Source organism: Triticum urartu, chromosome 3, assembly GCF_003073215.2.
Source record: "Triticum urartu cultivar G1812 chromosome 3, Tu2.1, whole genome shotgun sequence".
NCBI classification, from domain to species: domain Eukaryota; kingdom Viridiplantae; phylum Streptophyta; class Magnoliopsida; order Poales; family Poaceae; genus Triticum; species Triticum urartu.
The window spans coordinates 670679403-670751491 of NC_053024.1; the positions used below are offsets into that span (position 1 = coordinate 670679403).

The 72089-nt window shown below is 45.4% G+C and overlaps 3 protein-coding genes and 1 pseudogene across 3 annotated transcripts; 2 read left to right on the forward strand and 2 right to left on the reverse strand.

Annotated features, from left to right (window-relative positions):
- The first annotated feature begins 7585 nt into the window (after positions 1-7585).
- LOC125545824 (E3 ubiquitin-protein ligase At3g02290-like) lies at positions 7586-10452 on the forward strand. Its single transcript, XM_048709862.1, has 5 exons — positions 7586-7810; positions 8783-8908; positions 9485-9917; positions 10003-10112; positions 10206-10452. The coding sequence occupies exons 2-5, from the start codon at positions 8789-8791 to the stop codon at positions 10230-10232; spliced, it is 690 nt and encodes a 229-aa protein (XP_048565819.1). The 5' UTR covers positions 7586-7810; positions 8783-8788; the 3' UTR covers positions 10233-10452.
- Positions 10453-11584: 1132 nt separating this feature from the next.
- On the reverse strand, positions 11585-14720 carry LOC125545825 (transaldolase). The gene is made up of 6 exons (XM_048709863.1): positions 14432-14720; positions 13418-13589; positions 12960-13310; positions 12513-12701; positions 12235-12417; positions 11585-12109 (listed from the first exon to the last, which is right to left on the reverse strand). Exons 1-6 carry the CDS (start codon positions 14581-14583, stop codon positions 11861-11863), a joined length of 1296 nt encoding a protein of 431 aa, XP_048565820.1. The 5' UTR covers positions 14584-14720; the 3' UTR covers positions 11585-11860.
- A 3578-nt stretch (positions 14721-18298) lies between these two features.
- Positions 18299-18409, forward strand: LOC125549804 (annotated as a pseudogene).
- Positions 18410-19045: 636 nt separating this feature from the next.
- On the reverse strand, positions 19046-22738 carry LOC125545826 (probable glucuronosyltransferase Os01g0926400). Its single transcript, XM_048709864.1, has 4 exons — positions 22036-22738; positions 20264-20652; positions 19908-20149; positions 19046-19810 (listed from the first exon to the last, which is right to left on the reverse strand). Exons 1-4 carry the CDS (start codon positions 22172-22174, stop codon positions 19297-19299), a joined length of 1284 nt encoding a protein of 427 aa, XP_048565821.1. The 5' UTR covers positions 22175-22738; the 3' UTR covers positions 19046-19296.
- Between the last annotated feature and the right edge of the window lie 49351 nt (positions 22739-72089).

Below are 72089 nucleotides of genomic sequence, written 5' to 3' on the forward strand. Positions count from 1 at the left end.
AGAAGTGTCGCAGACGATGTAATAGTTGTTGCATCGTCCTCCTTTGGTGGCGCAGGTGCTGCTGTGATAGGTGTAGAAGCAACTGCATCTTGTATTTGCTTAGGCCTCCACACTTGTTTTGGAGGCACCATGGGCCGAGTGTCATTGAACAACTTATCCCTTTGCTTCTCGGCTTCTTGTTCTGTCATCTCTTGACTCCTTAACCTCTGTAATTTCCTCTTTTGTGTTTTTGTCAGCCCTGGAGGACACCACTTTGGCTGAGTGTATTTAGGATCTCTCATCTTTACTTGGCTGGTGTTTCCTTCAAGGTCATTAGCCAAGTGCTTTGGCGCGATAGCAAGTATCAGATCAGTCGGATTGCTATGCATAATCGGCTGTTGTATGGTGAATGTTTCGGTGCCCAACATGAGTGAGTCGGCATCGGTTTTTTCCTTGCCTTTGCTTGACTCGACTGTTACAGCACTTGGCGACTTAACATGCCATTCTTGCTTGCCGACCCTTTTTTGATTATCTTGCACTGGCCGATTGACACTATTGTTCAAACGGCCTCGTGTGGGATAAGAAAGTCTCTCATGAACGGGCGTCCTCTGTTCTGTCCAACCCGGATGAAAAGCATAAGGGGCCATTGGGGGCTGCCACCATCCTCCATTGAAGTCTCCCATGTAATATGGTACATAGGGGAGAGGCGGTACCCATGGTCCCGCCGCCCACGACCCATATGGCCTTGCATGATGCTGAAATTCTTCCCGAGGAGGTGACCTTGAGCGCTTCAAATTTGGTGACCGGTTAGAGCTAGAACCGGCTGCATGATTGGCATACTTGGACAGCAACATATCAAAAGTTGGCTTGATTTTCTTGCGCTGCACTTTAGCTTCATTCGTCTTCCACTTGCCAACTTCTGGACTTTTGGGCTTGACAAATTTAACACGAGTATTTTCTTGCGCTTGCAGTTGCCCCCCGAGTGTAGGATTCTTGATGGTGATTTTGATTGTCTCCTTGCCACAGGGTTGCTTGTTAAGCACAACCTATCTCCCCAAAACCTTGTCGCCCTCCTTGTCTTTCCTGGGCTCACCAACAATGACATTAGCTTTATTAGCAGATTTGGCAACCTCCGGCCGAATCAGTAGCTTCTTTCCCTCCAAATCCATGGTATTCATTGGAAAAGGTTGTTTATCAACTTGCATCTCAAAAAAGTTCAATCGTCTGTCATTAATGGCCGATTGTATCTGCCCTCGAAAAACATTGCAATCATTAGTAGCATGAGAAAAAGAATTATGATATTTGCAATAAGCGCGCCGTTTCAGCTCTTCAAACGGCGGTAAAGTATGAGATATTCTAATAATCTTAGCCTGTAGCAAAGCATCAAATATTTTATCACACTTAGCAATGTTAAAAGTAAACTTCATCTCTTCATCACGATTCTTATGAATCGATTTCAGATCATTGCAAGTAAAGGGTTTGGCCTTAGATGGCCAAACAAATTCAGTAGAAAAAACATCACCCTCATTGTCCGAGTGATCACTATCATATTCCACCATATTCATCTTTGGACGATCGGCTTTGTATCTATGCACTTCTCTGAGGTCTTTGCTTCGACTTTCCTGAGCCAAAGCCCTTTGTAAGACTTGGTTGATATTTAAGAACTCGTAGCCTTCTAGCTTTTCTCTAATGGGAGTTCTCAAACCACTCAGCACTAGGTCTGCCAAGTCCCTCTCGGTTATCACCAAACTAAAACACCGGTTTTTTGTTTCTCTGAATCTCTTGACGTAATCGGAGACCGGTTCATCATGCTTCTGTTTAACAGATGTTAGATGTGACAACTTGAGTTCATTGTCGCCGCTATAAAAGTGATCATGAAACCTCTGCTCTAGCTGTGACCAAACCCGAATGGAACCATGGGGTAAAGAAGAAAACCATGAAAATGCGGTACCAGTTAATGATAAAGGAAAAAAACGCACTTTCAATTCATTCAATGAGCCTGCCTCACCCAATTGTGCTAAATACTGACTAACATGCTCTCATGTGGTTTTTGTGCCTTCTCCATTAAACTTAACAAAATCTAGAATTTTATATCCTGGAGGGCACTGGATGGCATCAAAGTACTCGGGGTATGGCTTTTGGTAAATCCGATTCCGAGGTAACTCAACTCCAAAATTCTCTCGAAGCATCTTAGCCATCTCCTCTCTAAGATTAGCTAGACCATCATCCATAGTGGATGATGAAGCTTGTGGCAGTGGCATAGGAGGAGTGGGGTTACTAGCTGTAGGTAAGAATTGTGGCATGTATGTCGACCCATAATTTGGTAGTGGTCGAGTGGTTGCCGCTGTAGGTAGGGTTTGGTTCGGCGTTGCCACCGAACCTGGCATGCTCATGATAGGACTAATGGGTGCAGCCACAATTTGATTTGTATGGGTAGGGTAATAAGCCATTGGCATGGCAGGCGCCGATGCAATAGGTAAAGCCAGATTAGGGTTTTGCACACTAGCAGCTACACCATCATTACCACTAGACGATTGAGATATATTCTTCTGAGCATTAGTATTTTCTATGAAAGTTTGATAGACTAGATTGTTACCATCAGCAATACAACTTTCAATCTCAGCCCACTGCTCAGGAGAAAAGGCGGTACTTACAGAGGGTTTAACCTGTTCAGTTTGAAGAGGAGGGAACTTTATTTCTTTAATCGGAGTGATGTTGCCTTGGCGATCTTTCTTGAATTTTGCAAGGAACTCCTGCAGGTCCTTCTCCTCGCGCGCCTTCTTGTACTCCTCATAGACTTGGCGATGATCGGCCGATATCTCATCAAGACTGGGCTTAATGATGTTATCGGCGTCTACCTCAGATGGCTTGGGAAGATCGGACATGGTGGATGATGATGATTGATCTTCGTCCCCAGCGGAGTCGCCAAAAAGTGTGTTGACACACGAACACGTCACGTGTACCCTCGACGCCGGGGGTGATGCACCGCAGCTCACGTCGAAGGAGACCCGACCGACAGCGCGATACGCAAGACAGTCGACGGGTGCTTTTGCAGACCCGAAAACCCCACTCCCCCGGGAGGGACCCCGTCAGGGAGTGCGGCGGCTATGGGCTGCCCTAGGTCGATTTGCTCACCCCGAGAGCCTCGGAATTCGCAGCTCTCAAACACGAAGAACAGCGAAGAACGAGAGAGAGAAACGGTGGAGAGATAAAACGTAGATGAAAAGTAGTATATTGATTGGTTCGATTGTGTGTTTCAATCGGCCGTCACCCCCAACATATATAAGAGGCGGCTGGACTTCCCGTGCAAGCAAAGGATTTATCTAGGCTTTCCTTACAAGAAAATTACATCAATTCACGTTCAAAACCCTAGTCAAATTCGGACTGATTTTATCCGAACTTTTCAAAACTGCTCGGTTTAAACTGGCTGTACTTTGAGGGTCCTTTTCATGGTGACAAACAACCTCGGATGGAAACGAGCCCAAAAGCAATCTTGACCGTTTCGACGAGACGAACATCTTTCATGTCGAACGTTTTTTCATTAGAGGTCATCTCGAGGGTCAAATCGCTCGCGCAAAACAGATAATTACTCACGCAGCTCATCAGACACACCCATATATGTGTCTGGTTCCAGGCGTCACATTTTGCTCTTTGGAGGGTCTCGCTGTGCGGGCTCTAACTTTTGCATACGATCTCGGATTGAGACGATCTTTATATCAAAATCGATCGTTTCGATGAGACGCACAACTTCCGTGTAGGAAATTTCTCCATCCAAGATCATCTGAATTAGCTTCTGAGCCCATCTTCAACTTCTCGTCGGCTTGACTATCACAACCTCCACCCCGGCAGGCCTTCCACCCGGGTAAGCTTTCCGCACCGACAAGGTTTCACCCCGGCAAGGTTTTTACACCGGCAAGGGTTCCTCCCTAGCTCGGCAAGGTTTCTACCCCGGCAAGAGTTCCTCCTCGGCAAGGTTTCTCCCTCGGCAAGATTTCACACCGGCAAGCTTCTCCGCCGGCAAGCCCTCACATCGGCAAGTTTTACCCCGGCAAGGTTTCATTCAGCCGGAAAAGGCCGAATACTTTCTCACTCAGGGCCGGCCCGTGAAGTGTTGCCTCTAACTTGTGCATACGAACCCGGATTCGTGACCATGCCAAAATCTGGTGTCAACAACTACGCCGTCGTGCTGACGGAACTCATCTACTACCTCGACGTCTTGCTGGATCAAGAAGGCGAGGGACGTTACTGAGCTGAACGTGTGCAGAACTCGGAGGTGTCGTGCGTTCGGTACTTGATCGGTCGGAGCTAGAAGAAGTTCGACTACATCAACCACGTTTTCAAACGCTTCCGCTTATGGTCTACAAGGATATGCAGACACACTCTCCCCTCGTTACTATGTATCTCCATGGATAGATCATTGCGTGTGCGTAGAATTTTTTTGTTGTCCATGCAACGTTTCCCAACAATTATGCCAAATAATGATCATGCATAGGTTTTCGTTGTGGCTTAATGTTTGGGAACTATGGACCTTTAGCAATAATGTCTCTTTCTAGCTCTTTTGATCAGTCCCCTTTATTTACCACACACACACACACACCCACTCAAGAGAAAGCCAAATAATATTTGTTTGTAGTGTTATCACTACATACGGTAACAAACTCATAGTCGAAATCCAAGCTACCACGCTTGGTGGATCGTTCATTGGCCAGCGGAGTCCTCAACATAAGATCAAGAAGGGTGACAAAGCCACATTTACACACGTAAATGCGCATATAGTAGCAAAGGCCATGGAACCAGCCAGAGGCTGTAACACCATGTTGAGATATACTACACAGATTTTTGGCATAATCTCACCCACCTATCAGCTAAGTTCCTCTAAAAAATTTAATCCACAAGTTCTATCAAGTCCATTAAAATTAACAGCATGGGGTTGAGCATGTTTAAACATCACTTCCCTACAATTTCTCAACTCCCAAGTCTTGAAAGACTTTCTTTTGTGCAAAGTTGTACTTGGTTAATTTCATTTTATTTTCAAAATAGTCCCACGACAAGTCTTAGTTGTCTAAACTAATGAAAACAAAGGCTACAAAATTATTTCAGCTATTGGAGCAAAACCTTTGTATCAACTATCAAGACTCACTCCCATCCACACATATTACACATACTACTACTACATCTACTCTAAGTATCCAAGAGCAAAAGACGGTGGTCGTAGGACATACCTTCACGTTGCGAATTTACACACTTCTCTTCCTTACTCTTGCATTCCTCGTTGTCCTAGCATAGATCAACTCATGTGATAACAAAATGTAAATAAACTCCAAGGGGCTAAATAAGGACAAGAGCAACGCAAAGCTTATTCTATTTGGGGGGGGGGGTTGAAAACTAACTTGCAACCGAAAAATCGCAAGGTCAAAATCAAATAAAATAAAAAGCAAAGTGTTGGAACATACCAACTTTCAAGCTCCTTGAGCTTAAGTACAACCTCATTACAATTTATTCATTTACCGCCACATCTTGATGTAGAAGTGGTGATAACCTCCCCCAAGCTTAGGCTCTTGCAAGCCCAAGCCGGCGAGATCATTGTGTCGGTTGGTCAGGAGCCTACTCTTGGCTCTAGTTGGAGAATTTCACGTTTATGTAGGCGGACGTGCTCCTCAGGGACGACACGAGGTTGCTCATATTATCAATAGAAACATGAAGGTTGTTAAGGTCTGCGTAAGTGGTGTAGTCTTGTTGGAGCTGCTCTTCCTCTTTGTCGGGGGCGAGTTCTTCTTCATCTACTTGTCCAGATCCTGGCCCTTCTTGGTCAAAAGCCACATCTCCTTCCTGTGCAACATAATGCAACTTCCCATTCTCGTGGAGAAACAATTAGGCATAGTGTATAGCAAGTACGCCACTCCGGGAATTTTGATACAATGACGGCCATCATGTTTTACCTCATGCTACTTCATGTGATTACCTACAGCATTACTATCATAGTGATTAAACCCGTGTTATTGCAGGTCTGTGCTATAATTGTTTGCTACACCGATAAACATGGTCGTCAACATCATGCTTGATTGAACTGTTTTTCCTTCGTACCTTATTTCCGTTGTTGTGTTTGTGATCTGTTCAAAACATTTGAAAGAACTTTTGAATCTCCCATTCACCCCCCTCTGGTTGATATACTCTCGGTCCTAACAGAATTGTTGTTGTAATATTTATCTTTCAGCTGCATAAGAATTGTGCTATTTATCTTTGAATATTTTGAGTACTTCGGGTATAGACCAAAACCGAGAGCAAAGATTTGGTGGTTGTGGTTGGATGCCTCCACCCCTATCACTGCCAAGTTGCCCTAACATTTGGTGATGTCCGTTGCCGTGATTGGCATTGGAGTTGCCCCAACATTTGGTGAGGTCCGTTTTGGTGGTCCGCATTGGAGTTGCCCTAACAAATTGTTGTTCATTCTTGTAGCGTCAAACATCTCATTATTATATATATGCTCAATTATTATTTTTAACCCCGAAACAGCAGGAGAGGCTCCCATTGTATATTCAATTAAATAAAAGAAAGATTGTACATAATATACATACAACCTAGCCACTTTGGGCTAGGTCCAAGAAAAAACCAGCAAACAACAATGGGGAGCTAGTGTCTAAAAATTTCAGTAATTATCTCAGATGTGCAAAATAATTATATGCTCATGCCGTATTTGCTTGGTTATGCAACACAAGCTAATGCATTCACAGTCGAGTCGGCACCATAAACATACAAAACTAACATTGCAAATCTTATAACGCACTCCGACATTGGCCGAAAATCCATGGAACTAGTATAAACTCTTGCGAGAAAATGTACCTCCAATGCAGCTCCAAGTAGTATGCTTATATTTTTTTTAAATATCATCAGATATGTATTTAACGAACACTTTGATAAATTAAGGGTCTTTTGTTTTGTGATGACTATGGAACTGCCTATAGAAAAAAAAAACCGCATTTTTGGTAGGCCACTAGAACACTTCTCTGCCCTTTTCCTTTTGCATCAGTCAATTCGTTGCGAGTCGTTGGATTAAAAACGAGTGACCAGATTGTCCTCTTCTTCCTCCAACCACCCCCTCCCCCTCATATTGTCCATCTTCTTCCTTCTACCCAACAAAAATACGAGCCATGATTTCTTCCTTCTCCCTCCCAACCCGTCTCCTGCCTCACCTCCAACGAGTTCCCGTCTGATCCTTCATCGGGGATGCAATGTCACTTCCGTCTCCAATTCGGACTTCGTCCAATCCAAGCTATGGTCAGAGTTAAAAGCCCCCCTCCCAACCACACAGTCAAACCTCCGACTCGCCTCCGCTTGTGGCCGCGTCGTTAACGGCTCCGACTCAGGTGTTGCGTCTCTTTTGTGAAAAATTGATCGGCGCGATTGCGATTTTCAAGCAACTGGTTGATGATGAATGGCAACACCGAACAAGTTTTATTATAGATTCTTGTGTTTCCAATTCCTGCATAACATTCCAATTTTATGTTATGGTTCTTAGAACCGAAGCATTTGACAAAATGGAAACAAAAGTAGGCAAAACCTCACTAGAATATTTACCAACTTGGACTGGGGACTGACTGACCTCGCAACGACAGCCCACCCCACACGAGGGGAGTGAAGTCCAACACACGCGCACCAACCCTCCTCCTCCTCCTTTCCTTCTCCCCACCTCGCCTCCTTCCCCAAACTCCGCAGATTCTCCTAGCCGCTCTCCAATCCGGCCGTCCCTGGACGGTCACCATCGCCGCCGGCCCTCTCAACGAAGCATCGACCCCTTCCCGCCGCCGCCTGCCTCGTCGCCGGCGCATGAGAGGTGAGCTCCTCCACGCATCCCGTCTCACCCCCCATCCCGTCCGTCGGTGCCTTCTTGCCGTCGCTGCCACGTCCTCGGACCAGGAGCGTCCCCGTGCCTCCCTGTACCCACCTCGCTCCGTCTTCTCCTGCCGCGGAATGCGATCCGGGTAACCAACGGGTGCCGGTGCGGATTCGGTCGCCTGCCGGCCGGCCGGCCGGCCGAGATGTGGATCAGCTCGTCCTCCGATGGGCCGCGAGTTCGTGAGGAGGATGGCGTCGATGCGTCGCGCTACGCGCCCTCCTCCTTACCCGCAGCTCCCTTGCTAGTAGCCGGTTGGTTCGATTTGTCTGAAGCCGTAGTTCCATTGCAGGCGACGAACGTCCTGGGTGGAGAGTATTTTCCGTGGAATCAAATTGATGAAACTGGCAATGAGACGTTTCTTGTCCTCGACGCAGGCCGGGTTTTTAGAGGAACACATTCCAATGTGGTATGTTGCTCACCATACCTGTGGTGGATGTGCATCTGAACAACATCAGAGGCTTGATCTGCGCTTACTACCCTGTAAATGAATGTGCAGACCAGTCACTTGCAACTAACAAGAGTGCTCTTTGACCATTGCCCGTCTATGAATTTCACACTCTGTCCTGCCAATGATTTTGGTTATTGGTGGCAAATCTTATCCCTTGGCTGGCATCTAGGACTCGTGCCTTCAGTTTACGTTTATTGCGCTGATTCACTGATCTTTACGGGTGCTGGCATCTATGACCAACTGTTCTCTCCATTCCCTACTTTCCTCAACAATGCGCATTTATGTGCTGCATTACTCCGCCTAGCTTTGGGTTGAAATGGGAGCTCCGGCCTTCCAATCTTTTTTATTTTCATTCATGTACCAAACAGTTAATGGTTGTATTTACTTGATCACACTTAAGTTTGTCTGCATAGTCTACATTTCCATATTGAGTTAATACTTCTGATCGTTGCTATTTCCAGTGAATCATGGGAGGATTTTGCTGCTGCCTTTCCACAGACGATTTTGAGGAATATGTTCATCCAAATAATCCTGTCTATAGACAATGCATATCCCTAAGGCATTTGTTTCACAACATGTTTGGGGGGGTAATGTTACCTCTTACTATATGAATTTTCCAGTATGCAAAATGCAACCACATATGGTTATACATGTACATTTAATCTTCTGGTTTCCAATTTATCATACATCTTCTTATGGTAGCATGCTGATCTAATTATCCAAATTGCCACTGCTATGTTGAGTACATGCTATTTTATGGCAAATAGCATAATATGCTAGCTTATATGGAGGAGTATTTTAGATGGCACATTTGGTGCCGCTGATGTTTGTTGGACAAAAATATAACACCAATGGCGAACTGTACAATGGTCGGTACACAACATTTATGGAAGGCAAAAGATGGTAGAGACTAGAGAGACCACTGACCTGTTCTTGATCTTGCATAAGTATTTATCTTTTGATTGTGTTCAACCACATTTACATGCTTTATGGTGTATGCACATTGTCTGGGCAGATTCATTGCAAAGAGAATTAGAGAAATCACAAACAAATATAGAGCATGTGTGGCATATTTCATTTTCAATGATTTTTCATGTTATAGTACATTTATTTTCATACTGAATGCTTATTCTGACTCCAGTATTCCTCTTTGGTCCATGTAGTATACTGCAGCATTCCAGAGGCTCGACTCTAGGCCAAGCAACCCAGCTCAAGGAGCTGCGCCATTGGCATCCACTAATCCAAGTACTAATATAACTGAGAGTTCGCTGTCTGAAACTTTTCACCTTGTTTCTAGACCACCCCCATATGACATTGACCCTAGATATGCCCGAGTGCAAAGAGAGGGACTGGTATCAAGGCGTGAAAAGTCTATTAACCTCACGCATGAAGAGTCCCCAGGTCTTAGACGAAATGGCAGCAGCTCTGGTGTCGAGCATTTAGCTGCTCAAAAGAAAAGGAGCAGCACTGATCCTGATGGTGAACATAAGGTGCGTCGTTCTGAATCGACTAAGAGTCTTTCTGGAAGAGCATATAACAGCAGTTATGCCGTCATCACTTCAGACGACGAAGATGTCTGCCCTACTTGTCTGGAAGGTTTGTTCGCATGTGTTTTTATCTGAATACAGAGGCCATGTTATGGTGTCTGTGAACATTTTCTCACTGCTTGCTCATCGTGTAGAGTACACCCCGGAGAATCCACAGATCATAACTAAATGCTCCCACCATTTCCATCTAAGTTGTATTTATGAGTGGATGGAGAGAAGTGACACCTGCCCAATTTGTGGGAAGGTAGGAGATTTCGTGCTCCAGACTTTATATTCCTACTAAGAAATGCATTATCTCTGCATGCCTGACAGCTCCCATAATCTGCTGGGATTGCAGGAAATGGAGTTCTGCGAGAGCCCCTGAGAGATACTTCCATGCTGGTCGCATCGGGAAGAGCGGGAAAAAGTATCTACAGCATGGGATGCTGGAGAGTCTGTAAATAATACCCTAGTTCTTTGCTGTCGAAAACCTATCTCGTTCTCGGGATCAACTTCTTATGTGTACTCAAGTCAGCCTACCAAAATGCCGTGCTGGATATTTCCTGTATATTGTGAAATGACTATTTCAGCGGTGGAATTTGATAGTACTACTCGCTCCAGATGGGAATATAAGCCAGGCGTGGGTCTTAGGTTTTCGATTGGCTAGTGAAACATGTGGTATGCCAAAAAAAAATCTTTAGATTTGTCGTCGAATGATTTTCTAGACAGAGTTCTTTTTGGCATATTACACATGTTTCAGTAGTCAAATTGACGACCTAAAATCATGTACCTGACTTATATTCCCGACCGGAGGGAGTACTTTAAAAGTTTTTGTTCAAGCTAATGGGTCCTCGTGAGGGCGTGAAGCACAGCAAATATTCATTCATTTTGCTCCGTATGTAGTTATTTGTTGGAATCTTTAAAAAGATTTATATTTGAGAACGGAGGGAGTACTACATTGGCTCATTATTGCCGTGACAATAGCCTACTTCACATTCACCACTGTCCGAATCAAGTGTGCCCAAGGTGTCATGTGTTTAAGAGTATATACATCTAAAAGTAAAAGAAATACTTTATCAATCTGTGTAAGCTTCTAGTCTCTGTCTACCTCCCGCCTCCTTTCAAGCCAAGTAGAGGACTTCGACAGACCAACGCTTAGACAGTAATAGTTGCGGGCGCAACTTACTTCTTCCAAAACGGAGGCAAAAAGATTTGTCACGTCCATCAATTAAGCATAGGAGAATTGCTCAGTTAATTGACAGAAAACAGGCAAAAAAACGGTCACGATCTGCTTGAAGTTTCAAAAGTTCGCCCCAAAATATATGATCTTCATCAATGTGAGCTGTATAAGGACAATTTTGAGCACTCACATACTCCCTCCATCCGAAAAAGCTTGTCCCAAGCTTATCTCTCAAATCAATGTATCTAGCATTAACTTGATGCTAGATACATCCATTTGAGAGACAAGCTTTTCGGACGGAGGGAGTAGTTCCTACCGTAGTCATCTAGCATTAACTTGATGCTAGATACATCCATTTGAGAGACAAGCTTTTCGGACGGAGGGAGTAGTTCCTACCGTAGTCCTTCAAATGGCAGAAAGATTAGTTTGGCCTCTAACTGTTATTCTTTAGTCGGATCAAAGTGTCGGTTAATGAAAACAGAACATGGGTCTGACATATTCCAAAACATTACTGAGCTAAGTTGCCAAAATTCTCATAATCTTGTAGAAAGTACGAATAACAACAGCAAGGAGAAATGCATTTCCCAAAGATACACAAATATGGCTCACTTGCTCAAAAACAATTGATCAGAAAACGAATAGCAGTTGCAAGCAACAAGCCTCAGTTACACAATGACAGCCAGGTGCGCCTAGAATACAGAGAAGCTCAACCAGAAAACTGGTAGCATTTCATTTCCAAATGGAAGGAGAGAGCCAGCAAGCTGGCATTTTTATTGGGTATCGTTTGATGGCCAGCGCCGGTACCAAACCATTCTATCCAATAATTTTAGCGCCTACAGGTTGGCGGCGGTCTTGAGGGCGTTGCCCTTCTCCTCCAAGCTCGTGAGCAGGCTGTCGAAGCTACCCTTGAAGGAGCTCACCCCCTCGTGCTCCAGCTGCTTGCCAACCTCTTCCCAGTCGATGCCCAGCTTCTCCAGGGCACTGTATATGCCCTCGGCTTCTGACACGTTAGCGTCGATTGTCCTAGCGACTGTGCCGTGGTCGATGAACGCGTCCAGAGCTTGGTCGGGCATCGTAGAGACCTGAATGTGCAAAGGGTGGCGAGCAAGTTAGGATGCGCTTAAAAGTTCTGAATATGTAAAAAATGACAAGTCGGTGATTATGATCCCCATGAACAAGATGAAAGGAACTTGCTGTTGAAACTCACGGTGTCAGGTCCGATGAGAGGATCGACGTAAAGAGTGTCCAAGTAAGCCGGGTTCTTCACGCTGGTGGATGCCCACAACAACCTCTGCTTCTTGGCTCCCTTCTTCACCAAAGCCTCCCACCTCGGGCCAGAGAATTTCTTCAGGTAAAGCTGATTTGCTATCTTTGCTTGTGCTACGGCAGCCTGAGAGAACAGAGGGTGGTTGTTAGTCAAAACTTGATTGTGATAATTTAGAAAGTTCTGCTACTAGGTGACAGCTAACTCCAAATTGTCTCTACCTTTCCCCTCAGGGCAAGAGCCTCCGGTGTTCCAATCTTCTCAAGCATTTTGTCGATCAGACTGTCAACTCGGCTGACAAAGAAGGATGCTACACTGGTCACTCGGGATAAGTCGCTCAAACCAGAAGCCTCAAGCCCGTCGAGGTAAGCATCAATCACAGCCTCGTATCTTGCAACGGAGAAGATAAGCTGCAGCGACATCAATAAACTTGTGATCAATAGGTTTAGCATCAAAGTATATAACAAGCACAACAAAGTTTACACTAAACAATATCGTAAGCGATCCAGTGGGGAAAAAAGCACACATGATACGTTGGTAACTAAGGAGATACTCCCTCCGTTTCAAAATAGACGACTCAAGTACAAAGTTAGTACAAAGTTGGGTCATCTATTTTGGAACGGAGGGAGTACAAGATAATGACGACAAAGCCAGAGCTCAGCACTTACAGTGACATTGACGCTGATGCCATTAGCAATGACTTCCTTGATAGAAGGAACGCATTCTGCAGTAGCTGGGATCTTGATGTACACATTGGGGCGGTTGACCACTTTGTGTAACCACTTCGCAGCTTCGACGGTTCCTTGGGTGTCATTTGCCAGCCTAGGAGACACCTCCACTGAAACGTAACCATCAGCCCCATCGGTCTCGTCGTAGATGGGCTCAAACAGTTTGCACGCGTCTTGGATGTCCTTTATGACGAGTTCCCAGTAAGCGCTCTCTGCATCCTTCCCAGCCGATATAAGCTCCTTGAACTGACCGTCATACGCGTTTGATGAAGAGATGGCTTTCTGGAAAATCTGCATATTGTTGGGGACACAAGTCAGCAGGGAACATTGCAGACACATCACACCTGAGCAATCCATATACAGCATATAAGAAAAATAAAATGGTGAATGGTGATTACCGTTGGGTTGCTGGTGACTCCACGGACACCGTTGGCGATGTAGGGCAGCAAATCGGTGACAGGCCGGCAGAGGTTGTCGTACCACGGGGACTGACCCTGTTGCTCATAGAGGTCATGGAGCGTGGTCCTCTTCGTCACGGCGCCGTTCCCCTCCTTGGCGGAAGCCATCGCACTGGAAATTCCATTTCATGAAGGCAAGAATTAACGTCACATCCAAATGGTTGCCGCATCGCATACATATATGATACAAACAAAATGAACTTTTTGTTCTTCGTTTTCTTTTGGCAAAAGGAACTTTCTATTCATGATCATGATTTATGAGCACTGTAAAATGTTAGCGAACTTTCCATGCATGTTGGCAACTTAGTGTAGTATACCAAGCTTATCCCTATCAATCAAGCAGGAAGATTACCAGAAACAGATGGAAAAACGGGAGGCTACGCTTATCCCTATCAATCAATCAAGCAGGAAGAATCCAGAAGCGACGGCCTGCTCTGGCGTATAGCCCAACCAACCAACCCGGCGGCGCGCTCGCATAGGATACATCGCCGTCAACCACGTAGCGACGAATCCGCGCACGGCAACACGGGCCATCTCGGCCGAGTTGACCGAGACGGATCGCGAGACCACTCGATCCCGGCGGTCCATCCCCCATCGGATGGCCGCCCAGGCCTCCCTGGAAGGACCTCGAGGGCACCGCGGATCCGCCTCACAAGGCGCCGAGCGGGGCCGGGGTCACGCACGATCTAGACTATGCGGCGGCGGAGCATCAGCGCTGCGATCCAAGCCACCCACCCACCGCAATTCGAACTGCGAAAGCGTGAATTAAGATAAAAAAAACTCGTCCCAAATCACGGCCCGGCCGCTCTGATCTGACCGAACCTCGCCGGCGACGCAACCCCAGTCAGCCAGTCGCCTTCCCACGGCGCCGCAGCAGCAGCTCGCCCCAGCGAATTCACGAATCTAATCAACCAGTGAGAGAAGGAGGAGCGGATGGTATGTATAATTTCTCACATGACGGGGCTCCTGGCGCGGGCGGCGAGGGAGACGCGGAAGCGGCGGGCGGAGGGGGCGGAGGCGAGCGCGGCGGAGCGGAGGGGCTGCGAGGGGAGCGGCCCCGCGGCCGCCGGCCTCGGGGCGGCGAGCTTGGGCACGGTGCCGGCCATCGATCGCGGCTCTGCTTCCGACTCTCGGAGGGGTTGGTGAATGGTGAGGGGGACGGCTGGCTGGTCGCCCACGGGGGTTGTTGCGAGGTTTAGCGGAGCGGGGATCTCTCTCTCCCTCCTTCCTTGTCCCTGCCGCTGGTCCTTGTCACCGTCAATAAATAGATGCGCCATTTCCAATGCCGTTTTACGATTGGGCCCTTGTGGTTTCCGGTATTTGTGGCGTGCCGTGGGCTGGTGAAGGGGCGGAGCAGCCGTGCGCCGGTGGGGGTGTGTACGCGGGGGCATGTGAACGTGCCATGCCATGATCCGGTCGCGGAGATGCCTTGCAGTGGCATATTGCCCCTTTGCCTCTCCTTGGCACCACCACTTGTGAGGATTGAGGAGGCCAGAGGCCAAGCTAGCAAGCAACGTGTACTGCTCCGATCCAGTAGCGAAGAGCAACGAAGATCTGCTGGCTAATGAACATTGACGTGGTTTTTCTTCATGCGAAGGGAATCGAATCAAGTCCATCACTTTCTTGCGCCTTCGTTCTAGAAAATGGCGATAGGCTGCAGTTGGAGGCAGGGGATCGAATTAGCTGCTTTCCCCTTGAGAGCGACGATGTGTTGTGGTTGGCTCCCCATCGACAACGAGGGATGCCACGAAGAAATGGCTTTGGGTGAATCATAGTCAATTTTTACCTTCAAGATAAAACCAAAGATGCTAAATTTGTCCGTAAAAAGGAAAAAAGGCTAATGAATAGTGTCGTGTCCCGCAAAACATGCGTGAGATGTAGTTGAATTTGTCCACTTTCTTCTTGACAACGACGACGTTAGGTTGGAGTTGCCTAGAGTATGATCGGTAGCACGGAGGAACGCCTTGGTTCAAAAGTAGTTTAGATCTTCAAGAAATATACAATGTTGTGAATTTCTTTCTGTTTCGGACGCATACGACACATTGGCTTTGTTGTGTTTTCGGTAGCAAATATTTTGTGCATGGATTTCGGTAGCAAACGCCATGTTATGTGGGCCAATTGAGTAGGTCCACCTCTTTTCTTGTTGAAAAGATGTCGAGTTGAAGTCGTCTCTCTTTCAACGACGATAGGCCACGGACAAATAAATCAGGGTGGTGGATTGCGGTTTAGACCTCCGAAATACTTGTGCAAAATCATATGAAATTGGTGTGAAAATGCAAAAGAGGCTAAAAGTATATGCAGCCCTACATACAAGGAGAGAATAAATGGCTTGGATGAATTGTAACCTTTTGTTTTGAACTTTGAGATAAAACTAAGGACCCCCCCCCCTCCCTCCAAAATAAAAGAAAAGGATAAGACTAGCGATTGTAAATTTGTTCATAAAAAGAGAACAAAAACATCGACTGGTTAACGAATAGCGTCGTGTCTCGTGAAGCATGCGAGAGTCGTAGTTGATTTTGTCCACTTTCTCCTTGAAAACGACGTGAAATAGGTGTTGGCTTCTTATCAACAATGATAGGTAGCACAGAGAAATGACTTGGTTGAAAAAGTAGTTTAGACATCCCAGAAATATCCAGCATTGTGAATTTCGTTCTATTTCAATTGCATACGACGCCACTGCTTTCACCTTTTTTTTATGACAAGAATCGTGGATCTCTCCCTAGGGCCTAGGTCGTACCATGTGTTTGTGCTCCAGATAAGCGGATCCTCCTCTTTCTAGTGGAAGATGATGTCGAGTTGAAGTTGTCTCTCTTTCAACATCGAAAGGTGTCACGAACAAATGAATTAGGGCGGATTGTGATTTAGACCGACCAACAGTATACATGTAGAGCTACGAATAATACGGCTAAATCATCCTCAAAATCATAAAAGCAAAATCAGTGCTAAAATGCTAGTTGTAGCCCTACTACATGGAGCGAAAAAAGCAGGCTGTCAATGGAACACAAATGGTGGGTTGGTGGCGTTTATGATGGGGTTGTTGGCGATGTTAAGGCTGACCCCAAAATTAGCCTTATCCGGGCCCAAAAAATGCCATCCATCATTCCTAAATTTGACACGACGTTCCTAAGTTCAGGCAGGTCCCTGGTACTCGTCGTATTGAGACATGCGTGCGGTCGTCCCGTCCCTGGTGGCAGCCGGCCCTTGGACGCAGGAAAAGTCCACGAAGCAGCTGCGGCAGCTTTGTTTGCCCCGTCAGTCAGGTGCGTCGCACCTAGCCGCCGGATTACATTACACACAGGCAACGCCACGCACACGCAGACGCAGGGTGGCGGCTATTGCCTACCGCAGCCACGCTACTTTTACGTGCAGACTCGAGTCCCTCTCATCCATCGGGGGGCAAATTTAACAATTTTGACTTGTGGATAAAATCATTTCACAAAATGAACTGTTTTTAATTTTTTTACTCAGTTGACCTTTTTGAGTTACGCTCGATACGAAGGCACCACACTACATTGTGTAACGTCTGACTGACAGGTGTTACACATCTGTCCAATGTCGCACCCCGGACTGCCTAAAAATTACTAAGTCAATATGCAGCGCCTAGCCTCTAGACGTTGCATTAATGGTTGCGTTATTTACCACTACAAAATGAAGCAACCAGTAATGCAACGCCTAGACGCTAGGCGCCACACTGTATAGCTCTCGGACGCTGCATACTGACTCAGTAATTTTCGAATCACCCAGGTGCGAGCTGGCTAGGCGTGCAGTGTCTGTTAGTCAGGCGCTACACAGTGTAGCGTGGCGCCTTCGTATCGGACGTCGATCAAAAAGATCAGCTGAGTGGATTTTTTTTAAAAGCAGTTTATTTTGTGAAATGATTTCATTCACAGGTTAAAATTATCAAATTTGCCTGCATCGGGGTCCCTCGCGGGCACACCTACCGGCGAGAATAATCGGATCGGGGCGTTTCTGAATTCTGATGCGTTCGCGGTTCCTTCCCGTACCACTACTCTGCACAACAAATATTGATATTGGTGATCAGAAATCAGCATCAACCAACCCATGACATTCGGGGTTCATCACAGCTGAGAAAACAATTTTTGCCACTGGCCTCCGTCTGGACCGCCCATTTTCGCTCCGCCCGACGGGCCGCAAACACGCGCTGATCTGTCAGAGTTAAAGTACTAAGTACGCGTCCGGTCATGATGTTTTAGGGCGCGAGCCTGAAGCTTTGACCCCATCCCAAGGGCCAGTTGCCCCTTTGGCGACCGACCGACCGACCACGCCACACGGCGACGATGCTAGCCGTAAAAAAGAAAGTCCACACCCTCTCTCCCTCTGACTTGTGATTGCTTCCGTTGGTCAAAATCGTCACGGCGGCTTCTCTCAAAGCAGAGGGGCACGGTGACTTGATCTGATGAAGCAACTCGCTCACGGATCAGGTTATCACCCACCCCTACCGACAGCCCAAACGAGCGTACTGATGATGTGCACGGTGTTCTGGCTGAAAAGTGGCCGGAGGAAAACAAACGAGCATGTGCAGGTCTGGAATTTTTTTTATGCGCAACTATACATTTTGAACACAATTTATACGCGACCGGCCGGCCTGAGGTCGCTATCGAGGCCGGCGTTGCAGCCGGGCACCTTCTGGGCCGGCCTTTGGGAACAGCAGCCTGCGGGCGGGTTGAGCATTCTTTCGGAGAAGCAGTCAGTATAGGAGAAAGCAGCCGGCGTTTTTAGTCCCACCTCGCCTGGCTGAGCGGGAGGGGGCAGAGCGCTCGCCTATATAGGAGGGCGGGGTGCGAGTGGGGAGAGGCACGCAGCTGCGTGGTGAGCACAAGGCGAACTATTCTTTCGCCTTTTACTAAAGAATACCGTGTGCACGCCACACTGAGCAGCATACCCTAATTTTTAGAGGGTGTTTTCTCCTTGTGAGAAAGCCCCCCCAATTCAATGTTTCAAATGTTATTACAGATCTGATGTTTGGTGTGAGCCCTTGATAAATTAGGGTAAATCTAAGGATTGGCTTGAAGGTGTGTTTGTACTCCTTCCGTTCTGATATATTTTAGTTCTAGATATATACATTTCTGCAACGAGTAATTTGGAACAGAGGGCGTAGTTTGCAAAGGTTTTGGCCCCATAGTTCAGGTAGGTATGCATGCAAACACGTACAACAACAAAGCCTTTCACTTCACTGCAGTATCTTGTTGTCGCTTCAGACTCAATTCAGATTCTTGTTTATCGAAGAATCATTCAAACAAAACGATATCTGAATCTGGTTTATGCCTTTCAGCTCTCCGATTGTTTGTCTCAGGCTTTGTACGCTCACATGTTGCACCCGACATCTCCCCGATATCTTGTATCAGGATCTGTTCTTGAGTAACAGCTTAAGTTAACAGTCTGTTGGAGAATGTGATGCTTTGTGTGAAACCTGCATCACCCCCCCCCCCCTGATGAATTCGCTGCTTCGTGTGCGTCACAACTCAGATGGAAACTGCCATCTCTGTTTCTTCTCTGTTTTTGACTTCAGTCAGCACTGTCAAGTTCGTTAGCGTAGCAGACGGCGGCTATAAAAGGGAATTTGTTTGCACAACCATACTACACACTACAAAGAAAGTTGACGCCGCGCTGCTTCTCATCACATCTCTATCACTGCTGCTGGCTGCTGCGTACACTCAAAAGTGGCCGTGGTAAAAAAGAAAGAAAGAACGAAACGAAACGAACGGAAAAAAGAACAGGGCGTGAGGTCTTCTGAACTCTGAAGAACAAAAATGTACACGACGAGGCTACGCAAGCGCTCCGACGATCTTCTACACACGCTACCACGGCTTGAGGTCGCTGTCGAGGCCGGCGTTCCAGTCGAGCACCTTCTGGCCGGGCTTGAGGAACGCGCCCTCCCGGTGCGGCAGCTTGCGGGCGAGCCCGTTGAGCACCTGGTCGAAGGCGTCGCCGGGCCTGGCCGGCTGGTGGAAGAGCACGGCCTGCTTCATGGCCGGGCTGGCCAGCAGGCGCTGCTTCCGGAGCACGTCCTCGGGCGCCACCGACGCCAGGATGGAGTCGAGCCGCGGCACGTCCGCCTCCGCCACGAACACGCTGATCTGCTCCCACGGGATGGCGTCCGCGAAGGGGAGGACGATGTCGTCGGCGATGATCACCGGGATGCACCCGAACACCACCGCCTCCACCAGCCGCGGGCTCCACGGCGCCCACCCCAGCGGGCACAGGCAGAAGATGGCCCGCTGCATGTCCTCGTAGTACGTCGACGGGTGCTCCGACGACATGTCGAACAGCGGGTTGTCCTTGAAGTTCTCCCACACCGACGCCCGCGCGCCCCTGCATTTCATCGTCCATCATCATCCACACCGCCGTTAGCATCTCAACTTGCATCGTCTGTCGATCTACATGTCCGCCAATGGTGGCAATCCATTACCTGGCGTAGTAGCCGCCCTCGGGGTCGTTGCCCATGTCGTAGAAGAGGCCGCGGAAGTAGGCGAAGATGGACCGGGGGGTGCCGGGGGAGATGAGGTGAGCCTGCATCTTCTGCGGGTTGGCGTAGGGAGGAATGGTTATGGACCCCTCCTGCATGCACACATGGTTCCTCTGCCCGAACGTCTGCACCAGCGTCGCGCGCCGGAGCAGCGGCAGGATCCCCCTCTCGATAGCCCTCTCCTCCTGAATGAAAAAACACAAATCATTTGTGTTTCATTCTTCAGTATGTTGTTCATTCAGACAAAAAATTCTGTTGAAGCCCAGTAGTAAGTGGCAGCATTCATGTCAGTGGTGTACCTGATAGTGGAAGCACGCCCCGAAATCATGGGGAGCGAGGAAGAAGTGGTCGGCCCCCTCGGTCCGGTTCCAGTACGGCCATGTCGCCGCGATGTACTGGATGGCGCTCCGCATGATCCGGGGAGCCCGGAACGGCAGCGGGAAGCCCTGCTGCGTCAGGTCGCACGTCACGTACACCGGGGTGTAGAACCAGTCGGCCTCCTCCGGGTTCATGGTCCGCACCGCGCTCGCCAGCAGGAACTGGTGCATGAAGATCTCCGCCGCGAACATGTGGTAGAGGCACCGGTTGTCCTTCTCGAGCAGGTAATGGTTGTACTTCCTCGGCATCTCGTAGATGAACACCTTGAGCTTCCCCACCGGGTCGTCCTCCAGCACGTCGCCGGCGTTCCCTGAAGCAACATTTATGTTTTGAGCATATATGATCGGTTTACTTCAAACTGTCTCAAAATGTGGAGTACAGAGATGACACTTCTGTAGAACTAGTTTCAGTATTTATAGAACTACAGTTCGATTCTGAGGAGAAAATGATGGATGGATAATCGTGCATGGAGTGCTCAAATTTGTGCATAACAAAATCGCCACTTATGTTATGAACAGATGAGCAGCAGTTGGTGCGAAATGGCCGAGCCGTTGCGATCAGCAGCTCACCAACCATGCGATCTGCTCAGATGCTACAAAGATCAATCCCTATCAGGCAGTTTTAAACTTTGATGAAAACAATGGTAACCTCCTAATTTTATCCCCATTTTTAATAACCAATGCGGCGGTTGTTAGCACGTCAGGTTTCAACGGGAGGAAAAGAAAAACAGCCAAGGGAATCAGTGACATGATATCCATCCATCAGCGGAGTGAGTGGACGACCGGCCGGCGCTGAATTCAGCCGCTACTTTTATAAAATCATCGTCTCCGGATCTTTGCGTCCACCAAATCTGCGTCCGATGGAGCAGGCTGTGCGGGTTAGGTACAGCCCCGCCGGTGGTGCTCCTCGCAAGAAATGCTAATAATGGCATCCGGCACGCTTGATTCCCGAAGCGGCGAGGCAGCGCCATTACGGGAGCTGTGGCCCGCCGGGGGGATGGTGCGGAAGGGGGGCAATGGGGCCGAGATCCCACTCGTGGTGGATGCGGGCACGGCATGATCATGGCGTCTCGAGAACGATTTGATGCAATGCGGTGTACTGATGTGTGTAGCGTCGGAGAGGGAATGAATTCGGTGGTACTGAATTCACCTACCGACCATGGATTGCTTCGAGAATTGGTGGCTGTTACTGCTGGTACTTGGTTGCTGGTACAGTCCTTGATTACTGTGTGTGCCTGCCTGTCTGGTACCGGCCGGCCGGCGAGTCGCACGGCGGCTGGATCGCTCGCCGGCGCATTGGCAATGCAGGAGGCGTGCATTATTGATCCCGGGGAGCGGCAACATGGGCGGGCTGCTCCTGCAGCAGGCCGGGTGCGAATGACTAGTTGGAACCGGAGGACGGAGGAATGCAGATACAGCGGAGCAAGAATTGGATGGAAGCGTCGGTTGGAGGGACAGATGCAGCTAGCTAGCTGGGAGCCCTGCTCAATTTTGATGCGGATTCGGCAGCCAGGCGGCCAGCTGGCCGCGGCATTGCGTTCTGCGGCGGCGGCGGCGGCGGCGGCGCCGGAGCGGGGGAAATCTGAATCTCGGCGGGGCCAATTTCGGTATCCGTTGCGCGGCGTCGGCTCTGAGGGACGGGGGGATTTGGCTAAGGCACAGGAATGGAAGAAGGCGGAGATGGGAGGGCGTACCTGAGATCCTGACGTGCTTGTGCTGCTGCGGCTGGTGGCTTTGCGGCGGCGCGGCCGCGACGAGGAGCGCCGCGCAGCAGGCGGCGACGGCGAGCAGAGCCGCCGCAGCTATCGCGGACGGCCTGGTCCCCGCCCCCATTTGTCTCTCTCGCCGGCGCGGTGCTCCGGCCCGGGATGGCAGGCGGCCGGCGACCCCTCCCTCGACCTCCCTTCTTGACCACCTCAGTCACCGGCGCGAATGAAGACGGCCGCTGCTCAGGGCGCAAGCTGGAGGGAGCAGCGACCAATTGAGCGAGGCCGGCCCTGGTTTGCTTGCTCAGCTTGCAGCCAGGTCGGTGGTGCTTGCTATTGCTAGCCCTCCTCGTCTCCGGGTCCCTGTCGGCGTGCGTTGGACCGTCCCTCTCAAGCCCTCGCGGTCGCAGGCAGGACCCGGAAGGCCGCAGCAGCGAGGAGAGGAGATGGAGCGGGATGATGACGACGGCGAGAAGACAAAGGGATGGGGCGGGCGGCGGAGGCCGATTGGGGCGATGGCGCGGCGATGAGGTCAAGGTGACGAGCCAGCCAGTGGGAAATATACAACTCCTCTCGCCGATGCCGCCCCAGAAAAGACTGGGTAGTCTGGGTTGAACGCGCGACGCACACAGCACGGGACTGCGAGAGAGAGGGTCTAGTATGTAGAGGCCGGCCGGCTGGCTAGACTCTAGAGGGGTGGCGGAAAAGAAAAGAAAGGTGAGAGGGGGCAGGTGTTGGCGTGCGACGGAATCAACCGACGCCGCCCGGGGTCTCTCCGTCCCGCTTTCTCTACTACGTTTACGTACCCACTCTCGCTTCTTTCTTTCTTGTCTTCTCCGGCGCAAACCCGAGCGATTCCTTCTCGTCCCGTCCATGCCAATATGCCATTTTCTCACAATTAGCTTTTCTCCGGCACGTCGTGGTGGCCACCATGTTACCCCCCGACTAGTTTAATCGCCTGCTGGTGGCAGTACTATTATCATGCTACTCCTACTTGCTACGATCGGCCACGCACGAGGCCGTGCATGCGGAATCATGCATCGCATCCGCTCTCATTCTCGATTTTCCGATTTGATTAGTTTACTGGCCGTCGTCTCTCCCTCAATCACGCAGGCGCGCGTGAGCTGGAGATGGAGATGGAAAGGCGGGCGAAAAGGAGCGTCAAAGGGGGTCGTGTCATGTGTGCGTGCGTGACTGTGCGTGTGCCGTGCCGTTAGGTGGAGTGGTTAGCCGGATGAACGGTATTAGCTCGGAGAAATCTAATCATGTGAGCGTGACAGTGACGACGACGGCCCTGCGGATGTGATGCACGGCCAGCACAGCACAGCAAGCAGAGGCTTGCAGTTGCAGGCATGCAGCTAGATCGATCTTGCAGTGCAGAGACGGGCCAGGAGCCTGTCGCACCACGTTGCGGCGTCCGCATGCGCTGTACGTCCACCTGGCAACGCTGGGCTTGCTACGCGCGGGACGGCACGGGTGAGCTATATTACCTATCAGCAGCTTCAGCAGTAAGGCCAACTCCACCGCACGACTCTATCCTGTCCGCCCCCGTTTGTTTGGGGTAAAAAGGACAAACGAGACGGCCCAGTGCACGGGTGCAAACATACTTTGGTCCGCTTTGTGTCCGCTTTCGATCCATCCCAGGTTCAAGTTTGCGCCGTTTTTAAGGTGAAACGGACAGCGCGCGGACGGGCAGGACGCGCGCACTTGTCCTCTCCTGGCCCGTTTGTCGGTGGGAAAAACCAACCCCCCTCCCCCGCCCATTTGGCGCCATTTCCCCCAAACCCTCCCACGCCCCTCCCGCCGCCCCCTCTCTCCCCCGTCCATGGCCGACGCCCCGCCGAGTTCCGGCGGTCTGGCCGTCGACCCGCCTGCAAAGGTGAAGAAGAAGGCGCCAAGGGAAGCGCGATCGGAGTGCACGCCGGAGGAGATCGCCAAGTTGGACGCGAAATCGGCGAAGAGGAGGGAACGAAGAGCGGTCGTCAAGGTCAATGCTGCCGCGGCCAAGTTCGCCCCCAGCGCGATGAATTGGAGGCCGCGCGGCGCAAGGCCGCGGCTGACGAGGAGGACCTCGTCAACAAAGCGCACACCATCCTCATGCTTGGCATGGGCCGTCCTGCCGGGTTCCCTGCAGCGGCTGTCGGCCCGGCGAGCACAGGCTCGTCGGTCGCCCGACATACGCACTGCTAGTCGCCGACGTCGCGCATCGCGCCCATGTCGCCCGGCTTTCCTCCGCCAAGGCATGACGGCCAGACCCGTTTCTCTGGGTCGCCGGACGTGGGCTTGTTCGTGCAGTCGACATCGCGCCCCGTGGCCGTCATCGACTTCAACGTCACTCCTAGGTCCAGCAGCGGCGGCCGGCCGTCCGTCGAGATGCAAAGAAAGCAGGCACGGGCACCGTTCACTGGCACCATGCCCCCCCCCCCCCGCGTCTTGTTTGACGGAATGCCAACCCCAACGCCAATGGTCGACGACCCCTTCTACAACCAGTACATGGAGGACGCAATCTTCGAGGGTGGGCATGACCGTGCCTACGACCCCGAGGAGACCCAAAGTCAGGATGGCCGTGCCCAGTACGTGCCCGATGAAGAGGCCGACGGCCATGCTGACTACGACCATGGTCACTCGTGGCATGAAGACGATGACATCTATGTCGAAGGTGATGGTGATGAAGAAGAAGGCAATGACATTGATATTAGTGGCGAGCCATTGTTCATCGACGAGCTCATCCAAAGAGCGGAAGCACAAAAAAAGAGGAAGAGCATTCGCACGGGTTCATACACATAAGATGAGGACAAGTTGATTTGCCAAGCTTGGATGTAGATTAGCCAAAATCTGAGGACCGGCGTGTTGGGGAACGTAGCATAAATTCAAAATTTTCCTACGTGTCACCAAGATCTATCTATGGAGTCATCTACCAACGAGGGAGGAGTGGATCTACATACCCTTGTAGATCGCGCGCGGAAGCGTTCAAGAGAACGGGGTTGATGGAGTCGTACTCGTGGTGATCTAAATCACCGATGATCCTAGCGCCGAACGGACGGCACCTCCGCGTTCAACACACGTACGGAGCAGCGACGTCTCCTCCTTCTTGATCCAGCAAGGGGAAGGAGAGGTTGATGGAGATCCAGCAGCACGACGGCGTGGTGGTGGTGAAGCTACAATACTCCGGCAGGGCTTCGCTAAGCACTATGGAGGAGGAGGAGGTGTTGGAGAGGGAGAGGGAGGCACCAAAGGCCAAGGTAAGAAGTCCTCCATCTCCCCCACTATATATAGGGGGGCCTAGGGGGGGCGCCGGCCCTAGGAGATCCATTCTCCTAGTGGGGCGGCGGCCAAGGGAGGAATCCCTCCTCCCCAAGGCACCTAGGAGGTGCCTTCCCCTCTTAGGACTCTTTCTTAGGGTTTTCCCCACCCTTAGGCGCATGGGCCCTAGGGGGAAGTGGCGCCCCAGCCCACTTTGGGATGGATTCCTTCCCACTTCAGCCCATGGGGCCCTCCGGGATAGGTGGCCCCACCCGGTGGACCCCCGGGACCCTTCCGGTGGTCCCGGTACAATACCGGTGACTCCGAAACTTGTCCCGATGGCCGAAACAGCACTTCCTATATATAGTTCTTTACCTCCGGACCATTCCGGAACTCCTCGTGACGTCCGGGATCTCATCCGGGACTTCGAACAACATTCGGGTTACTGCATATACATATCCCTACAACCCTAGCGTCACCGAACCTTAAGTGTGTAGACCCTACGGGTTCGGGAACCATGCAGACATGACCGAGATGACTCTCCGGTCAATAACCATCAGCGGGATCTGGATACCCATGTTGGCTCCCACATGCTCCACGATGATCTCATCAGATGAACCACGATGTCAAGGACTTAATCAATTCCGTATACAATTCCCTTTGTCTATCGGTACGATACTTGCCCGAGATTCGATCGTCGGTATCCCGATACCTTGTTCAATCTCGTTACCGGCAAGTCTCTTTACTCGTTCTGTAACACATCATCCCGTGATCAACTCCTTGATCACATTGTGCACATTATGATGATATCCTACCGAGTGGGCCCAGAGATACCTCTCCGTTTACACGGAGTGACAAATCCCAGTCTCGATTCGTGCCAACCCAACAGACACTTTCGGAGATACCTGTAGTGTACCTTTATAGCCACCCAGTTACGTTGTGACGTTTGGCACACCCAAAGCACTCCTACGGTATCCGGGAGTTGCACAATCTCATGGTCTAAGGAAATGATACTTGACATTAGAAAAGCTTTAGCATATGAACTACATGATCTTGTGCTAGGCTTAGGATTGGGTCTTTGTCCATCACATCATTCTCCTAATGATGTGATCCCGTTATCAATGACATCCAATGTCCATGGTCAGGAAACCGTAACCATCTATTGATCAACGAGCTAGTCAACTAGAGGCTTACTAGGGACATGGTGTTGTCTATGTATCCACACATGTATCTGAGTTTCCTATCAATACAATTCTAGCATGGATAATAAACGATTATCATGAACAAGGAAATATAATAATAACTAATTTATTATTGCCTCTAGGGCATATTTCCAACAGTCTCCCACTTGCACTAGAGTCAATAATCCAGTTCACATCGATATGTGATTAACACTCAAGGTCACATCCCCATGTGACTAACACCCAAAGAGTTTACTAGAGTCAATAATCTAGTTCACATTACCATGTGATTAACACTCGATGAGTTCTGGGTTTGAACATGTTTATGCTTGTGAGAGATGTTATAGTCAACGGGTCTGAATCTTTCAGATCCGTATGTACTTCGCAAATCTCTATGTCATCTTGTAGATGCAGCTACTACGCTATATTTGGAGCTATTCCAAATAACTGTTCTACTATACGAATCCAGTTTACTACTCAGAATAATCTGGATTAGTGTCAAAGTTTGCATCGGCGTAACCCTTTACGACGAACTCTTTTACCACCTCCATAATCGAGAAAATTCCTTAGTCCACTAGTTACTAAGGATAACTTTGACCGCTGTCCTGTGATCCATTCTTAGATCACTCTTGTACCCCTTGACTGACTCATGGCAAGGCACATTTCAGGTGCGGTACACAGCATAGCATACTGTAGAGCCTATGTCTTAAGCATAGGGGATGACCTTCGTCCTTTCTCTCTATTCTGTCGTGGTCGAGCTTTAAGTCTTAACTTCATACCTTACAACTCAGGCAAGAATTCCTTCTTCGACTGATCCATCTTGAACACCTTCAAGATCATGTCAAGGTATGTGCTCATTTGAAAGTACCATTAAGCATTTTGATCTATCCTTATAGATCTTGATGCTCAATGTTCAAGTAGCTTAATCCAGGCTTTCCATTGAAAAACACTTTCCAAATAACCCTATATGCTTTCCAGAAATTCTACGTCATTTCTGATCCACAATATGTCAACAACATATACTCATCAGAAATTCTATAGTGCTCCCACTCACTTCTTTGGAAATACAAGTTTCTCATAAACTTTGTATACACCCAAAATCTTTGATCATCTCATCAAAGCATACATTCCAACTCCGAGATACTTACTCCAGTCCTTAGAAGGATTGCTGGAGCTTTGCATACTTATTAGCATCTTTCAGGATTGACAAAACCTTCCGGTTTGTATCACATACAACCTTTCCTCAAAAAAAATCGTCGAGGAAACAATGTTTTGACATCCTATCTGTAAGATTTCATAAATAATGCAGTAATCGCTAATATAATTCCAACAGACTCTTAGCATCGCTATGAGTGAGAAAGTCTCATCGTAGTCAACTCCTTGAACTTGTCGGAAAACATCTTAACGACAAGTCGAGCTTTCTTAATGGTGATACTTGCCATCATTGTCCGTCTTCCTTTTAAAATCCATATGTACCTAACAGCCTTACGACCATCAAGTAGTTCTTCCAAAGTCTACACTTTGTTTTCATATATGGATCCTCTCTCGGATTTTATGGCCTCGAGCCATTTATCGGAATCCGGTCCCACCATCGCTTCTCGATAGCTCGTAAGTTCATTGTTGTCTAGCAACATGACTTCCAAGACAGGATTACGTACCACTCTGAAGTAGTACGCATCCTTGTCATCCCACGAGGTTTGGTAGTGACTTGATCTGAAGTTTCATGATCACTATCATAAGCTTCCACTTCAATTGGTGTAGGTGCCACAGGAACAACTTCCTGTGCCCTGTCACACACTAGTTGAAGAGACGGTTCAATAACCTCATCAAGTCTCCACCATCCTCCCACTCAATTCTTTCGAGAGAAACTTTTCCTCGAGAAAGGACCTGATTCTAGAAACAATCCCTTATTGCTTTCGGATCTGAGACAGGAGGTATACCCAACTGTTTTGGGTGTCCTATGAAGATGCATTTATCCGCTTTGGGTTCGAGCTTATCAGCCTGAAACTTTTTCACATAAGCGTCGCAGCCCCAAACTTTTAAGAAATGACAGCTTAGGTTTCTCTAAACCATAGTTCATATGGTGTCATCTCATCGGAATTACGTGGTGCCCTATTTAAAGTGAATGTGGTTGTCTCTAATGCCTAACCCATAAACTATCGTGATAATTCGATAAGAGACATCATGGTATGCATCATATCCAATAGGGTGCAATTATGATGTTCGGACACACCATCACACTATGGTGTTCCAGGCTGTATTAGTTGTGAAACAATTTCCACAATGTCTTAATTCTGTGCCAAACTCGTAATTCAGATATTCATCTCTATGATCATATCATAGATATTTTATCCTCTTGTCACGACGATCTTTCAACTTCACCCTGAAATTACTTGAACCTTTCAATAATTCAGACTCGTGATTTATCAAGTAAATGTACTCAACATCTACTCAAATCATCTGTGAAGTAAGAACATAACGATATCCACTACACGCCTCAGCACTCATTGGATTGCACACATCAAAATGTATTTCTTCCAACAAGTTACTTTCTAGTTCCATTTTACTGAAAACGAGGCTTTCAGTCATCTTGCCCATGTGGTATGATTTGCATGTCTCAAGTGATTCAAAATCAAGTGAGTCCAAACGGTCCATTTGCATGGAGTTTCTTCATGCATATACACCAATAGACATGGTTCGCATGTCTCAAACCTTTCAAAAACGAGTGAGCCCAAAGATCCATCAACATGGAGCTTCTTCATGCATTTTATACCGATATGACTTACGTGGCAGTGCCACAAGTAGGTGGTACTATCATTACTATCTTATATCTTTTGGCATGAACATGTGTATCACTACGATCGAGATTCAATGAACCATTCATTTTAGGTGCAAGACCATTGAAGGTATTATTCAAATAAACAGAGTAACCGTTATTCTCCTTAAATGAATAACCGTATTGCGATAGACATAATCCAATCATGTCTATGCTCAACGCAAACACCAATCTCGATGGTAGAGGGAGCGTGCGATGCTTGATCATATCAACATTGGAAACACTTCCAACACATATCGTCAGCTCACCTTTAGCTAGTCTCCGTTTATTCCGTAGCTTTTATTTCGAGTTACTAACACTTAGCAACCGAACCAGTATCTAATACTCTGGTGCTACTAGGAGTACTAGTAAAGTACACATCAACACAATGTATATCCAATATACTTCTATCGACCTTGCCAGCCTTCTCATCTACCAAGTATCTAGGGTAATTCTGCTCCAGTGGCTGTTCCCCTTATTACAGAAGCACTTAGTCTCGGGTTTGGGTTCAACCTTGGGTTTCTTCACTAGAGCAGCAGCTGATTTGCCGTTTCATGAAGTATCCCTTCTTGCCCTTGCCCTTCTTGAAACTAGTGGTTTCACCAACCATCAACAATTGATGCTCCTTGATTTCTACTTTTGTGGTGTCAAACATCGCGAATATCTCAAGGATCATCATATATGTCCCTGATATATTATAGTTCATCACGAAGCTCTAGCAGCTTGGTGGTAATGACTTCGGAGAAACATCACTATCTCATCTGGAAGATCAACTCCCACTCGATTCAAGCGATTGTTGTACTCAGACAATCTGATCACAAGCACAACAATTGAGCTTTTCTCCTTAGTTTGCAGGCTAAGAAAATCGTCGGAGGTCTTATACCTCTTGACGTGGGAACGAGCCTGAAATCCCAATTTCATCCCTCGAAACATCTCATATGTTTCGCGATGTTTCAAAACGTCTTCGGTGCCTCAACTCTAAGCCGTTTAACTGAACTATCACGTAGTTATCAAAATGTGTATGTCAGATGTTCGCAACATCCACAGACAACGTTCGAGGTTCGGCACACTGAGCGGTGCATTAAGGACATAAGCCTTCTATGAAGCAATGAGGACAATCCTCAGTTTACGGACCTAGTCCGCATAATTGCTACTATCAACTTTCAACTAAATTTTCTCTAGGAACATATCTAAACAGTAGAACTGAAGCGCGAGCTACGACATAATTTGCGAAGACCTTTTGACTATGTTCAGGATAATTAAGTTCATCTTATGAACTCCCACTCAGATAGACATCCCTCTAGTCATCTAAGTGATTACATGATCCGAGTCAACTAGGCCGTGTCCGATCATCACGTGAGACGGACTAGTCAACATCGGTGAACATCTTCATGTTGATCGTATCTTCTATACGACTCATGCTCGACCTTTTGGTCTCTTGTGTTCCAAGGCCATGTCTGTACATGCTAGGCTCGTCAAGTTAACCTAAGTGTTTCGCATGTGTTCCGAGGCCATGTCTGTACATGCTAGGCTCATCAACACCCGTTGTATTCGAACGTAAGAATCTATCACACCCGATCATCACGTGGTGCTTCGAAACGACGAACTTTCGCAACGGTGCACAGTTAGGGGGAACACCTTCTTGAAATTTTAGTGAGGGATCATCTTATTTACTACCGTCGTTCTAAGAAAATAAGATGTATAAACATGGTAAACATCACATGCAATCAAATAGTGACATGATATGGCCAATATCACTTTGCTCCTTTTGATCTCCATCTTCGGGGCTCCATGATCATCATCGTCACCGGCATGACACCATGATCTCCATCATCATGATCTCCATCATCGTGTCTTCATGAAGTTGTCTCGCCAACTATTACTTCTACTACTACAGCTAACGGTTAGCAATAAAGTAAAGTAATTACATGACGTTTATGTTGACATGCAGGTCATAAATAAATTAAGACAACTCCTATGGCTCCTGCCGGTTGTCATACTCATCGACATGCAAGTCGTGATTCCTATTACAAGAACATGATCAATCTCATACATCACATATATCATTCATCACATCCTTTTGGCCATATCACATCACATAGCATACCCTACAAAAACAAGTTAGACGTCCTCTAATTGTTGTTTGCATGTTTTACGTGGCTGCTATGGGTTTCTAGCAAGAACGTTTCTTACCTACGCAAAAACCACAACGTGATATGCCAATTGCTATTTACCCTTCATAAGGACCCTTTTCATCGAATCCGATCCGACTAAGGTGGGAGAGACAGACACCCGCTAGCCACCTTATGCAACTAGTGCATGTTAGTCGGTGGAACCAGTCTCACGTAAGAGTACGTGTAAGGTCGGTCCGGGCCGCTTCATCCCACAATGCCACCGAATCAAGATTGGACTATTAACGGTGAGCATATTGAACAATATCAACGCCCACAACTACTTTGTGTTCTACTCGTGCATAGAAACTACGCATAGACCTAGCTCATGATGCCACTGTTGGGGAACGTAGCATAAATTCAAAATTTTCTTACGTGTCACCAAGATCTATCTATGGAGTCATCTAGCAACGAGGGAGGAGTGGATCTACATACCCTTGTAGATCGCGCGCGGAAGCGTTCAAGAGAACGGGGTTGATGGAGTCGTACTCGTCGTGATCCAAATCACCGATGATCCTAGCGCCGAACGGATGGCACCTCCGCGTTCAACACACGTACGGAGCAGCGACGTCTCCTCCTTCTTGATCCAGCAAGGGGGAAGGAGAGGTTGATGGAGATCCAGCAGCACGACGACGTGGTGGTGGTGAAGCTGCAGTACTCCGGCAGGGCTTCGCTAAGCACTATGGAGGAGGAGGAGGTGTTGGAGAGGGAGAGGGAGGCACCAAAGGCCAAGGTAAGAAGTCCTCCATCTCCCCCACTATATATAGGGGGGCCTAGGGGGGGGGGGCGCCGGCCCTAGGAGATCCAATATCCTAGGGGGGCGGCGGCCAAGGGAGGAATCCCTCCTCCCCAAGGCACCTAGGAGGTGCCTTCCCCTCTTAGGACTCTTCCTTAGGGTTTTCCCCACCCTTAGGTGCATGGGCCCTAGGGGGAAGTGGCGCCCCAGACCACTTTGGGATGGATCCCTTCCCACTTCAGCCCATGGGGCCCTCCGGGATAGGTGGCCCCACCCGGTGGACCCCCGGGACCCTTCCGGTGGTCCCGGTACAATACCGGTGACCCCGAAACTTGTCCCGATGGCCGAAACAGCACTTTCTATATATAGTTCTTTACCTCCGGACCATTCCGGAACTCCTCGTGACGTCCGGGATCTCATCCGGGACTCCGAACAACATTCGGGTTACTGCATATACATATCCCTACAACCCTAGCGTCACCGAACCTTAAGTGTGTAGACCCTACGGGTTCGGGAACCATGCAGACATGACCGAGATGACTCTCCGGTCAATAACCATCAGCGGGATCTGGATACCCATGTTGGCTCCCACATGCTCCACGATGATCTCATCAGATGAACCACGATGTCAAGGACTTAATCAATTCCGTATACAATTCCCTTTGTCTATCGGTACGATACTTGCCCGAGATTCGATCGTCGGTATCCCAATACCTCGTTCAATCCTCGTTACCGGCAAGTCTCTTTACTCGTTCCGTAACACATCATCCCGTGATCAACTCCTTGATCACATTGTGCACATTATGATGATGTCCTACCGAGTGGGCCCAGAGATACCTCTCCGTTACACGGAGTGACAAATCCCAGTCTCGATTCGTGCCAACCCAACAGACACTTTCGGAGATACCTGTAGTGTACCTTTATAGCCACCCAGTTACGTTGTGACGTTTGGCACACCCAAAGCACTGCTACGGTATCCGGGAGTTGCACAATCTCATGGTCTAAGGAAACGATACTTGACATTAGAAAAGCTTTAGCATACGAACTACACGATCTTTGTGCTAGGCTTAGGATTGGGTCTTGTCCATCACATCATTCTCCTAATGATGTGATCCCGTTATCAACGACATCCAATGTCCATGGTCAGGAAACCGTAACCATCTATTGATCAACGAGCTAGTCAACTAGAGGCTTACTAGGGACATGGTGTTGTCTATGTATCCACACATGTATCTGAGTTTCCTATCAATACAATTCTAGCATGGATAATAAACGATTATCATGAACAAGGAAATATAATAATAACTAATTTATTATTGCCTCTAGGGCATATTTCCAACACGGCGCGCAACAAAGGAGCATTGTTTTTTGGATGAGAGTCCACAAAACATTTCATAAAAGGAAGATGTTTGACCCCTACCAAATTACAAGCAACCGTGGCATCGGCTCGATTCAAAAGAGATGGTTGTTCATCCAACAAGAGTGCAACGAGTATTGCGCCGCATTTGAGAGCGTTGAAGCACGGCCCGTGAGTGGTCTCGGCGTAGGGGACATGGTATGCTCTCCTCTTCCTAGCCCTTTCCTTATTACGGTCATGAGACTTCGGCCGTGTATATGTTTGCATGTTCACTTGTTGTTGATCATGTGGCGTAGGCATTTCAATCGTCGGAGGCATTCAAGGCCCGGCACAATGACAAGCCATTCACTCTAACGCATTGTTGGACGATTATCAACAATTGCCCTAAGTTCAAGGACCAATACCGTGAACTACAAAGGAAGAGAGGACTGAAGACGGCCAAGTTCGCCGGAGGTGAAGATGGCGAGGCGTTGAAGAGGCCGAGGGGCAAGATCAACTCCAAGGTTGATGACATACGTGATGCCTCATCCATGGCATTGCATGACACTTTGCATGGCATGATGTCCCAAAAGGATGTGAGGGACGAGAAGAAGCGACAAAGTAAGGAGGATCAAATGAAGCAATACCTGGACCTTCAAAGAAAGAAACTTGAGATGGAGGAGGCGGCCAAGAGGAGGAAGATCGACATGGAGGAGGCGGCCCGGCAAAGGCAGCTCGACATGGAGGAGGCAGCTCGACATCGAGGCCGACAACGTCAAGGCCAGACAGAGGCAGCTCGACATCGAGGCCATGAATGCCGCCACCAAAGCAAAGGAGGTGGCCCTTGAACTAGGGCTTGCCATTTGAAACGTTGCTTTTGATGTTTTAAATAGACACGGACAGGATGGGGCAAATGAATGCAGCCATGCGTTGGCGCACGGTCACCGCATCTCAGAACACGTCCGGACACGACCCCAAATCTCTATCCAAACGGACAGAATCCGGACAAAACGGACATCGGTCTAAGAAGCGCCTACTTATTGGCTTATTGCACGTACAATGCCGGTACCGGCACGGAGAGATGCTTCACGCGACTGACTCCATCCTCACCGTGTGGCCCGTCGCCCTGCATCTACTCCGATTCTAGACACAGCGTGGTACGGTGCCATTAACTGCTCCGTTGGGCACGAGTTGGTTAATTGCACCGTTGTTGGATCGTTCGCGTGTCGTGTGGCGGCGGCAACGCCTACTCCCTCCTACCTACCTACTCCAGGCTGCACTGCGGGCGTGCCAGCCCGGAGGAGTACAGTAACACGCACGGATGCTACGGCTCGTTCTTCACGTTTAAGCAAAAAAAAAGCACCTCCCCCTCCTGGCTGGCTCGTACATTTTTCTTTTATTTTCGGATCAATCACTAGTACACGATTAACTGAATGCATTGGTGGGTGGGGCGCCGTTGGGGAGGAGAGTGGAGAGCCACTGAATACCATGCAGTGCAGCACCGATCATGAGTCATGACGAAGGCGGTGTGTGTCCCCTTTTCCGTGATTCTGGAACGAAATTCCTGGATCATTTTTCAAAGGGAAGAAGAAGAAGGAATCGCATATGTATCTATTGGGATTGGAGTAGAAAGGGGCGGCAGAGAAGCTAGCTACCTAGGCATTACTCCGGGGAGTACTAATGAATACTCGTATGACAATCACGTTATGGGCGTAGCACTGGCCAGAAAATCCGGGCGCCATCCAACCAAACATATGTATACGCGGTCCGCAACTGAACGCAATTGAGAGCATCTCCAACACTTACCTTCAAATCGCCCATATCCATCCAAATCGAGGTGTATGGACCCATTTTGCCATTCAACACGTACTCTATCGGTCCATGACAAACTCCGGCGTTCATTTTCACGCAAACAGAAAACAAACTAGGGAGGGGTGGGTGCTTTGAGGGAGTACGAATCGCCTTCATGTAGGACTCTGATACCCCTAGTCTACTCAAATCTCTCTCTCTCTCTCTCTCTCTCTCTCTCGTCCACTTTTCTTCACTCCGCTCTTGCTCCCCCCTTGCTTTGCAACCGCACCTCCTCATCCATAGTCACCGCTACCCAGGCAAGTAGGACGTCCGCAAGCCCCACCAACGTTGTCACCTTCCACCCTAGATCCCTTAGCAGTCAGGTACCCTCCGCCCCTGCCAACAATGTCCATGACGGACACCCCGCCCGAATGGTGTTTGGTCAAATTTCATTTAGCGTTTATTGTGGAACTTTTCATTGTTTTCTAGAGTAAGCACGATAGCGAGGGACTGGTGAAGGAGGATGAGTTGTTTGTGTGGCGTGGTTGACTGTATCTGCAGACTTTGTAGGCATGAACTCAAGGGACTCGATCTTTTGGCAGTGTGTGCATGGCTCGTTTCATGCGCGAAAGAACTTTGCGCCCTATGACATGCACATCATCTCTCAACGCAATGTGCAATCGATATCGCATCGATGGTACACCATCTGCAACTCTGTCATGAAGTTTTGCGGTGCGGTTGCATGAGTGGAGACACTATGGCCATCATCAACCATGGAGATCGTAAGTTTGCTCCCTATTGCTCTACATGTTGGTTAATTTATTCATTCACTCATTGTTGCTCCGCATGTTGCTTAGAGTAAATGTGTTGCCGAGATGTACTGCATGACGGAAGGCAGGCCTTTCATGCACATACATTGTTGAATGAAACTCAAGAGGCTGTATGTATGGGAAGACTTGTGCCGGTTCTGACTACTATCACTGAATTTGGAATCGATGATTTTGAAAAACTTGTTGAACATCCGGTTATTTCAGATGTAATATTTGCATTTGAACTGTATTTGTACTAGAGATATTTGCATGTTATTTATGAATGAATCGTTCTATTTTCTATAATTATTTTGAGCTCGCAGACATAAAAAACAGAAGCGGAAGTTCAGGGGACAAGATTGGATGGTAGGCTCCCGCATCACTGTACGCGGTCTAGTCTCCATCAGTCCACGGACGGATACAGTGTCCGGTTGGGGGGGGGGGTCAGTGTTGGAGATGCCCTAACTACTACTTTTCACTATAGTGATGTGTCATACATAATTCGTCCATTGCCGCCCCGTGTCACTCCCGATGGCTGCTCGAGCAAAGCCCTAGCCACTGCCACCCGCAACATGTCCCGTCCTTTTGCTTCACCTCGCCATCGCCGAATGATGCCGGCGGGCTAAGCCCGTCTCCCTTCGTCCCATAATCTAGTGCGTATTTTTCTTTTTGAAAATTCAAATTATACAAACTTTGACTAAGGGAGTCCTGGACTAAGGGGTCCTCGGGTGTCCGGCCTATTATCCATGGGCCGGACTGATGGGCTGTGAAGATATGAAGGCTGAAGACTGTACCTGTGTCCGGATTGGACACTCCTTGGCGTGGAAGGCAAGCTTGGCGACCGACTATGAAGATTCCTTCTTATGCAATCGACTCTATATAAACCCTAGATCCCCCCCGTGTCTATATAAAGCGGAGGGGTTAGTCCGGAAAGGATACATTCATTACCATAGTCATATAGGCTAGGCTTCTAGGGTTTAGCCATCACGATCTTGTGGTAGATCAACTCTTGCAACACCCATATTCATCAATATCATTCAAGCAGGACGTAGGGTATTACCTCCATAGAGAGGGCCCGAACCTGGGTAAACATTGTGTCCCCTGTCTCCTGTTACCATCGATCCTAGAGGCATAGTTCGGGACCCCCTACCCGAGATCCGCCGGTTTTGACACCAACATTGACCAAGTTTATAGAAAAAACAATTCGTATGTACAATACTAAATATATACAAATATGAAACTACATTTTATGACAAATCTAATGATACATATTTTGCATTCTAGTTGTAAATGTTTTTCTCTACAAACTTGGTCAAACTTTGTGAGGTTTGACTTCTCAAAAATCTACATGCACTACATTATGGAATAGAGTGAGTATGCCCTAGAGGCAATCATATGTATAATGATATTTCCGATGTTTTTATGAAGTAATATATAGTCCTTGGACGATATCAATGATGCATCGCAAGTACGTGCTTGTTTGTGAGATCTTAAATTGTATGGTATGTTCTAAATAGTCACAGGTCGAAAAGTGATGTGTGAGCTCACATCGGACTAGACCAGCATGTAATACGGTAGGTGGCTTGATCTCACTAACCATGGAGCATTGGTTGCTAACCGCATTGTATGGACCAGATCGGGTCTGAGGTCGGGTAACGGGAGACTAGGAGCCGAGCTCGGATGGATATCAGGTCATACAAACCCAACCATGAGAAGTAGCGATGGGTCATATGTGATTCTCTAGTATGACATGCATTTTGTGTCCTAAGAGCTGAGCTCGCAACACAGACTTCGGATGGTAACCAGTCTGCTTAGGATCGATCAAACGCTACACCATGACAGAGTAGTTATAAATGTTAGTTTTGGGCTTGTCTAGATCCATGCCGGGAGGCGTGGTCGAGCAAGATGAGATTTGCCCCTCTGATCTGGAGAGATATACTCTGGGGCCCTTGTGTGATCCGACCTGGAAGAGAGTGTGGCCTTTGTGCTCGGGGAGCCTCGTGTTGGGGAACGCAGTAATTTCAAAAAAATCCTACGCACACGCAAGATCATGGTGATGCATAGCAATGAGAGGGGAGAGTATTGTCTACGTACCCTCGTAGACCGTAAGCGTAAGCGTTATGACAACGCGGTTGATGTAGTCGTATGTCTTCACGATCGACCGATCCTAGCACCGAAGTTCCGGCACCTCCGCGGTCTACACACGTTCGGCTCGGTGACGTCCCACGAACTCACGATCCAACAACGTGTCGAGGGAGAGCTTAGTCAACACGATGGTGTGATGACGGTGATGATGATGCTACCAGAATAGGGCTTCGCCTAAGCACCGCCATGATATGATCGAGGTGGATTATGGTGGAGGGGGGCACCGCACACGGCTAAAAGATCATTGATCAACTTGTGTGTCTATGGGGTGCCCCCCTCCCCCGTATGTAAAGGAGTGGAGGAGGGGGGAGGGCCGGCCCTCTATGGCACCCCCTGGAGGAGTTCTACTCCCTCCGGGAGTAGGATTCTCCCCTTCCCTAGTTGGACTAGGAGAGAAGGAAGGGGGAGAGAGGGAGGAAGGAAAGGGGAGCGCCACCCCCCTTCCTAGTCCAATTCGGACCAGAGGGGGAGGGGGCGCACGGCCTACCCTCGCCGCCTCTCTCTCTCTCTCCACTAAAGCCCATTAGGGCCCATATACTCCCCGGGGGGTTCCGGTAACCCCCCGGCACTCCGGTATATGCCCGAACTCACTCAGAACCTTTCCGATGTGCAAACATAGGCTTCCAATATATCGATCTTTATGTATCGACCATTTCGAGACTCCTCGTCATGCCCGTGATCACATCCGAGACTCCAAACAACCTTCAGTTCATCAAAACACATAAACTCATAATACCGATCGTCACCAAATGTTAAGCGTGCGGACCCTACGGGTTCGAGAACTATGTAGACATGACCAAGACACGTCTCCGGTCAATAACCAATAGCGGAACCTGGATGTTCATATTGGCTCCCACATATTCTACGAAGATCTTTATCGGTCAAACCGCATAACGATATATGTTGTTCCCTTTGTCATCAGTATGTTACTTTCCCGAGATTCGATCGTCGGTATCTCAAATACCTAGTTCAATCTCATTACCGGCAAGTCTCTTTACTCGTTCGGTAATGCTACATCTCGTAACTAACTCATTAGCTACATTGCTTGCAAGGCTTATATTGATGTGCATTACCGAGAGGGCCCATAGATACCTCTCCGATAGATGGAGTGACAAATCCTAATCTCGATCTATGCCAACTCAACAAACACCATTGGAGACACCTCTAGAGCCTCTTTATAATCACCTAGTTACGTTGTGATGTTTCATAGCACACAAGGTGTTCCTCTAGTATTCGGGAGTTGCATAATCTCATAGTCAGAGGAACATGTATAGGTCATGATGAAAGCAATAGCAATAAAACTAAACGATCATTTATGCTAAGCTAACGGATGGGTCTTGTCCATCACATCATTCTCTAATAATGTGATCCCGTTCATCAACTGACGACACATGTCTATGGTCAGGAAACTTAACCATCTTTGATTAACGAGCTAGTCAAGTAGAGGCATACTAGGGACACTCTGTTTTGTCTATGTATTCACACATGCACTAAGTTTCCGGTTAATACAATTCTAGCATGAATAATAAACATTTATCATGATATAAGGAAATATAAATAACAACTTTATTATTGCCTCTAGGGCATATTTCCTTCAGTCTCCCACTTTCACTAGAGTCAATAACCTAGTTCACATCGCCATGTGATTTAACACCAATAGTTCACATCTTTATGTGATTAGTTCACATCTCCAGCTGGCTAATACCCAAAGGGTTTACTAGAGTCATTAATCAAGTTCACATCGCTATGTGATTAACACCCAAAGAGTGATCATGTTTTGCTTGTGAGAGAAGTTTAGTCAGTGGGTCTGCCACATGCAGAGCCGAATGTATTTTGCAGATTTTCTATGTCTACAATGCTTTGCATGGAGCTACTCTAGCTAATCGCTCCCACTTTCAATATGTATCTAGATCGAGACTTAGAGTCATCCAGATCGGTTTCAAAGCTTGCATCGACGTAACTCTTTATGACGAACTCTTTGTCACCTCCATAACCGAGAAACATTTCCTTATTCCACTAAGGATAATTTTGACCGATGTACAATGATCCACTCCTGGATCAATATGGTACCCCCTTGCCAAACTCTTGGTGAGGTACACAATAGGTCTGGTACACAGCATAGCATACTTTATAGAACCTATGGCTGAGGCATAGGGAATGACTTTTCATTCTCTTTCTATTTTCTACCGTGGTCGGGTTTTGAGTCTTTACTCAACTTCACACCTTGCAACACAGGCAAGAACTCTTTCTTTGACTAATCCATTTTGAACTCCTTCAAAAAATTTGTCAAGGTATGTACTCATTGAAAAACTTATCAAGCATCTTGATCTATATCTATAGATCTTGATGCTCAATATGTAAGCAGCTTTACCGAGGTCTTTCTTTGAAAAAATCCTTTCAAACACTCCTTCATGCTTTCCAGAAAATTCTAGATCATTTTCGATCAACAATATGTCATTCACATATACTTACCAGAAAGGCTGTAGTGCTCCCACTCACTTTCTTTTAAATACAGGTTTCACCACAAGTCTGTATAAAACTACATGCTTTGATCAACTTATCAAAGCGTATATTTGCTACCTCTTGAGCACTACGTTGGTTTTTCCCCGAAGAGAAAGGGATGATGCAGCAGAGTAGCGTAAGTATTTCCCTCAGTTTTGAGAACCAAGGTATCAATCCAGTAGGAGGCAACGTGCGAGTCCCTCGTACCTACACAAAACAAATAAATCCTCGCAACCAACGCGATAAGGGGTTGTCAATCCCTACACGGCCACTTACGAGAGTGAGATCTGATAGATATGATAAGATAATATTTTTGGTATTTTTATGATAAAGATGCAAAGTAAAATAAAAGCAAAGTAAATAACTAAGTATTGGAAGATTAATATGATGAAGATAGACCCGGGGGGCATAGGTTTCACTAGTGGCTTCTCTCAAGAGCAGAAGTATTCTACGGTGGGTGAATGAATTACTGTTGAGCAATTGGCAGAATTGAGCATAGTTATGAGAATATCTAGGCATGATCATGTATATAGGCATCACGTCCGAGACAAGTAGACCGACTCCTGCCTGCATCTACTACTATTACTCCACTCATCGACCGCTATCCAACATGCATCTAGAGTATTAAGTTAATGAAAACAGAGTAACGCCTTAAGCAAGATGACATGATGTAGAGGGATAAACTCATGCAATATGCAGAAAACCCCATCTTGTTATCCTCGATGGCAACAATACAATACGTGCCTTGCTGCCCCTACTGTCACTGGGAAAGGACACCGCAAGATTGAACCCAAAGCTAAGCACTTCTCCCGTTGCAAGAGAGATCAATCTAGTAGGCCAAACCAAACTAATAATTCGAAGAGACTTGCAAAGATAACCAATCATACATAAAAGAATTCAGAGAAGAGTCAAATATTGTTCATAGATAGACTTGATCATAAACCCACAATTCATCGGTCTCAACAAACACACCACAAAAAGAAGATTACATCGAATAGATCTCCACAAGAGAGGGGGAGAACATTGTATTGAGATCCAAAAAGAGAGAAGAAGCCATCTAGCTAATAACTATGGACCTGTAGGTCTGAGGTGAACTACTCACACTTCATCGAAGGGGCTATGGTGATGATGTAGAAGCCCTCCGTGATGGATACCCCCTCCGGCGGAGCTCCGGAACAGGCCCCAAGATGGGATCTCATGGATACAGAAAGTTGCGGCGGTGGAATTAAGGTTTTGGCTCCGTATCTGATTGTTTGGGGGTACGTAGGTATATATAGGAGGAAGGAGTACGTCGGTGGAGCAACAGGTGGCCCACGAGGGTGGAGGGCACTCCTGGGGGGGCTAGGCGTGCCCCTACCTCGTGGCCTCCTCTTTTGTTTCTTGACGTAGGGTCCAAGTCCTCTGGATCATGTTCGGTGAGAAAATCACGTTCCCGAAAGTTTCATTCCGTTTGGACTCCGTTTGATATTCCTTTTCTTCGAAACCCTAAAATTGGCAAAAAACAGCAATTCTGGGCTGGGCCTCCAGTTAATAGGTTAGTCCCAAAAATAATATAAAAGTGGATAATAAAGCCCAATAATGTCCAAAACAGTAGATAATATAGCATGGAGCAATCAAAAATTATTGATACGTTGGAGACGTATCAAGCATACCCAAGCTTAATTCCTGCTCGTCCTCGAGCAGGTAAATGATAAAAACAGAATTTTTGATGTGGAGTGCTACTTGGCATAATTTTAATGTAAGTCTTCTTAATTGTGGTATGAATATTCAGATCCGAAAGATTCAAGATAAAAGTTCATATTGACATAAAAATAATAATACTTCAAGCATACTAACTAAGCAATCATGTCTTCTCAAAATAACATGGCCAAAGAAAGTTATCCCTACAAAATCATATAGTCTGGCTATGCTCTATCTTCACCACACAAAGTATTTAAATCATGCACAACCCCGATGACAAGCCAAGCAATTGTTTCATACTTTTGACATTCTCAAAACCTTTTCAATCTTCATGCAATACATGAGCGTGAGCCATGGATATAACACTATAGGTGGAATAGAATGGTGGTTGTGGAGAAGACAAAAAGGGAGAAGATAGTCTCACATCAACAAGGCGTATCAACGGGCTATGGAGATGCCCATCAACAGATATCAATGTGAGTGAGTAGGGATTGCCATGCAACAGATGCACTAGAGCTATAAGTATATGAAAGCTCAACAAAAGAAACTAAGTGGGTGTGCATCCAACTCGCTTGCTGACGAAGACCTAGGGCAATTTGAGGAAGCCCATCATTGGAATATACAAGCCCAGTTTTATAATGAAAAATTCTCACTAGTATATGAAAGTGACGAAATGAGAGACTCTCTACTATGAAGATCATGGTGCTACTTTGAAGCACAAGTGTGGTAAAAGGATAGTAGCATTGCCCCTTCTCTCTTTTTCTCTCATTTTTTTATTTGGGCCTTTTCTCTTTTTTTATGGCCTCTTTTCTTTTTTCTTTTTTCATCATCTGGAGTCTCATCCCGACTTGTGGAGGAATCATAGTCTCCATCATCATTTCCTCACTTGGGACAATGCTCTAATAATGATGATCATCACACTTTTATTTTCTTACAACTCAACAATTACAACTCGATACTTAGAACAAAATATGACTCTATATGAATGCCTCCGGCGGTGTACCGGGATATGCAATGACTCATGAGTGACATGTATGAAAGAATTATGAACGGTGGATTTGCCACAAATACGATGTCAACTACATGATCATGCTAAGCAATATGACAATGATGGAGTGTGTCATAATAAACGGAACGGTGGAAAGTTGCATGGCAATATATCTCGGAATGGCTATGGAAATGCCATAATAGGTAGGTATGGTGGCTGTTTTGAGGAAGGTATATGGTGGGTGTATGATACCGGCGAAAGGTGCGCGGTATTAGAGAGGCTAGCAATGGTGGAAGGGTGAGAGTGCGTATAATCCATGGACTCAACATTAGTCATAAAGAACTCATATACTTATTGCAAAGATCTGCAAGTTATCAAAGCAAAGTATTAAGCGCATGCTCCTAGGGGGATAGATTGGTAGGAAAAGACCATCGCTCGTCCCCGATCACACCTCATAAGGAAGACAATCAATAAATAAATCATGCTCCGACTTCATCACATAACGGTTCACCATACGTGCATGCTACGGGAATCACAAACTTTAACACAAGTATTTCTCAAATTCACAACTACTCAACTAGCACAACTTTAATATCACCATCTTCATATCTCAAAACAATTATCAAGCATCAAACTCCTCATAGTATTCAACACACTCATAAGAAAGTTTTATTATTATTCTCGAATACCAAGCACATTAGGATTATTTAAGCAAATTACCATGCTATTTAATACTCTAAAAATAATCTAAGTGAAGCATGATAGAACAATAGTTTCTATAAAACAAATCCACCACCGTGCTCTAAAAGATATAAGTGAAGTACTAGAGCAAAACTATATAACTCAAATGATATAAGCGAAGCACATAGAGTATTCTAGCAAATTCCAAATCATCTATGGCTATCTCAAAAGGTGTGTACAGCAAGGATGATTGTGGTAAACTAAAAGGCAAAGACTCAAATCATACAAGACGCTCCAAGCAAAACACATATCATGTGGTGAATAAAAATATAGCTCCAAGTAAAGTTACCGATAGAAGTAGACGAAAGAGGGGATGCCTTCCGGGGAATCCCAAAGCTTTGGCTTTTAGGTGTCCTTATATTATCTTGGGGGTGCCATGGGCATCCCCGAGCTTAGGCTCTTGCAACTCCTTGTTCCATAATCCATCAAATCTTTACCCAAAACTTGAAAACTTCACAACACAAAAATTAAAGTAGAAAATCTTGTGAGCTTCGTTAGCGAAAGAAAACAAAAGACCACTTCAAGGTACTGTAATGAACTCATTATTTATTTATATTGGTGTTAAACTTACTGTATTCCAACTTCTCTATGGTTTATAAACTATTTTACTAGCCATAGATTCACCAAAATAAGCAAACAACACACGAAAAACAGAATCTGTCAAAAACAGAACAGTCTGTAGTAATCTGTAGCTAGCGCAAGATCTGGAACCCCAAAAATTCTAAAATAAATTTCTGGACGTGAGGAATTTATCTATTAATCATATGCAAAAATAATTAACTAAATATCACTTTCCAAATAAAAATGGCAGCAGTTCTCGTGAGCGCTAAAGTTTCTGTTTTTTACAGCAAGATATCAAGACTTTCCCCAAGTCTTCCCAACGGTTCTACTTTGCACAAACACTAATTAAACAAAAAAACACAACCTAAACAGAGGCTAGATAAATTATTTATTACTAAACAGGAGCAAAAATCAAGAAATAAAAATAAAATTGGGTTGCCTCCCAACAAGCGCTATCGTTTAACGCCCCTAGCTAGGCATAAAAGGCAAGGATAGATCTAGGTATTGCCATCTTTGGTAGGCAATTCCTCAATGAGGCATCTACCATTTTTAGGAATTTCTTTCTTTTTGTTTATTATCAAACTTTTAGGCACAAGATCGAAAAATTCATTTGTAACAAGTGGTTCCTTAAAGATAGCAAAAGATTGGGACGAATACTTATAGATTTGAGATCCGCAGTTTCCTTACTAGAGGATTCACCCTTATTTTTAGGAACATACATAAGCTTGGCAATTTTAGTGGGAGGACTTGGAGTATTCTTAACGGAAGAAAAAGCAGTTCCCAAGTTGGTAATAATATCCTCAAGTTTATCAATCCTAGTGGAATCATGATTTATTTTCTCATTAACTATGGGTTCCTTCTCTTTAATATTTTTCAAAATGACTCCTACTTTAGATCCATATTGAGAGATTCGGTTGTGGATCTTTTTATCCAGATTTTCAATTGACTCTACGGTAGCAACCTTATTTTCAATAATTTCGAGCCTTTGCATTACATGCTCCAAAGTTAATACAATTCCATTAACCAAAAGAGGTGGTGAGCCAAATAAATCTATCATAGCATTATAAGAATCAAAAGTGTGGCTACCCAAGAAATTCCCTCCGGTAATGGTATCAAGGACATATCTGTACCAAGGAGCAACACCTACATAAAAATTGCGAAGAAGAACGGAAGTAGATTGCTTCCTGGTAGATCTATTTTGAGCATTGAAAATTCTATACCAAGCATCTTTTAAATTTCTCCCTCCCTTTGCTTAAAATTTAGAACTTCATTCTCGGGAGACAACGGAGAAGATAGAGGACTCACCATAACGACAAGCAAACAGAAAAGAGGCAAATAGAGAAAGAGAGGGAGGATAGAGAGAGATGGGGCGAATAAAACGGCAAGGCTGAAGTGGGGGAGAGGAAAACAAGAGGCAAATGGCAAATAATGTAATGCGGGAGATAGGGATTGTGATGGGTACTTGGTATATTGACTTTTGCATAGACTCCCCGGCAACGGCGCCAGAAATCCTTCTTGCTACCTCTTGAGCACTGCGTTGGTTTTTCCCCGAAGAGGAAGGGATGATGCAGCAGAGTAGCGTAAGTATTTCCCTTAGTTTTGAGAACCAAGGTATCAATCCAGTAGGAGGCTACGCGCGAGTCCCTCGTACCCGCACAAAACAAATAAATCCTCGCAACCAATGCGATAAGGGGTTGTCAATCCCTACATGGCCACTTACGAGAGTGAGATCTGATAGATAAGATAAGATAATATTTTTGGTATTTTTATGATAAAGATGCAAAGTAAAATAAAAGCAAAGTAAATAACTAAGTATTGGAAGATTAATATGATGAAGATAGACCCGGGGGGCATAGGTTTCACTAGTGGCTTCTCTCAAGAGCATAAGTATTCTACGGTGGGTGAACGAATTACTGTTGAGCAATTAACAGAATTGAGGATAGTTATGAGAATATCTAGGCATGATCATGTATATAGGCATCACGTCCGAGACAAGTAGACCGACTCCTGCCTGCATCTACTACTATTACTCCACTCATCGACCGCTATCCAGCATGCATCTAGAGTATTAAGTTAATGAAAATAGAGTAACGCCTTAAGCAAGATGACATGATGTAGAGGGATAAACTCATGCAATATGAAGAAAACCCCATATTGTTATCCTCAATGGCAACAATACAATACGTGCCTTGCTGCCCCTACTGTCATTGGGAAAGGACACCGCAAGATTGAACCCAAAGCTAAGCACTTCTCCCATTGCAAGGAAGATCAATCTAGTAGGCCAAACCAAACTGATAATTCGAAGAGACTTGCAAAGATAACCAATCATACATAAAAGAATTCAGAGAAGATTCAAATATGGTTCATAGATAATTTTGATCATAAACCCACAATTCATCGGTCTCAACAAACACACCGCAAAAAGAAGATTACATGGAATAGATCTCCACAAGAGAGGGGGAGAACATTGTATTGAGATCCAAAAAGAGAGAAGAAGCCATCTAGCTAATAACTATGGACCCGTAGGTCTGAGGTGAACTACTCACACTTCATCGGAGGGGCTATGGTGATGATGGAGAAGCCCTCCGTGATGGATACCCCCTCCGGCGGAGCTCCGGAACAGGCCTGTCGGGGATATACCCCGCGGTGTAAACCGGCCGGAAGTTAACCCGGCCGGACTTGGCGGTTTATCTGAAGACCCCGCTGACACTTGGCGAGTTACTGGCGACCCGCCCTGACCTGGCGGTTTACAAGCAACCCACCTGGTCATTATGACTCACTGGCGATCCGGCGTGCGGGATCGACGGATGACAAGGCCCAAAGCCCAGAAGGCCAGTTCACGTTTAACGATGGGCCGGTTTAAGAGGAAAGGCATGAGGAACATTATCTTGCAAGGAGCTAAGACCTGGACTTGTATCCGGTTTGTATTAGAGATAGACTAGTCCTAATCCTAATAGGACTCCACATGTAAACCGCCCCTTCAACATATATAAGGAGGGGCAGGGCTCCCAAAAGGGAGAAGATTGACAAGTTCCACAAGTTGGACAAGTTAGGTTTAGACAATAGCTCTCGAGATAGAGCACTCTTGTAACCGTGATCATCATCATCAATATCAATGAAGCAGGATGTAGGCTTTTACCTCCACCGTGAGGGGCCGAACCTGGGTAAAACATCGCGTCTCTCGTCCCGCTCAACCCCTCTCAAGCTACCACATAGATGCGTTGGCCTCGCGACTAAGTCCTCACACCAGGACATCTGCCGTGACAATTCCACGACAAGGCCCCAAGATGGGATCTCATGGATACAGAAAGTTGCGGCGGTGGAATTAGGGTTTTGGCTCCGTATCTGATCGTTTGGGGGTACGTAGGTATATATAGGAGGAAGGAGTACGTTGGTGGAGCAACAGGGGGCCCACGAGGGTGGAGGGCGCGCCTGGGGGGGGTAGGTGCGCCCCCCTACCTCGTGGCCTCCTCTTTTGTTTCTTGACGTAGGGTCCAAGTCCTCTGGATCATGTTCGGTGAGAAAATCACGTTCCCGAAAGTTTCATTCCGTTTGGACTCAGTTTGATATTCCTTTTCTTTGAAACCCTAAAATAGGCAAAAAAAACAGCAATTCTGGGCTGGACCTCCGGTTAATAGGTTAGTCCCAAAAATAATATAAAACTGGATAATAAAGCCCAATAATGTCCAAAATAGTAAATAATATAGCATGGAGTAATCAAAAATTATAGATACGTTGGAGACGTATCAATATTCCAACTCCGAGATGCTTGCACCAGTCCATAGATGGATCGCTGGAGCTTGCTCACTTTGTTAGCACCTTTAGGATCGACAAAACCTTCTGGTTGCATCATATACAACTCTTCTTTAAGAAATCAATTAAGGAATGCAGTTTTGACATCCATTTGCCAGATTTCATAAAATGCGGTAACTGCTAACATGATTCGGACGGACTTTTAAGCATCGATACGAGTGAGAAAATCTCATCGTAGTCAACACCTTGAACTTGTCGAAAACATTTTTGCGACAATTCGAGCTTAGTAGATAGTAACACTACTTTCAGGGTCCGCCTTCCTCTTGAAGATCCATTTATTCTCAATGACTCACCGATCATCGGGCAAGTCAATCAAAGTCCATACTTTGTTCTCATACATGGATCCCATCTCAGATTTCATGGCCTTAAGCCATTTTGTGGAATCTGGGCTCATTATCGCTTCCTCATAGTTCGTAGGTTCGTCATGGTCTAGTAACATGACTTCCAGAAAGGATTACCGCACCACTCTGGTGCGGACCATACTCTGGTTGACCTACGAGGTTCGGTAGTAACTTGATCTGAAATTTCATGATCATCATCATTAGCTTCCTCATTAATTGGCGTAGGAATTACTAGAACTGATTTCTGTGATGAACTACTTTCCAATTCGGGAGAAGGTACAATTACCTCATCAAGTTCTACATTCCTCCCACTCACTTCTTTCGAAAGAAACTTCTTCTCTAGAATGGGTCCATTCTTAGCGACGAATTTCTTTCCTTCGGATCTGTGATAGAAGGTGTTCCCAATAGTTTCCTTTGGGTATCCTATGAAGACGCATTTCTTCGATTTGGGTTCGAGCTTATCAAGTTGAAACTTTTTCACATAAGGATCATAGCCCAAACTTTAAGAAACGACGGCTTAGGTTTCTTGCTAAACCATAGTTCATATTGTGTTGTCTCAACGGATTTAGATGGTGCCCTATTGAATGTGAATGCAGTTGTCTCTAATGCATAACCCCAAAATGATAGTGATAAATCTGTAAGAGACATCATAGATCGCACCATATATCTAATAAAGTACGGTTATGACGTACGGACACACCATTACCCTATGGTGTTCCAGGTGGCGTGAGTTGCGAAATTATTCTGCATTGTTTCAAATGAAGACCAAACTCGTAACTCAAATATTCTCCTCCGTGATCAAATCACAGAAACTTTAATTTCTTGTTACAATGATTTTCCACTTCACTCTGAAATTCTTTGAACTTTTCAAATGTTTCATACTTATTTTTCATCAAGTAGATATACCCATATTTGCTCAAATCATCTGTGAAGGGTAGAAAATAATGATACCCGCCGCGAGCCTCAACACTCATCGGGTTGCATACATCAGTATGTATTATTTCTAATAAGTCAGTTGCTTGCTCCATTGTTCCGGAGAATGGAGTTTTAGTCATCTTGCCCACGAGGCATGGTTCGCAAGCATCAAGTGATTCCAAAAGCCCATTAGAATGGAGTTTCTTCATGGGCTTTACACCAATATGACCTAAACGGCAGTGCCACAAATAAGTTGCACAATCATTATTAACTTTGCATCTTTTGGCTTCAATATTATGAACATGTGTATCACTATGATCGAGATTCAATAAACCATTCACCTTGGGTGTATGACCTCAGAAGGTTTTATTCATGTAAACAGAATAACAATTATTCTTTGTCTTAAATGAATAACTGTATTGCAATAAACATGATCCAATCATATTATGCTCAACGCAAACACCAAATAACATTTATTTTAGGTTCAACACTAATCCCGAAGGTAAAGGGAGTGTGCGATGGTGATCTTACCAACCTTGGAATCACTTCCAACTCACATCATCACCTCGCCCTTAACTAGTCTCTGTTTATTTTGCAGCTCTCGTTTCGAGTTACTATTCTTAGCAACTGAACTAGTATCAAATACGGAGGGGTTGCTATAAACACTAGTAAGTACACATCAATAACATGTATATCAAATATACCTCTGTTCACTTTGCCATCCTTCTTATCCGCCAAGTATCTAGGGCAGTTCCACTTCCAGTGACCATTTCCTTTGCAGTAGAAGCACTCAGTTCCAGGCTTGGGTCTAGCTTTGGGCTTCTTCATGGGAGAAGCAACTTGCTTGCTATTCTTCTTTGAAGTTCCTCTTTCTTTCCCTTTGCCCTTTTCTTGAAACTAGTGGTCTTGTTAACCGTCAACACTTGATGCTATTTCTTGATTTCTACCTTCATCGATTTCAGCATCGTGAAGATATTGGGAATTACTTTCTTCATCCCTTTCATATTATAGTTCATCAGTAACTTGGTGATAGTGAGTAGAGAACTTTGTCAATTACTATCTTATCTGGAAGATTAACTCCCACTTGATTCACGTAATTGTAGTACCCAGACAATCTGAGCACATGCTCACTGGTTGAGCTATTCTCCTCCATCTTGTAGGCGAAGTACTATTAGTGGTCTCCTACCTCCCGACACGGGCATGCGTATGAAATACCAATTTCAAATCTTAGAACATCTTATATGCTCTGTGGCATTCAAAAACATTTTTGAAGTCCCGGTTCTAAGTCGTAAAGCATGGTGCACTAAGCTATTAAGTAGTCATCATACCGAACTTTGTCAAACATTCATAATGTCTGCATTTGCTCCTGCAATAGTTATGTCACCTAGCGGTGCATCAAGGACATAATTCTTCTGTGCAGCAACGAGGATAATCCTCAGATCACAGATCCAATCCGCATCATTGCTACTATCATCTTTCAACATAGTTTTCTCTAATAACATATCAAAAATAAAATGGGGAAGCTATACACGAGCAATTGATCTACAACATAGATATGCAAATACTATCAGGACTAATTTCATGATAAATTTAAGTTCAATTAATCATATTACTTAAGAACTCCCACTTAGATAGACATCCCTCTAATCATCTAAGTGATCATGTGATCCATATCAACTAAACCATGTCCGATCATCACGTGAGATGGAGAAGTTTTCAATGGTGAACATCACTATGTTGATCATGTCTACTATATGATTCACGCTCGACCTTTCGCTCCCAGTGTTCCGAGGCCATATCTGTATATGCTAGGCTCGTCCAGTTTAACCTGAGTATTCCGCTTGTGCAAAACTGGCTTGCACCCGTTGTATGTGAATGTAGAGCTTATCACACCCGATATTCACGTGGTGTCTCAGCACGAAGAACTGTCACAACGGTGCATACTGAGGGAGAACACTTATACCTTGAAATTTTAGTAAGGGGTCATCTCATAATGCGTTCCTAGAGAAAGCTAAGTTGAAAGATGACGGTAACAACTAGACGGGCTGGGTCCGTAACTTGAGGATTATCCTCATTGCTGCACACAACAATTACGTCCAGGAAGCACTGCTAGGTGACAAACCCGCTGCAGGAGCAACGCCAGATGTTATGAACACCTAGCAGAGCCAAGCTGATGACTACTCGATAGTTCAGTGAGCCATGCTTTACGGCTTAGAACCGGGACTTCAACGATGTTCTGAACGTCATGGAACATATGAGATGTTCCAGGAGTTGAAGTTAATATTTCAAGCAAATGCCGGGATTGAGAGATATGAAGTCTCCAATAAGTTCTACAGCTGCAAGATGGAGGAGAATAGTTTTGTCAGTGAACATATACTCAGAATGTCTGGGTACCACAACCACTTGACTCAACTGGGAGTTAATCTTCCTGATGATAGTGTCATCGACAGACTTCTTCAATCACTGCCACCAAGCTACAAGAGCTTTGTGATGAACTATAATATGCAAGGGATGGATAAGACGATTCCCGAGCTCTTCGCAATGCTAAAGGTTGTAGAGGTAGAAATCAAGAAGGAACATCAAGTGTTGATGGTCAATAAGACCACCGGTTTCAAAAAAAGGGTAAAGGGAAGAAGGGGAACTTCAAGAAGAACAACAAGCCAGTTGCTGCTCAAGTGAAGAAACCCAAGTCTGGACCTAAGCCTGAGACTGAGTGTTTCTACTACAAAGGAACTGGTCACTGGAAGCGGAACCACCCCAAGTATTTGGTGGAGAAGAAGCATGGCAAAGTGACAAGTATATTTGATATACATGTTATTTATGTGTACCTTACTAATGCTCGCAATAGAGCCTGGGTATTTGATACTGGTTCAGTAGCTAACATTTGCAACTCGAGATATGGGCTACGGATTAAGCGAAGATTGGCTAAGGACGAGGTGACGATGCGCGTGGCAAATGGTTCCAAAGTTGATGTGATCGCCGTCGGCACGCTACCTCTACATCTACCTTCGGGATTAGTATTAGACCTAAATAATTGTTATTTGGTGCCAGCGTTGAGCATGAACATTATATCTGGATCTTGTTTGATGCGAGACGGTTATTTATTTAAATCAGAGAATAATGGTTGTTCTATTTATACGAGTAATATCTTTTATGGTCATGCACCCCTGATGAGTGGTCTATTTTTACTAAATCTTGATAGTAGTGATAACCATGTTCATAGTATTGAAGCCAAAAGATGTAGAGTTGATAATGATAGTGCAACTTATTTGTGGCACTACCGTTTAGGTCATATTGGTGTAAAGCGCATGAAGAAGCTCCATTCTGATGGACTTCTGGAATCACTTGATTATGAATCACTTGGTACTTGCGAACCATGCCTCATGGGCAAGATGACTAAAACTCCGTTCTCCGGAACAATGGAGCGAGCAACAGAGTTATTGGAAATCATATATACTGATGTGTGTAGTCCAATGAACATTGAAGCTCGCGGCGAATATCGTTATTTTCTCACCTTCACAGATGATTTGAGCAGATATAGGTATATCTACTTAATGAAACATAAGTCTGAAACATTTGAAAAGTTCAAAGAATTTCAGAGTGAAGTGGAAAATCATCGTAACAAGAAAATCAAGTTTCTACGATCTGATCGTGGAGGCGAATATTTAAGTTATGAGTTTGGACTTCATTTGAAACAATGCGTAATAGTTTTGCAACTCACGCCACCTGGAACACCACAGCGTAATGGTGTGTCCGAACGCGTAATCGTACTTTACTAGATATGGTGCGATCTATGATGTCTCTCACTGATTTACCGCTATCATTTTGGGGTTACGCTTTAGAGACAACTGCATTCACGTTAAATAGGGCACCATCTAAATCCGTTGAGACGACACCTTATGAACTGTGGTTTGGCAAGAAACCCAAGTTGTCGTTTCTTAAAGTTTGGGCCTGCGATGCTTATGTGAAAAAACTTCAACCTGATAAGCTCGAACCCAAATCGGAGAAATGTGTCTTCATAGGATACCCAAAGGAGACTATTGGGTACACCTTCTATCACAGATCCGAAGGCAAGATATTCATTGCTAAGAATGGATCCTTTCTAGAGAAAGAGTTTCTCTCGAAAGAAGTGAGTGGGAGGAAAGTAGAACTTGACGAGGTTCCAGTGATTCATACACCAGTAAGTCAGGAAGCTAATGACGATGATCATGAAACTTTTGATCAAGTTATTACCGAACCTCGTAGGTCAACCAAAGTAAGATCTGCACCACGGTGGTACGGTAATCCTGTTCTGGAAGTCATGTTACTTGACCATGACGAACCTATGAACTATGAGGAAGCGATGATGAGCCTAGATTCCGCAAAATGGCTTGAAGCCATGAAATCTGAGATGAGATCCATGTATGAGAACAAAGTATGGAATTTGGTTGACTTGCCCGATGATCGGCAGGCCATAGAGAATAAATGGATCTTCAAGAAGAAGACTGATGCTGACGGTAATGTTACTGTCTACAAAGCTCGACTTGTTGCGAAAGGTTTTCGACAAGTTCAAGGAGTTGACTACGATGAGACCTTCTCACCCGTAGCGATGCTTAAGTCAGACTCAATGCCCGATCACTCCAGAAGATAGAGAGAAAATGAAAGGTGTTCCCTATGCTTCAGCCATAGGCTAATTCATGTATGCAATGATGTGTACGAGACCTGATGTGTGCCTTGCTATAAGTTTAGCAGGGAGGTAGAAAAGTAATCCAGGAGTGGATCACTGTACAACGGTCAAGAACATCCTGAAATACCTGAAAAGGACTAAGGATATGTTTCTCGTATATGGAGGTGACAAAGAGCTCGTCATAAATGGTTACGTCGATGCAAACTTTGACACTAATCCAGATTACTCTAAGTCACAAACCGGATACATGTTTTTATTAAATGGAGGAGCTGTCAGTTGGTGCAGTTCCAAGCAGAGCATCGTGGCGGGATCTACTTGTGAAGCGGAATACATAGCTGCTTCAGAAGCAGCAAATGAAGGAGTCTGGATGAAGGAGTTCATATCCGATCTAGGTGTCATACCTAGTGCATCGGGTCCAATGGAAATCTTTTGTGACAATACTGGAGTAATTGCCTTGGCAAAGGAATCCAGATTCCACAAGAGAACCAAGCACATCAAGAGACGCTTCAATTCCATCTGCGATCAAGTCAAGGAGGGAGACATAGAGATTTGCAAGATACATACGGATCTAAATGTTGCAGACCCGTTGACTAAGCCTCTCTCACGAGCAAAACATGATCAGCACCAAGACTCCATGGGTGTTAGAATCATTACAATGTAATCTAGATTATTGACTCTAGTGCAAGTGGGAGACTGAAGGAAATATGCCCTAGAGGCAATAATAAAGTTTTTATTTATATTTCCTTATATCGCGATAAATGTTTATTATTCATGCTAGAATTGTATTAACCAGAAACTTAGTACATGTGTGAATACATAGACAAACAGAGTGTCACTAGTTTGCCTCTACTTGACTAGCTCATTGAATCAATGATGGTTATGTTTCCTAACCATAGACATGAGTTGTCATTTGATTAACGGGATCACATCATTAGAGAATGATGTGATTGACTTGACCCATCCGTTAGCTTAGCTTGATGATCGTTTAGTTTGTTGCTATTGCTTTCTCCATAACTATACATGTTCCTATGACTATGAGATCATGAAACTCCCGAATACCGAAGGAACACTTTGTGTGCTACCAAATATCACAACATAACTGGGTGATTATAAAGGTGCTCTACAGGTGTCTCCGATGGTGTTTGTTGAGTTGGCATGGATCAAGATTAGGATTTGTCACTCCGATTGTCAGAGAGGTATCTCTGGGCCCTCTCGGTAATGTACATCACAATAAGCCTTGCAAGCAATGTAGCTAATGAGTTAGTTACGAGATGTAGCATCACAGAACGAGTAAAGAGACTTGCCGGTAACGAGATTGAACTAGGTATTGAGATACCGACGATCGAATCTCGGGTAAGTAACATACCGATGACAAAGGGAACAACGTATACCGTTATGCGGTTTGACCGATAAAGATCTTCATAGAATATGTAGGAGCCAATATGAGCATCCAGCTTCCGCTATTGGTTATTGACTGGAGATGATTCTCGGTCAGGTCTATATAGTTCTCGTACTTGTAGGGTCCGCACGCTGAACATTCAGTGACGATCGGTAATATGAGTTTATGTGTTTTGATGTACCGAAGGTAGTTCAGAGTCCCGGATATGATCACGGACATGACGAGGAGTCTCAAAATGGTCGAGACATAAAGATCGATATATTGGATGACTTTGTTTGGACTTCGGAAGGGTTCCGGGCAAGTTCGGATGAATACTGGAGTACCGGGGGGGGGGGGGTTACCGGAACCCCCCGGGGAGTATAATGGGCCTAATAGGCCTTAGTGGAGAAGAGGAGGGGCGACCAGGGCAGGCCACACGCCCCTCCCCCTCTAGTCCAAATTGGACAAGGAAGGGGGGGGGCTTTTTCCTTCCCCTTCTCTCCTCCTTCCTTCCCTCCTACTCCTACTCTTGGAAGGGTTGGACTCCCCTTGGGGCGTGCCTAGGAGGCCGGCTTCCTCCGCCTCCTCCACTCCTTTATATATGGAGGAGGGGGCACCCCATAGACACACAAGTTGATCATTGATCTTTTAGCCATGTGCGGTGCCCCCCTCCACCATAATCTGCCTCGGTCATATCGTAGCGGTGCTTAGGCGAAGCCCTGCGTTGGTAGCTTCATCAACACCGTCATCACGCCGTCGTGCTGACGGAACTCTCCCTCGAAGCTCTACTGGATCGTGAGTTCATGGGACGTTACTGAAGGAAATATGTCCTAGAGGCAATAATAATGTTATTATTTTATTTCCTTATATCATGATAAATGTTTATTATTCATGCTAGAATTGTATTATCCGGAAACATAATACTTGTGTGAATACATAGACAAACCAAACGTCACTAGTATGCCTCTACTTGACTAGCTCGTTAATCGAAGATGGTTATGTTTCCTAACAATAGACATATGTTGTCATTTGATTAATGGGATCACATCATTAGGAGAATGATGTGATTGACCTGACCCATTCCATTAGCTTAGCACCCGATCGTTTAATATGTTGCTATTGCTTTCTTCATGACTTATACATGTTCCTATGACTATGAGATTATGCAACTCCCGTTTGCCGGAGGAACACTTTGTGTGCTACCAAACGTCACAACGTAACTAGGTGATTATAAAGGAGCTCTACAGGTGTCTCCAAAGGTACATCGAGATTAGGATTTGTCACTCCGATTGTCGGAGAGGTATCTCTGGACCCTCTCGGTAATGCACATCACATAAGCCATCCAAGCATTACAACTAATGAGTTAGTGCAAGATGATGTATTACAAAACGAGTAAAGAGACTTGCCGGTAACGAGATTGAACTAGGTATTGAGATACCGACGATCGAATCTCGGGCAAGTAACATACCGATGACAAAGGGAACAACGTATGTTGTTATGTGGTCTGACCGATAAAGATCTTCGTAGAATATGTGGGAGCCAATATGAGCATCCAAGTTCCGCTATTGGTTATTGACGGAGACGTGTCTCGTCATGTCTACATTGTTTCTCGAACCGTAGGGTCCGCACGCTTAAAGTTTGATGACAGTTATATTAATGAGTTTATGCATTTGATGTACGGAAGTTTTTGTTCGGAGTCCCGGATGTGATCACGGACATGACGAGGAGTCTCGAAATGGTCGAGACATAAAGATTGATATATTGAAAGCCTATATTTGGGTATCGGAAGTGTTCCGGGTGAAATCGAGATTTTACCGGAGTACCGGGAGGTTACCGGAAACCCCCGGGAGGTATATGGGCCTTAGTGGGCTTTAGTGGAAGAGAGGAGAGGTGGCCAGGGCTGGACCGCGCGCCCCTCCCCCCTAGTCCGAATAGGACAAGGAGAGGGGGGCGGCACCCCCCCCCTTCCTTCTCTCTCTCCTCTTTCCCCCTTCCCGAATCCTATTCCAACTAGGAAAGGGGGGGAATCCTACTCCCGGTGGGAGTAGGACTCCTCCTGGCGCGCCCTCCTCCTGGCCGGCCGCACCTTCCCCTGCTCCTTTATATACGGGGGCAGGGGGCACCCCTAGACACACAAGTTGATCCACGTGATCATATTCTTAGCCGTGTGCGGTGCCCCCTTCCACCATAATCCTCGATAATATTGTAGCGGTGCTTAGGCGAAGCCCTGCGACGGTAGTACATCAAGATCGTCACCACGCCGTCGTGCTGACGGAACTCTTCCCCGACACTTTGCTGGATCGGAGTCCGGGGATCGTCATCGAGCTGAACGTGTGCTAGAACTCGGAGGTGCCGTAGTTTCGGTGCTTGATCGGTCGGGCCGTGAAGACGTACGACTACATCAACCGCGTTGTGCTAACGCTTCTGCTGTCGGTCTACAAGGGTACGTAGATCACACTCTCCCCTCTCGTTGCTATGCATCACCATGATCTTGCGTGTGCGTAGGAATTTTTTTGAAATTACTACGTTCCCCAACAGTGGCATCCGAGCCTAGGTTTTATGTGTTGATGTTATATGCACGAGTAGAACACAAGTGAGTTGTGGACGATATAAGTCATACTGCTTACCAGCATGTCATACTTTGGTTCGGCGGTATTGTTGGACGAAGCGGCCCGGACCGACATTACGCGTACGCTTACGCGAGACCGGTTCTCCCGACGTGCTTTGCACAAAGGTGGCTAGCGGGTGACAGTTTCTCCAACTTTAGTTGAACTGAGTGTGGCTACGCCCGGTCCTTGCGAAGGTTAAGACAGCACCAACTTGACAAACTATCGTTGTGGTTTTGATGCGTAGGTAAGATTGGTTCTTGCTTAAGCCCGTAGCAGCCACGTAAAACTTGCAACAACAAAGTAGAGGACGTCTAACTTGTTTTTGCAGGGCATGTTGTGATGTGATATGGTCAAGACATGATGCTAAATTTTATTGTATGAGATGATCATGTTTTGTAACCGAGTTATCGGCAACTGGCAGGAGCCATATGGTTGTCGCTTTATTGTATGCAATGCAATCGCGCTGTAATGCTTTACTTTATCACTAAGCAGTAGCGATAGTCGTGGAAGCATAAGATTGGCGAGACGACAACGATGCTACGATGGAGATCAAGGTGTTGCGCCGGTGACGATGGTGATCATGACGGTGCTTCGAAGATGGAGATCACAAGCACAAGATGATGATGGCCATATCATAGCACTTATATTGATTGCATGTGATGTTTATCTTTTATGCATCTTATCTTGCTTTGATTGACGGTAGCATTATAAGATGATCTCTCACTAATTATCAAGAAGTGTTCTCCCTGAGTATGCACCGTTGCGAAAGTTCTTCATGCTGAGACACCACGTGATGATCGGGTGTGATAGGCTCTACGTTCAAATACAACGGGTGCAAAATAGTTGCACACGCGGAATACTCAGGTTATACTTGACGAGCCAAGCATATACAGATATGGCCTCGGAACACGGAGACCGAAAGGTCAAGCGTGAATCATATAGTAGATATGATCAACATAGTGATGTTCACCAATGAAACTACTCCATCTCACGTGATGATCGGACATGGTTTAGTTTATTTGGATCACGTAATCACTTAGAGGATTAGAGGGATGTCTATCTAAGTGGGAGTTCTTTAAGTAATATGATTAATTGAACCTAAATTTATCATGAAACTTAGTACCTGATAGTATCTTGCTTGTTTATGTTTGATTGTAGATAGATGGCCCGTGCTGTTGTTCCGTTGAATTTTAATGCGTTCCTTGAGAAAGCAAAGTTGAAAGATGATGGTATCAATTACACGGACTGGGTCCGTAAGTTGAGGATTATCCTCATTGCTGCATAGAAGAATTACATCCTGGAAGCACCGCTGGGTGCCAGGCCTGCTGCTGGAGCAACACCAGATGTTATGAACGTCTGGCAGAGCAAAGCTCATGACTACTCGATAGTTCACTGTGCCATGCTTTACGGCTTAGAATCGGGACTTCAACGGCGTTTTGAACGTCATGGAGCATATGAGATGTTCCAGGAGTTGAAGTTAATATTTCAAGCAAATGCCCGGATTGAGAGATATGAAGTCTCCAATAAGTTCTATAGCTGCAAGATGGAGGAGAACGGTTCTGTCAGTGAGCATATACTCAAAATGTCTGGGTATAATAATCACTTGATTCAATTGGGAGTTAATCTTCCAGATGATTGCGTCATTGACATAATTCTCCAATCACTGCCACCAAGCTACAAGAGCTTCGTGATGAACTATAATATGCAAGGGATGAATAAGACTATTCCCGAGCTCTTTGCAATGCTGAAAGCTGCGGAGGTAGAAATCAAGAAGGAGCATCAAGTGTTGATGGTCAACAAGACCACTAGTTTCAAGAAAAAGGGCAAAGGGAAGAAGAAGGGGAACTTCAAAAAGAACAGCAAGCAAGTTGCTACTCAAGAGAAGAAACCCAAACCTGGACCTAAGCCTGAAACTGAGTGCTTCTACTACAAGCAGACTGGTCACTAGAAGCGGAACTGCCCCAAGTATTTGGCGGATAAGAAGGATGGCAAGGTGAACAAAGGTATATGTGATATACATGTTATTGATGTGTACCTTACTAATGCTCGCAGTAGCACCTGGGTATTTGATACTGGTTCTGTTGCTAATATTTGCAACTCGAAACAGGGACTACGGATTAAGCGAAGATTGGCTAAGGACGAGGTGACGATGCGCGTGGGAAATGGTTCCAAAGTCGATGTGATCGCGGTCGGCACGCTACCTCTACATCTACCTTCGGGATTAGTATTAGACCTAAATAATTGTTATTTGGTGCCAGCGTTAAGCATGAACATTATAACTGGATCTTGTTTGATGCGAGACGGTTATTCATTTAAATCAGAGAATAATGGTTGTTCTATTTACATGAGTAATATCTTTTATGGTCATGCACCCTTAAAGAGTGGTCTATTCTTATTAAATCTCGATAGTAGTGACACACATATTCATAGTGTTGAAACCAAAAGATGCAGAGTTGATAATGATAATGCAACTTATTTGTGGCACTGCCGTTTGGGCCATATCGGTATAAAGTGCATGAAGAAACTCCATACCGATGGGCTTTTGGAACCACTTGATTATGAATCACTTGGTACTTGCGAACCGTGCCTTCTGGGTAAGATGACAAAAACACCGTTCTCCGGTACTATGGAGAGAGCAACAGATTTATTGGAAATCATACATACAACTGTATGTGGTCCGATGAATGTTGAGGCTCGTGGCGGATATCGTTATTTTCTCACCTTCACAGATGACTTAAGCAGATATGGGTATATCTACTTAATGAAACATAAGTCTGAAACATTTGAAAAGTTTAAGGAATTTCAGAGTGAAGTTGAAAATCATCGTAACAAGAAAATAAAATTCCTACGATCTGATCGTGGAGGAGAATATTTGAGTTACGAGTTTGGTGTACATTTAAAACAATGTGGAATAGTTTCGCAACTCACGCCACCCGGAACACCACAGCGTAATGGTGTGTCCGAACGTCGTAATCGTACTTTACTAGATATGGTGCGATCTATGATGTCTCTTACTGATTTACCACTATCGTTTTGGGGATATGCTCTAGAGACGGTCGCATTCACGTTAAATAGGGCACCATCAAAATCCGTTGAGACGACGCCATATGAACTGTGGTTTGGCAAGAAACCAAAGTTGTTGTTTCTGAAAGTTTGGGGCTGCGATGCTTATGTGAAAAAACTTCAACCTGATAAGCTCGAACCCAAATCGGGGAAATGTGTCTTCATAGGATATCCAAAGGAAACTATTGGATACACTTCTATCACAGATCCGAAGGCAAGACTTTTGTTGCTAAATTCGGAAACTTTCTAGAGAAGGAGTTTCTCTCGAAAGAAGTGAGTGGGAGGAAAGTAGAACTTGACGAGGTAACTGTACCTGCTCCCTTATTGGAAAGTAGTACATCATAGAAACCAGTTTCTGTGACACCTACACCAATTAGTGAGGAAGCTAATGATAATGATCATGAAACTTCAGAACAAGATACTACTGAACCTCGTAGATCAACCAGAGTAAGATCCGCGCCAGAGTGGTACGGTAATCCTGTTCTGGAAGTCATGCTACTAGATCATGATGAACCTACGAACTATGAAGAAGTGATGGTGAGCCCAGATTCCGCAAAATGGCTTGAAGCCACGAAATCTGAGATGGGATCCTTGTATGAGAACAAAGTATGGACTTTGGTTGACTTGCCCAATGATCGGCAAGCAATTGAGAATAAATGGATCTTCAAGAAGAAGACTGACGCTGACGGTAATATTACTGTCTACAAAGCTCGACTTGTCGCAAAAGGTTTTCAGCAAGTTCAAGGGATTGACTACGATGAGACCTTCTCACCCGTAGCGATGCTTAAGTCTATCTGAATCATGTTAGCAATTGCCGCATTTTATGATTATGAAATTTGGCAAATGGATGTCAAAACTACATTCCTGAATGGATTTCTGCAAGAAGAGTTGTATATGATGCAGCCGGAAGGTTTTGTCGATCCAAAGGGAGCTAACCAAAGTGTGCAAGCTCCAGCGATCCATTTATGGACTGGTGCAAGCCTCTCGGAGTTGGAATAAACGCTTTGATAGTGTGATCAAAGCATTTGGTTTTTTACAGACTTTTGGAGAAGCCTGTATTTACAAGAAAATGAGTGGGAGCTCTGTAGCATTTCTGATATTATATGTAGATGACATATTGCTAATCGGAAATGATATAGAATTTCTGGATAGCATAAAAGGATACTTGAATAAGAGTTTTTCAATGAATGACCTCGGTGAAGCTGCTTACATATTGGGCATTAAGATCTATAGAGATAGATCAAGACGCTTAATTGGACTTTCACAAAGCACATACCTTGACAAAGTTTTGAAGAAGTTCAAAATGGATCAAGCAAAGAAAGGATTCTTGCCTGTGTTACAAGGTGTGAAATTGAGTAAGACTCAATCCCCGACCAATGCAGAAGATAGAGAGAAAATGAAAGATGTTCCCTATGCTTCAGCCATAGGCTCTATCATGTATGCAATGCTGTGTACCAGACCTGATGTGTGTCTTGCTATAAGTCTAGCAGGGAGGTACCAAAGTAATCCAGGAGTGGATCACTGGATAGTGGTCAAGAACATCCTGAAATACCTGAAAAGGACTAAGGATATGTTTCTCATATATGGAGGTGACAAAGAGCTCATCATAAATGGTTACGTTGATGCAAGCTTTGACACTGATCCGGACGATTCTAAATCGCAAACCGGATACGTGTTTACATTAAACGGTGGAGCTGTCAGTTGGTGCAGTTCTAAACAAAGCGTTGTGGCGGGATCTACATGTGAAGCGGAGTACATAGCTGCTTCGGAAGCAGCAAACGAAGGAGTCTGGATGAAGGAGTTCATATCCGATCTAGGTGTCATACCTAGTGCATCGGGTCCAATGAAAATCTTTTGTGACAATACTGGTGCAATTGCCTTGGCAAAGGAATCCAGATTTCACAAGAGAACCAAGCAAATCAAGAGACGCTTCAATACCATCCGGGATCTAGTCCAGGTGGGAGACATAGGGATTTGCAAGATACATACGGATCTGAATATAGCAGACCCGTTGACTAAGCCTCTTCCACGAGCAAAACATGATCAGCACCAAAGCTCCATGGGTGTTAGAATCATTACTGTGTAATCTAGATTATTGACTCTAGTGCAAGTGGGAGACTGAAGGAAATATTCCCTAGAGGCAATAATAATGTTATTATTTTATTTCCTTATATCATGATAAATGTTTATTATTCATGCTAGAATTGTATTATCCAGAAACATAATACTTGTGTGAATACATAGACAAACCAAACGTCACTAGTATGCCTCTACTTGACTAGCTCGTTAATCGAAGATGGTTATGTTTCCTAACAATAGACATATGTTGTCATTTGATTAATGGGATCACATCATTAGGAGAATGATGTGATTGACCTGACCCATTCCATTAGCTTAGCACCCGATCGTTTAATATGTTGCTATTGCTTTCTTCATGACTTATACATGTTCCTATGACTATGAGATTATGCAACTCCCGTTTGCCGGAGGAACACTTTGTGTGCTACCAAACGTCACAACGTAACTAGGTGATTATAAAGGAGCTCTACAGGTGTCTCCAAAGGTACATGTTGGGTTGGCGTATTTCGAGATTAGGATTTGTCACTCCGATTGTCGGAGAGGTATCTCTGGGCCCTCTCGGTAATGCACATCACATAAGCCTTGCAAGCATTACAACTAATGAGTTAGTTGCAAGATGATGTATTACAAAACGAGTAAAGAGACTTGCCGGTAACGAGATTGAACTAGGTATTGAGATACCGACGATTGAATCTCGGGCAAGTAACATACCGATGACAAAGGGAACAACGTATGTTGTTATGTGGTCTGACCGATAAAGGTCTTCGTAGAATATGTGGGAGCCAATATGAGCATCCAGGTTCCTCTATTGGTTATTGACCGGAGACGTGTCTCGGTCATGTCTACATTGTTCTCGAACCCGTAGGGTTCGCACGCTTAAGGTTTTGATGACAGTTATATTATGAGTTTATGCATTTTGATGTACCGAAGTTTGTTCGGAGTTCCGGATGTGATCACGGACATGACGAGGAGTCTCGAAATGGTCGAGACATAAAGATTGATATATTGGAAGCCTATATTTGGATATCGGAAGTGTTCCGGGTGAAATCGGGATTTTACCGGAGTACCGGGAGGTTACCGGAACCCCCCGGGAGGTATATGGGCCTTAGTGGGCTTTAGTGGAAGAGAGGAGAGGTGGCCAGGGCTGGGCCGCGTGCCCCTCCCCCCTAGTCCGAATAGGACAAGGAGAAGGGGGCGGCGCCCCCCTTCCTTCTCTCTCTCCTCTTTCACCCTCCCGAATCCTATTCCAACTAGGAAAGGGGGGGAATCCTACTCCCGGTGGGAGTAGGACTCCTCCTGGCCGGCCGCACCTTCCCCTGCTCCTTTATATACGGGGGCAGGGGGCACCCCTAGACACACAAGTTGATCCACGTGATCATATTATTAGCCGTGTGCGGTGCCCCCTTCCACCATAATCCTCGATAATATTGTAGCGGTGCTTAGGCGAAGCCCTATGACGGTAGTACATCAAGATCGTCACCACGCCGTCGAGCTGACGGAACTCTTCCCCGACACTTTGCTGGACCGGAGTCTGGGGATCGTCATCGAGCTGAACGTGTGCTAGAACTCGGAGGTGCCGTAGTTTCGGTGCTTGATCGGTCGGGCCGTGAAGACGTACGACTACATCAACCGTGTTGTGCTAACGCTTCCGCTGTCGGTCTACAAGGGTACGTAGATCACACTCTCCCCTCTCGTTGCTATGCATCACCATGATCTTGCGTGTGCTTAGGAATTTTTTTTGAAATTACTACGTTCCCCAACAGTTACCGAGCTGAATGTGTGCAGATCGCGGAGGTACCGTACGTTCGGTACTAGGATCGGTGGATCCTGAAGACATACGACTACATCAACCACGTTGTCATAACGCTTCCTCTTATGGTCTACGAGGGTACGTAGACGATACTCTCCCCTCTCGTTGCTATGCATCACCATGATCTTGCGTGTGCATAGGAAAATTTTGAAATTACTGCGTTCCCCAACAGTGGCATCCGAGCCAGGTTTATGCGTAGATGTTATATGCACGAGTGATGTCTACTACACAACCTTCTTATTGTAGACGTTGTCGGGTCTCCAAGTGCAGAGGTTTGTAGGATAGTAGCAAATTTCCCTCAAGTGGATGACCTAAGGTTTATCAATCCGTGGGAGGCGTAGGATGAAGACGGTGTGTCTCAAACAACCCTGCAACCAAATAACAAAGAGTCTCTTTGTCCCCAACACACCCAATACAATGTCAAATTGTATAGGTGCACTAGTTCGGCGAAGAATGGTGATAGAAGTGCAATATGGATGGTAGATATGGGTATTTGTAATCTGAAAATATAAAAACAGCAAGGTAACTAATGATAAAAGTGAGCGTAAATGGTATTGCAATGCTAGGAAACAAGGCCTAGGGTTCGTACTTTCACTAGTGCAAGTTCTCTCAACAATAATAACATAATTGGATCATATAACTATCCCTCAACATGCAACAAAGAGTCATTCCAAAGTCACTAATAGCAGAGAACAAACAAAGAGATTATTGTAGGGTACGAAACCACCTCAAAGTTATCCTTTCTGATCTATCTATTCAAGAGTCCGTAGTAAAATAACACGAAGGTATTCTTTCCGTTCAATCTATCATAGAGTTCGTACTAGAATAACACCTTAAGACACAAATCAACCAAAACCCTAATGTCACCTAGATACTCCAATGTCACCTCAAGTATCCGTGGGTATGATTATACGATATGTATCACACAATCTCACATTCATCTATTCAACCAACACAAAGAACTTCAAAGAGTGTCCCAAAGTTTCTACCAGAGAGTCAAGAAGAAAACGTGTGCCAACCCCTATGCATAAGTTCACGAGGTCACGGAACTCACAAGTTGATCACCAAAACATACATCAAGTGGATCACGTGATATCCCATTGTCACCACATATAAGCACATGCAAGACATACATCAAGTGTTCTCAAATCCTTAAAGACTCAATCTGATAAGATAACTTCAAAGGAAAAATTCAATTCATCACAAGAGAGTAGAGGGGGGAGAAACATCATAAGATCCAAAATAATAGCAAAGCTCGCGATAAATCAAGATCGTGCCGACTCAAGAACACGAGAGAGAGAGAGAAAGATCAAACACATAGCTACTGGTACATACCCTCAGCCCCGAGGGAGAACTACCCCCTCCTCATCATGGAGAGCGCCGGGATGATGAAGATGGCCACCGGAGAGGGATTCCCCCCTCCGGCAGGGTGCCGAAACGGGTCTAGATTGGTTTTCGATGGTTCTGGCGGCGGAACTCCCGATCTAGGTTTCTTTCTGGAATTTTTGGGTTATATAAGAGGTGTTGGAGTCGGGAACAAGGCAGGGGGGTCTCCGGGCTGTCCACGAGGCAGGGGGGCGCACCCCCACCCTCGTGGGCAGCTCGAGACTCTTCTGGCCCAGTTCTTTTTCTTCCTGGCCTTCTTATGGTCCAAAAATAAGCTCCGTCAAGTTTCAGGTCAATTGGACTCCGTTTGGTTTTCCTTTTCTGCGATAATCAAAAACAACGAAAAAACAGAAACTGGCACTGGGCTCTAGGTTAATAGGTTAGTCCCAAAAATAATATAAAAGTGTATAATAAAGCCCATTAAACATCCAAAATAGAATATATAATAGCATGGAACAATCAAAAATTATAGATACGGTGGAGACGTATCAAGCATCCCCAAGCTTAATTCCTCTCGTCCTCAAGTAGGTAAATGATAAAAACAGAATTTTTGATGTGGAATGTTTTCTAGCATGTTATTAAATGTATTTTTCTCTATTATGGCATGAATGTTCAGATCCGAAAGATTCAAGATAAAAGTTTATTGTTGACATAAAAATAGTAATACTCCAAGTATGATAACCAAGCAATTGTGTCTTATCAAAATAACATAGCCAAAGAGAACTTATCCCTACAAAATCATATAGTTTGGCCATGCTTCATTTTCGTCACACAAAATGATCTCATCATGCACAACCCCGATGACAAGCCAAGCAATTGTTTCATACTTAGCATTTTCAAAGTCTTTCAACTTTTACGCAATATATGAGCGCGAGCCATGGACATAGCACTATGGGTGGAATAGAATATGATGATTGAGGTTGTGTGAGAAGACAAAAAGGGAGAAAGTCTCACATTGACGCGGCCAATAAATGGGCTGTGGAGATGCCCACCGATTGATGTCAATGCAAGGAGTAGGGATTGCCATGCAACAGATGCACTAGAGCTATAAATATATGAAAGCTCGTCAAAGAAACTAAGTGGGTGTGCATCCAACTTGCTTGCTCACGAAGACCTAGGGCATTTGAGGAAGCCCATCATTGGAATATACAAGCCAAGTTCTATAATGAAAAATTCCCACTAGTATATGAAAGTGACAAAATAAGAGACTCTCTATCATGAAGATCATGGTGCTACTTTGAAGCACAAGTGTGGAAAAAGGATAGTAACATTGTCCCTTCTCTCTTTTTCTCTCTCTTTTTTTTGTTTGGGCCTTTTTTTTATGGCCTCCTTTTTTATATTTCGCCTGGAGTCTCATCCCGACTTGTGGGGGAATCATAGTCTCCATCATCCTTTCCTCACATGGGACAATGCTCTAATGATGATCATCACACTTTTATTTACTTACAACTCAAAAATTACAACTCGATACTTAGAACAAAATATGACTCTATGTGAATGCCTCCGGCGGTGTACCGGGATTGCGATGAATCAAGAGTGACAAGTATGAAAAATTAAGCATGGTGGCTTTGCCACAAATACGATGTCATCTACATGATCATGCAAAGCAATATGACAATGATGATGCGTGTCATAATAAATGGAACGGTGGAAAGTTGGATGGCAATATATCTCGGAATGGCTATGGAAATGCCATAATAGGTAGGTATGGTGGTTGTTTTGAGGAACATATAAGGAGGCTTATGTGTGATAGAGCATATCATATCACGGGGTTTGGATGCACCGGCGAAGTTTGCACCAACTCTCAAGGTGAGAAAGGGCAATGCACGGTACCAAAGAGGCTAGCAATGATGGAAGGGTGAGAATGCGTATAATCCATGGACTCAACATTAGTCATAAAGAACTCACATACTTATTGCAAAAATCTACAAGTCATCAAAACCAAGCACTACGCACATGCTCCTAGGGGGATAGATTGGTAGGAAAACACCATCGCTCGTCCCCGACCGCCACTCATAAGGAAAGCAATCAAAGAACACCCCATGCTTTAAATTTGTCACACAACGTTTACCATACGTGCATGCTACAGGACTTGCCAACTTTAACACAAGTATTCATCAATTTCACAATTACTCAACTAGCACACCTCTAATATTACCACCTTTATATCTCAAAACAACTATCAAGCATCCAACTTCTCTTAGCATTTAAAATTTATAACGAAAGTAAATTACCATGCTATTCTAAAGGACTCTCAAAATGATATAAGTGAAGCATGAGAGATCAATTATTTCTATAAAATAGAACCACCGCCGTGCTCTAAAAGATTAAGCGAAGCACTAGAGAAAATGGTAAACTACTCTGAAAGATATAAGTGAGGATCAATGAGTAGTCGAATAATTATGCAACTATGTGAAGACTCTCTAATATTTAAGAAATTCAGATCTTGGTATTTTATTCAAACAGCAAGAAAAACAAAATAAAATAAAATGACGCTCCAAGCAAAACACATATCATGTGGTGAATAAAAATATAGCTCCAAGTAAAGTTACCGATGAACGAAGACAAAAGAGGGGATGCCTTCCAGGGCATCCCCAAGCTTAGGCTCTTAGTTGTTCTTGAATATTACCTTGGGGTGCCTTGGGCATCCCCAAGCTTAGGCTCTTGCCACTCCTTATTCCATAGTCCATCGAATCTTTACCCAAAACTTGAAAACTTCACAACACAAAACTTAACAGAAGACTCGTAAGCTCCGTTAGTATAAGAAAATAAATCACCACTTAGGTACTGTTGTGAACTCATTATAAATTAATATAGGTGTAATATCTACCGTATTCCAACTCATCTATGGTTCATACCCTCCGATACTACTCATAGATTCATCAAAATAAGTAAACAACACATAGAAAACAGAATCTGTGAAAAACAGAACAGTATGTAGTAATCTGGATCAAACGTATACTTCTGGAACCCCAAAAATTCTAAAATAAATTTCTGTACATGAGGAATTTATCTATTAATCATGTGCAAAAAGAATCAACTAAGTAGCACTCCTAGTAAAACATATTAGCAAATCTCGTGAGCGCTAAAGTTTCTATTTTTTTACAGCAAGATCGCAAAAACTTTCCCCAAGTCTTCCCAAAGGTTCTACTTGGCACAAACACTAATTAAAACATAAAACTCAATCATAATAGAGGATAGATAAATTATTTATTACTAAACAGGAACAAAAATCAAGGAACAAAAATAAAAATTGGGTTGCCTCACAACAAGCGCTATCGTTTAACGCCCCTAGCTAGGCATGATGATTTCAATGACACTCACATATAAGGTAAGAATTGCAACATAAAGAGAGCATCATGAAGAATATGACTAGCACATTTAAGCCTAACCCACTTCCTATGCATATGGATTTTGTGAGCAAACAACTTATGGGAACAATAATCAACTAGCATAGGAAGGCAAAACAAGCATAACTTCAAAACTTTAAGCACATAGAGAGGAAACTTGATATTATTGCAATTCCTACAAGCATATGTTCCTCCCTCATAATAATTTTCAGTAGCATCATGAATGAATTCAACAATATAACCATCACAATAAAGCATTCTTTTCATGATCTACAAGCATAGAAAATTTACTACTCTCCACATAAGCAAAGTTCTTCTCATGAATAATAGTGGGAGCAAGCTCAACAAAATAATTATCATGTGAGGTATAATCCAATTGAAAACTAAAATCATGATGACAAGTTTCATGGTTATCATTATTATTAATAGCATACAAGTCATCACAATAATCATCATAGATCGCAACTTTGTTCTCATAATCAATTGGAACCTCTTCCAAAATAGTGGATTCATCACTAAATAAAGTCATGACCTCTCCAAATCCACTTTCATAATTATCACAATAATATTCATCATCCTCCAAAATAGTGGGATCATTACTTCCTAAAATTTACACTCTTCCAAACCCACTTTCATCAATATAATCATCATAAATAGGAGGCATGCTTTTATCATAATAAATTTGCTCATCAAAACTTGGGGGACAAAAAATATCATCTTTGTCAAACATAGCATCCCCAAGCTTGTGGCTTTGCATATCATTAGCATCATGGATATTCAAGGAATTCGTACTAACAACATTGCAATCATGGTCATCATTCAAAGATTTAGTGCCAAACATTCTAATGCATTCTTCCTCTAGCAACTGAGCACAATTATCGGAATCCTTATTTTCACGGAAGACATTAAAAAGATGAAGCATCTAAGGCACCCTTAATTCCATTTTTTGTAGTTTTCTTTTATAGACTAAACTAGTGATAAAACAAGAAACACAAAGATTTGATTGCAAGATCTAAAGATATACCTTCAAGCGCTAGCCTCCTCGGCAACGACGCCAGAAAAGAGCTTGATGTCTACTACACAACCTTATTCTTATAGACGTTGTTGGGCCTCCAAGTGCAGAGGTTTGTAGGATAGTAGCAAATTTCCCTCAAGTGGATGACCTAAGGTTTATTAATTGGTGGGAGGCATCGGATGAAGATGGCCTCTCTCAAACAACCCTGCAACCAAATAACAAAGAGTCTCTTGTGTCCCCAACACATCCAATACAATGGCAAATTTTATAGGTGCACTAGTTCGGGGAAGAGATGGTGATACAAGTGCAATATGGATGGTAGATATGGGTATTTGTAATCTGAAAATATAAAAATAGCAAGGTAACTAATGATAAAAGTGAGCGTAAATGGTATTGCAATGCTAGGAATGTCGGAGTAATCGACCACGGGTACCCCGAGGACGGCAAGACGATATTTCAAGACATCGGGGCTAGCAAAGTCCCTCAGTCCGACTGTCCGGCCGCTCCTGCGGGCTCCCCGTCCGACTGCTCTGCCTGGCCGGCTGCCGACTGCCGGCTACCGACTACGCCAACCAGCCGGCTGCCGACTGCACCAACCAGCCGGCTGCCGACTGCAGACCGAAGCGACATCGACAAGACACCGACGAGACGGCCATACCTTGGACGAGACAACCGTACAGCAACGATATCATCTACAGTGTATCTGTCCCTGGGCGCTGTTTTATAAAGTGCACCAGGGACAAAGAGACATGCACATCATGTACATGGGCATGGTGCCCCATGCCCACTTGCCCCCCACGCCACTACCTAGCTTAGGTAGTAAGCTACCACCATGCCTATATAAGGCACGCATCCATCAATCCATCCAGGGACACACACACAAACTCACGGCCACAAGCCATGGCCATACATGGCCGG

What these genes read in the sequence shown, in the direction of transcription:
- LOC125545824 (XM_048709862.1), top strand. Translation starts at nt 8,789, where the DNA reads ATGGGAGGATTTTGCTGCTGCCTTTCCACAGACGATTTTGAGGAATAT. An exon ending in CTGCCCTACTTGTCTGGAAG is followed by an intron (nt 9,918 to 10,002) that starts GTTTGTTCGCAT and finishes CTCATCGTGTAG; the next exon opens with AGTACACCCCGGAGAATCCA. An exon ending in CCTGCCCAATTTGTGGGAAG is followed by an intron (nt 10,113 to 10,205) that starts GTAGGAGATTTC and finishes CTGGGATTGCAG; the next exon opens with GAAATGGAGTTCTGCGAGAG.
- LOC125545825 (XM_048709863.1), bottom strand. Translation starts at nt 14,583, where the DNA reads ATGGCCGGCACCGTGCCCAAGCTCGCCGCCCCGAGGCCGGCGGCCGCG. An exon ending in GAGTCACCAGCAACCCAACG is followed by an intron (nt 13,311 to 13,417) that starts GTAATCACCATT and finishes AACAATATGCAG; the next exon opens with ATTTTCCAGAAAGCCATCTC. An exon ending in CTCTTGCCCTGAGGGGAAAG is followed by an intron (nt 12,418 to 12,512) that starts GTAGAGACAATT and finishes CTGTTCTCTCAG; the next exon opens with GCTGCCGTAGCACAAGCAAA.
- LOC125545826 (XM_048709864.1), bottom strand. Translation starts at nt 22,174, where the DNA reads ATGGGGGCGGGGACCAGGCCGTCCGCGATAGCTGCGGCGGCTCTGCTC. An exon ending in CAAGCACGTCAGGATCTCAG is followed by an intron (nt 20,653 to 22,035) that starts GTACGCCCTCCC and finishes ATGTTGCTTCAG; the next exon opens with GGAACGCCGGCGACGTGCTG. An exon ending in GAGGGCGGCTACTACGCCAG is followed by an intron (nt 19,811 to 19,907) that starts GTAATGGATTGC and finishes GATGAAATGCAG; the next exon opens with GGGCGCGCGGGCGTCGGTGT.